Source organism: Nycticebus coucang, chromosome 20, assembly GCF_027406575.1.
Source record: "Nycticebus coucang isolate mNycCou1 chromosome 20, mNycCou1.pri, whole genome shotgun sequence".
Classification (NCBI taxonomy): domain Eukaryota; kingdom Metazoa; phylum Chordata; class Mammalia; order Primates; family Lorisidae; genus Nycticebus; species Nycticebus coucang.
This window is the reverse complement of record NC_069799.1, coordinates 15,168,797-15,240,885: the sequence shown is the minus strand read 5'-3', so window position 1 is coordinate 15,240,885 and position 72,089 is coordinate 15,168,797. Positions and strand designations below refer to the sequence as shown.

General features: G+C 41.0%; 2 protein-coding genes across 4 annotated transcripts; one reads left to right on the top strand and one right to left on the bottom strand.

Annotated features, from left to right (window-relative positions):
* Positions 1-30,394: 30,394 nt before the first annotated feature.
* Positions 30,395-68,184, bottom strand: LOC128572943 (zinc finger protein 678-like). Of its 3 annotated transcripts, none has more exons than XR_008376278.1 (3): positions 67,550-68,184; positions 50,150-50,245; positions 30,395-34,013 (listed from the first exon to the last, which is right to left on the bottom strand). XR_008376278.1 is itself a non-coding variant. In XM_053573097.1 (3 exons), exons 1-3 carry the CDS (start codon positions 67,676-67,678, stop codon positions 55,697-55,699), a joined length of 357 nt encoding a protein of 118 aa, XP_053429072.1. In that variant the 5' UTR covers positions 67,679-68,184; the 3' UTR covers positions 55,673-55,696. The 3 variants fall into 3 exon arrangements, 2 of the variants coding, with proteins under 2 accessions (XP_053429071.1, XP_053429072.1); XM_053573097.1 differs by lacking the exons at positions 30,395-34,013; positions 50,150-50,245 and adding exons at positions 55,673-55,724; positions 61,740-61,939; XM_053573096.1 differs by lacking the exon at positions 50,150-50,245.
* Positions 38,458-39,414, top strand: LOC128572938 (ELL-associated factor 1-like). The gene has a single exon (XM_053573093.1). The coding sequence runs from the start codon at positions 38,513-38,515 to the stop codon at positions 39,314-39,316; it is 804 nt and encodes a 267-aa protein (XP_053429068.1). The 5' UTR covers positions 38,458-38,512; the 3' UTR covers positions 39,317-39,414.
* Positions 68,185-72,089: the final 3,905 nt, after the last annotated feature.

Below are 72,089 nucleotides of genomic sequence, written 5' to 3'. Positions count from 1 at the left end.
GATTTTATCAAATGCTTTTTCTGCATCTATTGAGAGGATCATGTGATCTTTATTTTTGCCTCTGTTAATATGGTGGATAACGTTTATAGACTTGCGTATGTTAAACCAGCCTTGCATCCCTGGGATGAAGCCTACTTGATCATGATGAATGACTTTTTTGATGATAAACTGTAATCTATTGTCTAGGATTTTGTTGAGAATTTTTGCATCTATGTTCATGAGTGAGATTGGTCTGAAATTCTCCTTTTTGTTTGGGTCTTTTCCTGGTTTTGGTATCAGGGTGATGTTTGCTTCATAGAATGTGTTGAGGAAGATTCCTTCTTCCTCAGTTTTTTGGAATAATTTCTGCAGTACAGGAATAAGCTCTTCCTTGAAGGTTTTATAGAATTCTGGAGTGAAGCCATCTGGACCAGGGCATTTTTTGGTTGGAAGCTTTTTTATTGTTTCTTTGATCTCAGTGCTTGAAATTGGTCTGTTCAGGAGGTCTATTTCATCCTGGCTAAGTCTAGGAAGAGGGTGTGATTCCAAATATTGATCCATTTCCTTCACATTGTCAAATTTCTGGGCATAGATTTTCTGGTAGTATTCAGAGATGATCTCTTGTATCTCTGTGGGATCAGTTGTTATTTCCCCTTTATCATTTCTGATTGATGTTACTAGAGATTTTACTTTTCTATTTCTAGTTAGTCTGGCCAATGGTTTATCTATTTTATTTATTTTTTCAAAAAACCAACTCCTTGTTTCATTAATTTTCTGAATGATACTTTTGTTTTCAATTTCATTGATCTCTGATTTGATTTTGGATATTTCTTTTCTTCTACTGAGTTTAGGCTTAGATTGTTCTTCTTTTTCCAATTCCATAAGATCTCTTGTGAGATTGTTGATGTGCTCTCTTTCTGTTTTTCGAATGTAGGCATCTAAAGCGATGAATTTTCCTCTCAAAACTGCTTTTGCAGTATCCCACAGGTTTTGGTAGCTTGTGTCTTCATTGTTGTTATGCTCAAGGAAGTTAATGATTTCCTGTTTTATTTCTTCCTGCACCCATCTGTTATTCAACAGAAGATTGTTTAATTTCCATGCCTTTGGGTGGGCTTGAGCATTTTTGTTAGAGTTGAGTTCCACCTTTAGTGCCTTATGGTCTGAAAAGATACAAGGTAAAATTTCAATTCTTTCGATTCTGTTGATATTTGTTTTGTGTCCCAGGATATGATCAATTTTGGAGAATGTTCCATGGGGTGATGAGAAGAATGTATATTCTTTATGTTTAGGGTGGAGTGTTCTATATGCGTCTATCAAGCATAGTTGTTCTAGGGTCTCATTTAAATCTCTTATATCTTTGTTTAATTTCTGTTTAGAGGATCTGTCCAGCTCTGTAAGAAATGTGTTAAAGTCCCCTGTTATGATGGTATTATCAGATATCATATTGCTCAGACTGAGTAAGGTCTGCTTCAAGAATCTGGGAGCATTTAAAGTGGGTGCATAAATATTTAGAATGGAAATGTCTTCTTGTTGTAGTTTTCCCTTGACCAATATAAAGTGACCATCTTTGTCTTTTTTGACTTTAGTTGCTTTAAATCCACATGTATCTGAAAATAAGATTGCAACTCCTCTTTTCTTCTGAATTCCATTTGCCTGAAAAATTGTCTTCCAACCCTTGACTCGGAGCTTTAATTTGTCTTTTGAAGCCAGGTGTGTTTCTTGCAGACAGCAAATGGATGGCTTGTGTTTTTTAATCCAGTCAGCCAATCTATGTCTCTTCAGTGGGGAATTCAAGCCTTTAACATTTGTGGAGAGAATTGATAAGTGTGGTAGTATTCTATTCGTCTTATTTGGTGAGAGTCCATTGCTTAGTTTTATCTTTTGCATCAGTGTGGAGGTTAGGTTCTGTCCTTTAATTTCTGAGTTCTTACTTTGCTGCTGATCCATTGTGGTGGTCAGTGTGCAGAACAGGTTGAAGTATTTCCTGTAGAGCTGGTCTTGTTGTGGCGAATTTCCTCAATGTTTGTATATCCGTAAATGATTTGATTTCTCCATCAATTTTGAAGCTTAGCTTAGCAGGGTACAGAATTCTGGGCTGAAAATTGTTCTGTTTAAGTAGATTAAAGGTAGATGACCATTGTCTTCTTGCTTGGAAAGTTTCATTAGAGAAGTCTGCGGTCACTCTGATGGATTTGCCCCTGTAGGTCAACTGGTGCTTACTCCTGGCAGCTTGCAGAATCTTTTCTTTTGTCTTGACTTTGGACAGGTTCATCACAATTGTGGTTTAAGATGTTACCATCTTTGTCCTTAATGGAATAACACTCATTTGTCCAGTGTCTCCCTTTGCCACAATGGTGACACACCCAGGCAACTTATGATCATTCTTGCCCTTCCTTTATTCTTTCCAAGTATGGCCAGTTTTTCCATAATTAAAACATTTAAGCTCTCTGTTGTTAGCTTTTAAAGCAGAGGCTAAAGCAGTAGCTGGTAAATTAGCTAGAAATGTGCCAGACCCTACTTCCCTACAGGCACAAATATACTGGTCAATGGTGACATTTTCTTGGTTTCTAAGACCTGCTAAAGTTTTTTTTACAATGCACATTGGCATTCTCAAACGCCAACTGTAAAAGGAGCATTTTATGGGCCTCCTCTCCAGGTATGGAGCGTTCTATTGCCATTTGCATGTGAGCTATTCATTCTGAAAATGGCTCATTATTTCCCTGCATTATTTCATTGAAAAATTGCTTAACTTACCCCTTTTCATCAAGGTGCTGCCATGCTCTAATGCAAACATCCTTTATTTGAATTAGCAGGTCCTAGGTATAGAGTATTTGAGGACCTGCACCTTCATACTTGCCAGAGCCAGTTAATTGGTCAAAAGTAAAAGAAGGCGGGTGCTCAGCCCAATTAGGGCAAGCCTGCAATTTTGCTTCTTCTATCCACCATGATCTGACTAGCCAGGACTTAGAGTGGTACAGGCCAATGTTTCCCAATGTATAGGAAGGAAAGAATGATCTGCACAATAGGAATTTAAAATCCCAATAACCTAAGGAGAGTTAGGGCCGTAAGCATGGACTGCATCCTTCATAGTTCTAAGAAACTTTAATTCTATTTGAATAAGAGAAAGATTAGTGCGTCCATCCCCTTATATTTCTCTAAAAATAGGGAAAACCATGGCATCACTTTCTGCCGATTTAGATGGCAATGCAGAGGTGAATACAGGTGTGTCATTAAGTATATTAAAAGTAGCGGCCTCAATTGGGAAATGATGATACCTAGTTACAAATCTAGAGTCAGATGGATTTTGCCAAACTTAATATAATCCAGGAGGGGCCAAAGGTGACCAGGGGCCCTTCTATCACTTTAAAGGCTGTTTTGGCGCAGTAACAGGTGATCTGGGATGAGGTGGGGGAGCCAAGGCATATCGGTCATCCGTTTGCATACCCTGCTTTTCTATAGCCTGTACTCTTTTATATATACTCTGTAGGCCTTCAGCAAACATTTTCTTTAATTCTTTAAGGTCATTCTCCTTTGAACGAGGAGTAAGGAGCCACTCAGTATCCCTATCAAAATCTATTAGGTCTTTATCAGAGTCACTGTCCAGTTGACTGGACAATCCAGATCGGGGGTTCTCATAGGCTCATCATAAATCGGCTCCTCGGGAACTTCCTCCTCAGGTTTCTCCTCACAATGAGGGACTGCAGAAGCCAGCAATTCCTCTGCTCCTGAGCTAGATGCCTCTGAGCATGGCTCTAATGCCACCATAATCAGCTGAAAAGCACCCCATACATCTCTGCTAATTAACGCTCCCATTTGTTGAGGGAGCCTCAATGCCCTCCCTACTCCTTTCCAGACCTTCATCTTTAATTGAACTTTTCTCTCTGGTGAGAACCAGTAACAGTGTTTAGCAACAACCTGAAACAGCTCTCTCAAAATTCTGTTTTTCACCGGAATATTCATGGAGTCCAACAAGGTTTTAAGTAAGGCAACATGCTGTTCCTCTAAAGTTTGAGAATTCTGAGTGTTCCCCATTTCTGTTACCCTTTGCCTATGCCTGACATCTCACGTACTCACAGTGACCAGAACTGTCAGGTTTCAAAGTCCGAAGCCTACCTTAAGCATGCACCAAAGTCAGCTGGAGAGAGTTCCTGAAGAAGCCAACCATGCTGTCTCCACAAAGTTCATCCTGCTGCTCACCAGGCCGTGACCCTGCTCGCTGTGCCAAAATGTTCTGTGAGGGCTTTTTGGGTGGTTGATGACGTGGAAGTTAGACCACTTATTGAAATAGTATGAGGCAAAGGTGACTATAAACTCTAGCGGCATGTAGCAAACTTCCTTATTTCTGACCAGCTTAAATAGCCAGTCCTGCACGTACACACTGTTAATCAGTAATCACCTCATCACTTCATAGATATATTGTAGAAACAAATTAACCTTTTCCTGGAATCTGTTAATCTACTGGTCAATTGATACTCATTCTTTCTATTATATTTAAAATTAGTAGCCTTGGAAAAACATGCCATTAGCCATTTTTCCCGTAAGCTGCTAAGTCACAAGACCCCTGCGGGGTAAAGTTCGATTTTTCTCCTGCTCTCTGAAAGCACAAATCACCTGGAGGTGGAGACCTTATTTTACAAAACCACAGCCCAGAAATTCCTACTACTTATCTACGGTGTGCTTACACACCCTGGCCCCATGGCCAGCTTCTGAGTACTGGACTTTCACCTCAAAAGCACTCAGAATTAACAGCCTAGTTAGGGTTCAGCTGGGTTTCAGCCTCACTGTGTAAAGTAAGAATTTGTCTCTGCTCACTCTCAGATTGGTGGGCACAGAGGGATATAGGCTTTTTTCCTATACATCTATCCCTGCTACAACACAAGGAAACTTTGTTCGCTAAGAATCACCCCTTTTCTACCCTGGGTACAAAACTCGGTTGATCTAAAGTAACTTAAGATATTAACCTCCTTGAAAATTATAATAGTCAACTACACCTTTTTAGCCCCGCTAAATGATAGATACGATGTATCTGCCCAAATAAACTTGCCCCGCCCAGATAGGGTCAGGTTCATGGCCCACCCAGGAAGGGTCAGGTACAAGGCCCACCAAGAGAGGGTCAAACTCATATCCCCCCAGGAAATAGGAATGCCACCAATCCTAACTGCCCTTACCCTTTAAATCCTGGTCCACTGTCACCCAGGTGTGGTTTTCTCTTTGGTCAGGAATCTCACCCAACCTGTCCTCTAGGTGGAATAAAGGCCTCTTTAACTGCATGAATTGGATCTCTGGTTTCCTTCTGTCTCAAGTCTTGGAATGATTTTATCTTTGGGTCTGAAACTTTTCATATGGTACCTGTGACTCCCTGGGGAAAAACCCCTTTGTGGGGCTGAAAAATACACCCCACAGAACCTAACAAAATGGACCCTTATCCCCATGAGATGAAGAAAACTGTTAGGTAATTGCCCCAGAAAAGCCCCTTCCCCAGAAAGCCCCTTCTTGCTTTCAACAGATCAAGACTAACTGTCTCACTCTTAAAGTTACAGCTCCTTTCCAAGCACACGGAGTTGCCTACTGAACATCTGAGAGTTGCCTACTAAACATCTCCTACAACAAGGAGTTGCCTACTAAACATCTCCTTATCTCCCAGTCACAAAACTTACCTCATCTCCCTGTCCCAATTACCCACTGAAAATTTCAAACATATGGCCTGCCCCTAAGGGCTCTTCCCAAAAGAGCAGTAACTTCTTATTGACTATTCTACCATCCTGTTACCATTCTGAGACTTCCCTTAACTGAACCTATATAAAGGTGTGCTTTTGTTTGGATCTCTCTCTCTTTCTCTTTTCTCTTCTCCTGGGTGCTGCTCTGCAGCATCCCTGGCCAATAAAGACCTTTTGTACAAGCCTTGGTGGTCTGTGAGATCTCTGCTGATCGAGTGCCACCCTTTCAAAAACTGCTGCACTCCGACCTTACCCAACATTCATCCACTCTGTACTAAGGTGAGCCTTTCTCTAAAACTTTTTCTTCACTTCTTTACTCTTCCCATTCCTACTCTACCTCCCCCTCTTCACCCTCTTTTTGTGCTCTTACCTATTTTTATATGATCTCTCAACTCCTTTTACCCACATGGGAAGACTGAATTTCCCTCTCCCTATCTTACCCCCTGGTCCCTACTGTGGGCCCAGGTCCCTCAAGATGGTTGAGGTCACGTACAGAGATACTTCCTCTTTTGACTGAAGTTATAAGTGAAGAGTCCTGGTAATCTTCTCCCCAAACATACTGTGGGTAGATAGTTTTCAGCAGTTCTGTCCAGTGAACCAGGTTCACTCATCTAGGATCTTCCTGGAAGCCTACATTCGGCTGGCAATCAAAGGCAGAGGATGCCCTCTCTGCTTGCAGTCTTCATCATTTTATTGCAGTCTTGGTTGTTTTATTGGTCCCTAAATTCCCTTTATTTCCCTGAACAGCCTCCTCCTGTTAGCTTTAATCTTATTTGTTTTCTTCCTCCAGTCTTCACTATAGGCACCACTCAATCAAAATTTCGCCTTCTTCACCTCTAAGCTGTCATCCAACTCACCTGAAACGCCTACATTTCTATCCTGACCTCAAACTTAAACATCTCATTTTTCTATATAATACTGCTTGGCCTATGTACAAACTTGGAAATGATTCACATTGGCCTAAACATGGCATCTTCGATATCTCAAGTCTCACTAATCTCAAAAATTACTGTCACAAATTAGCCAAATGGTTGGACATTCTTTATGTTCATGCATTACACACACTCCAAAATATTCCTTCCATGTGTTAGTCCTGTGAACCCTCTCAAATTCTCCTTGTGCAAATACCTCCAAATTGTGCAGACTCATATGACTGTGCATTGTCTTCTTTCCATCCAGCATATAACCCTCCCATCAACTTCCTCCCTACCAGTAAACTTCCACCCCTCCCCCTCACCTCTCGAACTTTCACCCCTCCCCCCAACTCCCCAACACATAGTAAACAAAAAGGAAAATAGTGTTCCTACTCCCTAATGACAAACTTCCGCCCCTCCTCCAACTTACACTCCTCCCTTGCCTTCTCCAAAACCCCCAACCAGGACTAAGAGAAGAAAAGATGGGGGATCAGGGACAAAAAAAAAAAACATGTCAGGCTCAGCTTCCCCACCCCATACTAAGTCTGGCCAAGCTTTTAGACCTCCCACTTCCAAAATACCCTAATCCTTATACTTCCTCCGAGATGTTGTGGCAGGGGTCCTCAAACTTTTTAAACAGGGGGGCAGTTCACTGTCCCTCAGACCAATGGAGGGCCAGACTATAGTTAAAAAAAAACTATGAACAAATTCCTATGCACACTGTACATATTTTGAAGTGAAAAAACAAAATGGGAACGAACATAATATTTAAAATGAGAAACAAGTAAAGTTAAAACAACAAACTTACCAGTATTTCAATGGGAACTATGGGCCTGCTTTTGAATAATGAGATGGTTAATGTCTGGTTCCATAGTTGCCACTGCTAGTCGTAACAAGTGATGCAAGTGTGCATTAGTTAGTCTAGATCTGGTTGGAGATTTCAGATGTTTCATTCTGTAAAAAATCTGCTCACAAACATAGGTTCTGCCAAAGATGGTTGCCATTTTAAGTGCATGGTTCATGAGATGAGGATATGCCTCAGAGGGGAGAGATGCATAGAAATTAGGAAGGCTGTTTGACTTGAATGCATCTTTCAGAGAGTCACAATTCTGCAGTTCAGCCAATTCCATTTGGCAAATCGTATCCACATTTTCAATGCCAATAGAAAATGGGTTACAGAAAAGTTGTATGTCCTGTTCAAGGAGATGAAGCTCTTTAAATGTAAATTGGAACTCCTTTTGCAACTTTTCCAGTGATCCACACATCTTTTGTTTGGGAATGCAACTAATGGTTTTTATGCTAACAGATTTTGACTTGTGAGGAGATGGCAGAAATTTTCCTCCTTCACTTGTTTGATGAGGAGGCCTAATTTTACTTCAAATGCTTTCACATGTGACTGCATATGACAGATGAGCTTTCCCTTTCCTTGAAGTTGCACTTTGAAACCGTTGAGTAGCTCTGTTACATCTATTAGAAAGGCAAGGTGCCATTTCCATTCTGCATCATTGAGCTCTGGTACTTCTTTGTTTTTTGAAAGCAGAAAAGCTGTAATCTGTGGAAGTAACTCAGGGAAATGTTTCAAAACTCTCTCTCGACTCAGCCAATGGACTTCTGTGTGGTACAGAACATCTTTATAGGTGACATTTAGCTCAGACAGAAATTCCTGAAATTGTCTGTGGTTTAGTGCATTACCTCTAATGAAGTTATCACAAGATACCACAATTTTCATAATAGAGTCTCACTTCAGTGATTTACTACACAGCACTTGTTGGTGGATGAGGCAGTGTATGGCTATTGCATGAAAATGGTTATGTTTCTCCATCTCTTGGTTAATGTGAGAAATTACTCCTTTCTTAGACCCCACCATGCTAGGAGCACCATCAGTTGCCGCATTGGCTAGCTTAGCCCAGCCCAGCTCCAAACCATTCATAGTTTGGCAAATCTTTTCATAAATAGCCTCTCTTTTAGTTGTTCCTTTGATGCTTTGCAGTGCAGCAAGCTCTTCTGTGACTTCAGAATAGTCATTTGTCCCACGAATAAAAATTAGAAGTTGTGCAGAATCATGAACATCATTACTTTTGTCGAGTGCCAAGAAAAAATAAGAAAGTTTTTTTGCAGAGTTTTGCAAATGCTGATGCAAATTGTCTCCCTTTTCTTCAATACTTCATGTAATTGTAGGTCCTGAAAGACTCACTGCACTAAATAAATTGGCCTTCTCTGGACACATCATTTTGACAACAGAAAGAAGGCATTATTTAACAAATTCTCCCTCACAAATGGTCTGCCAGTGCATGCTATTAGCTTGCCAACTTGAAAACTTGCTCACGGTGATGAAATATTTAGCTGCTTCTACTTCACAAAAGTATTTTGCTGAGTTGTCAATGTATTTTTCAGTTTTAATATTTTATCTTTTCTCACTTCTCTGACCAAACAATCATATTTATCTTTATCTTGAGTTTGATAGTGTTGATGCAAATTGTATTCTTTGAATACAGACACTATATGCTGGCATATCAAACACACAGCTCTTTCCTTGTACTGCATGAAAAAGTAATCATAAGTCCACTGTTCTTTGCATATCCTACCCTCTCATTCAATTTTTCTCTTGATTGATATGTTTCCTAGGGATTCCAAATTGCTATTAGTAAAATACCAATATATATATACAGCACTACAAAAACAATATACCAGCAATAACTTTGCCCAAACAGAGACATTTAGTCTGCACTGCCCATCAATGCAGTCTAATCAGTGCCCATCAATGCAGCCTGGCCAGTCCACATCATTTCAGCCTCACCAGTGCCCATATAGTTAGAACTCTGCTTCTAACTCTGCCTCACAATGGTACAGTGCAGGAACTGGCACAATTACAGAGCCAGTTTCTCCACCACCTTTCCAGTTCACACTACCCTGTGCGAACCTCACAGTGATCTGTGAACTTGCATAGGAATCTGATCGCATGAGTGAGGAGACCCATGCGATCAGATTCCACTGCAGTAAAAAGGAAGGCATGTATGCCTATTTTCTTCTGAATCTAATGTGAGTTCAGCCGTACAAGCACATTGCTGAACTCACACTGCTCAGAGATAGCAACAGTGTGAACCGGGGCTTACACAGCACAGAACATACAACATCATACACAACTGAATAGCAATCAGAATATAAATGCACTTACTGTAAATTAAATTGAATTTCTTACTTCTCAGCTGTCTGCAGAACCGGATTAAGTTCCCATGGGGCCCTAGGCAGATTACCAGTTTGGGGCCCACATGCAATAACACTGAGCACTGACCATTTGCATTAACACTGACTGCTGACCATTTGCAATAACACTGACCACTGACAATTTGCATTAATACTGAGCACTGACCATTTGCATTAACACTGAGCACTTACAATTATCATTACCACTGAGCACTGACTATTTGCATTACCTCTGAGCGCTGACCATTTGCATTACCTCTGAGCACTGACTATTTGCATTATCACTGTGATGCAACCCCCCTAGAAACCACCCCCAACCAACTAACCAACTTTTAAAAGAAAGGCTCTCCTAACTTAAAAAAAGGCACCCTCTATCTGCAAAAAAAAAAAAAAAGACCTCCTAACTTCAGAAAAAAAAGGTCCCCCGTAACTGCAAAAAAAGGCCCTACTAACTGCAAAATAAAAAAAAATAGACCTTCTAACTTCAAAAAAAATAAAATAAATAAATAAATCCTAACTTGTTCTTACCTCGGTCCTCAGGCAGCAGCAGGCTCTGCACAGGCAAGCTCCTGACTCATCGGATCACACCCGAGACTGAGAGGAGAAGTCAAGAGACAGAGGAAAGGAGGGGCGTTGGGGAGTGCGGTGCACATTCCACACATGTGCACTGTGGGCTGGGAGGACTCAGCTGCTAAGCAGGACAGACAGCGGTGGCAAAAACACCTGGCGGGCCAGATAAATGTCCTCAGCAGGCTGTATGTGGCCTGCAGGCTGTAGTTTGAGGACCCCTGGGTTATGGGAACAAAATGCATTGCCAGGATTCATGTTCCATTTTCTCTCTCAGACCTCTCCCACATAATTAAGATTAGGCTTATTCTCTACAGATCCCAAAAAATACTGTCAAGAATTTAAATATGTAGGCGGCACCTGTGGCTCAGTCGGTAAGGTGCCGGCCCCATATACGGAGGGTGGCGGGTTCAAACCTGGCCCCAGCTGAACTGCAACCAAAAAATAGCTGGGCGTTGTGGCGGGTGCCTGTAGTCCCAGCTACTCGGGAGGCTGAGGCAAGAGAATCACTTAAGCCCAGGAGTTGGAGGTTGCTGTGAGCTGTGTGATGCCATGGCACTATACCCGAGGGCCATAAAGTGACACTCTGTCTCTACAAAAAATAAATAAATAAATAAATAAATAAAAATAAAAGAATTTAAATATCTAAATCATATAACTTAACCTGGCATGTTTTATATGTTATCCTCACCTCCACTCTAACTTTGGAGGAAAGAGAACAACTCTGGACTCAATGAAACCCTAAATTTACGCTAAAAGCTATGCAGAATAGATCAAAATCTTCCAAAAGGCACTAGGGCTTTTACCCGAGAGGACTCCATTTGGAATTACCAAACTGATGCTACTAGAATCCACCTCTATAAGTATATGGTCCAGTGTCTTTTAGAAGAACTAAAGAAACCAGCCCATAAAGCTGTCGATTATGAAAAGATAAAAGAAATTACCCAAAGATGGGATGAAAATCCTGCCTAGTTTTTAGCTCATCTTAATGAAGCTCTCCAGCTATATACTACCCTATCCCCAGAGAGCTACAAACGCAGACTCATTGTTAACACGTATTTTATCTCAGTCTGCACCTGACATCCGGAAAAAACTCCAAAAATCTCCCCAAGGCCACCAAACCCCTCAACGAGATAACATTAACCAGGCTTTTAAAGTTTTAAATAATTGTGAGGATGCTTTTAAAAGGCAGCAGCTCACAAGATTCCAGTTATTGGCTTCTGTCATTAGGCAAACCCCAGCAGTTTCTCAGAATTCCCCAGGGTACTCTTAAAAAAATGAGATTTCCCCAGGGACTGTGTTTTAAAGGCGACAGGCCAGGTCACTAGGCAAAACTATGCCCAAAGCAAAACCCTGCCCTCAAACTGTGTGCAGCCTGCAGAAGGCCTCATTGGAAGTTTAACAAAACAAGTTCTTCTGAGAATTTGGTTCACAGAAATTCCCAGAATAAGGCAAAATTCTGCCTCCTGGTGACCTGGATCATGGATGCACCCAAAACGTGCCTGAATTTCCCAACCTTCTGGGCCTAGCTGTTAAAGAATCATGGTTGTTAGAGTATCATAGTGTCCCCTGGATAATTACAAAGTCTAAACTTCAGAGGAATTTCCTAGTGGAAGATAAGCCAATTTCTTTTCTAATAAACATAGGAGCATCACCTCTTCCACGCTGCCATCTTATAAAGGTCCTTTAGAAGAAACAGAGATCTAGATGATGCGTATTGATGTAATCTACCCCTGTGTTGCTCCACATTTATGGTGCACAATTTCTGGACACTATTGCATTCATTCCTTATTATTCTGTCATGCAATGTTCCCCTACTAGGTAGAGATACTCTCACAAAATTGCAAGCAACCTTGAGGATTCCTGCTGGTTCCCACCTCTCACTACCCATTCTGCTCCTCTCCAACCCCTCCCCAACAACCCCTCCATTCTCTCAATCTGACCTCCCTGTAGATCATATTGTAACACTACACCCTTTCCCAAATATTTCTCTTTTTCCTTTACCTAATCCTGAAGACATCTGGTTTATTCATGGCAGTTCTTTTAAGCCCACTGCTCACTACATTGCCAAGACAGGTTTTGCTATTCTGTCTTCATCCCACTTTATCACATCTGTAACTCTGCCTCTGGGCACTTCCTCATAACAAGCAGAATTCTTCCTCCTCACTAAAGCCTTACAATTCCACCATGCAGCTATAAGGCAAGAAAGGGGATTCATGACGACTCAAGGCTCCTCCATCATCAATGCCACACTTGTTAAAGACCTCCTAAATGGAACTATGCTTCCAAAGGAAATTGCCATTATTCACTGTAAAGGACACCACATTATTCCTAGATTCCATCTCTCCAGCTCTATTAAGAGCAACAAAGGCCCAGCTTTCATTAGCCACATCACCTCCCAAATCTCACAAGCCCTAGGAATTTAGTGGCATCTACATGTGCCTTACAGACCTCAATCATCAGGAAAAGTAGAACAAACGAATAGCATCCTTATACTACAGCTCACAAAATTAGTGCCCTGCAAGAATTTACTTCCTTGTTGGAAAGGCCCTCACATGGTTTTTTTTTTTTTTTTTTTTTTTTTGTAGAGACAGAGTTTCACTTTATGGCCCTCGGTAGAGTGCCGTGGGCTCACACAGCTCACAGCAACCTCCAGCTCCTGGGCTTAAGCGATTCTCCTGCCTCAGCCTCCCGAGCAGCTGGGACTACAGGCGCCCGCCACAACGCCCGGCTATTTTTTGGTTGAAGTTTGGCTGGGGCCGGGCCCGAACCCGCCACCCTCTGCATATGGGGCCGGCACCCCACTCACTGAGCCACAGGCGCCGCCCCCTCACATGGTTTTTAACAGCAACCCCATGGCTGTTCACCTTGTGGACCCCCCACTTAGGATTCACGGATCCTGAATAAAACTGTGTTCTACAGGAAAGCTTCCAACACTGACGAACTATCACTGGAAATCGCAAGAACTGTCCCCCGCCACCTCAAACTCACTAGGATCCCTGAAGGATTCACTTCCTAATAACTGTATAACATTCTTCCCCAGTTTTTTTCCTTTTCTCTATAACTTTTCTCAGGATGCCTGGGTACTCTAACATGTTCAAAGTTGGAAGGACCTCCTTGGAGCCTCTGAAAATCTGTGACTACAGGGCACCTTCCAAGACTTTCTGCCTCAAGAAACACAATTTTCTTATTCTTTCTTTTTCTCCTTCTGGCTACCCCTCATACCGATTCTGGCTTTTCTCCCCTACCCATCAATCTCAACTGATGATAAAATCACTAATCAAAATCCTTCTCATTCTCAGTTACAGGCAAGCAATTCCTTGCTTCATCTCTCGATTTATTGAACAATCACCTAAAAACTGTCATATCATCGCCTACTAAGTACCAACCACCTTACACTGAAGAAAAAACAAAAAATTCCTGTAAACACCATTCCTCTACCCCATCAAGGTCTTTTTTAAAGGCAGCCTACACAGCTCCTCCCCCCGCAAGAGGCCGTCAAAAAGAAGCCACACCCATCACCCTACTTCCTTATAATAAACTAAAGAGGCTGGTCTGATAGATCAACTGCCCAAATAAATTTGCCTGGTCCAGACAGGCTCAGGTTCAGGGCCCACCCAGAGAAGGTCAAACTCATGTCCCTTCCAGGAAATAGGAATGCCAACAATCTTACTGCTCAAACCCTTTAAATCCTGCCTACCATAGCGTACATGTGGATTCCTCTGCGGTCAGGAATCTCAGCCCACCTGTACTGGAGGTGGAATGAAGGTCAGGTTAACTGCAAAAATTGGATCTTCCTTTTCATTCTGTCTCGCCTCTCATAATGATTTTTTCCTTGGGTCTGGACCCTCTCACTAAATACACCACCATAGCATTTTTGTCATACCAACAATAACTATTGGACTCAATCTGAAAATCAGTCCATTGGCATGTACCATTTTCAAAGCCCTTAATACAACTTCTCAAGCCAAAAACACTCTGAGCATTCAATTAAAACAAGTATGAGAAGCTATACTAAAAAACCAAGCAGCCATTATTGATTATTAAAATACAATCAGAGATGTAAAAACTTTAAATCTACATACTGCTTCAATTTATCTAACAGTTCCCAATTCATTAAAAGCAAGTAAAGTTGTATAAAAGACAGAGTCCAAAGAAACAAAAAACAAGATTTTTCAGAATATCCAATACTTCCTATCTAAAGAATTGTCATAATTACCCAACATTATCTAAGCATGTACCTTTATAGTTATTCTTATGTTATATATTATAAGCTTCTTAATATGTTAAAAATGCAATGTATACCGTTCATATGTACCCAGTGTTTCACAAATTTCTTTTTCATTTTTTGTAATTGTATTTTAGACAGAGTCTCACTTTGTCATCATCTGTAGAGTGCCTCGCATCACAGCTCACAGCAACCTCAACCTCTTGGGCTTATGCAATTCTCTTGCCTCGGACTCCCAAGTAGATGGTACTACAGGTGTTAACTACAACACCGGGCTTTTGGTTTGTTTGTTTGTTTGATTGATTTTTCTTTAGAGATTAGGTGTCCCTCTGGCTCAAGCTGGCCTCAAACTCATGGGCTTAGGCAATACACCGCCTCAGCCGCTCAGAGTGCTAGAATTACAGGCCTGAGCCACCATGCTCAGCCATGTTTAACAAATTTTAGAAACAAAATTAACCAGCATGGCCTGTATTGTCAATTTAACTAACAATAACAAATTTAAAATTATTTTCATTTTAATCAATTACATAGATGTGAAAATAAAATAAAGTAGAGAATGTGGTAGACAGAGACAACCTGACAACTTTTCTTAACTATTTCTGAAGCTAGAATTCAGTTTAAAACATAGGAAGAGCAAGTCAGTCAAACAGGCCAAACGAGAAATGGGGAATAAAGATAATAATCTTGAAAAAAAACAAAAAAACCCGAGAAAGTAATGAGGCACTATAGAACAAATTAATATCATGTTTAATGATGTTTTATTGATTTTTGATTAGATTTAAAGTCATATGTATTTAACTTGCCTACATGTTGTTAATCACATAAGTATATTTCTAGTATACTTATGAAATTATTCCCTATATAAATTATTAAAATGTGTTACATAGAAAAAACAGCATTTAAAAAATTCCTGTCAGGCAGCACCTGTGGCTCACTGAGTAGGGCGCCCATCCCATACACAGAGGGTGGCGGGTTCAAACCCAGCCCTAGCCAAACTGCAACAAAAAAATAGCCAGGCGTTTTTCCGGGCGCCTGTAGTCCCTGCTACTAGGGAGGCTGAGGTAAGAGAATCGCCTAAGCCCAGGAGCTGTGATGCCACAACACTCTACCAATGGTAACAATGTGAGACTCTGTCTCTCAAAAAAACAAAAATTACTCTTGATGTTCTGTGGAATTACTGGCCTGTCTTGTAATAAAGTCTTTTTGCGCATCAACTCCCTGTCCCCATATTTAACTACAACAGGCAACTGAGCCACTTCCGCTTCCGCAAAAGAGTGAACCACCGCGTCGGGACCTCAGTTTGTTTAACAAAAGGATGGAGGAGTTGAGGGACCCACAGACAACAGCCCTTCTCATGAACAAACCCCACACACTCAGTTGAAATTCTTCCCTGAGGACCCTTCTAATGTCACCACCAGGGAGGGATGCCTGGCGCTGCAGACACACAGCTGCTCAGAGAAAGCTCTGAGGTGCATGTAACAGCTTCAGAAACGCTTGGTGAAACAGGGTCCCAACTCCCTGCCCCACTACACGTTTTGCCAAGTGGGCTCTGTGGGCCAAAGGGTGCCAGTGGCAAACTTTATTCTGAAGACTCTAAAACTGAAGGGAAATTGCCCGGATCCGCCACAGCCACTTCTGGCTCCAACCACGCCACTCCCCCTCTCAGGACACCCAGTCTTCTATACTTATCATTTCCCAGCTCCTGGGATGTCCCAGTGTCCTCCCTACAGGTGTTTCAGTACCTGCAGGTCACAGGCTGACAGGGGCTGCTGCCCAGGCACGTGGATATCCAGGAATGAAACAGCTGAAGAGGGGGCTCCAGCTCACCGCCCAGCCTAACTGACAAAGGCTGCTCAGAATCACCGGTGCTGCCTTCTTCTTCCTGGCTGTGCAAATGATTAGACAGTTCATACTGGCCTATCCCTGACTGAATAGGGCCTAAGACCCCCATCTCTCTGACCTTGAGTGGCAGGAATCCCAATGGACAAGAGGCCAGAAGAAGCGGGAATGCTAATAGTTTCTTCACCACAGCACTTTTTTCTTTCTTTCTTTCTTTTTCTTTCTTTCTTTCTTTCTCTTTTTTTCTCTTTCTTTCTTTCTTTCTTTCTTTCTTTCTTTCTTTCTTTCTTTCTTTCTTTCTTTCTTTCTTTCTTTCTTTCTTTCTTTCTTTCTTTCTTTCTTTCTTTCTTTCTTTCTTTCTTTCTTTCTTTCTTTCTTTCTTTCTTTCTTTCTTTCTTTCTTTCTTTCTTTCTTTCTTTCTTTCTTTCTTTCTTTCTTTCTTTCTTTCTTTCTTTCTTTCTATTGTTGAGGATTCATTGAAGGTACAATAAGCCAGGTTACACTGATTGCATTTGTTAGTTAAAGTCCCTCTTGCAATCATGTCTTGCCCCCAGAAGGTGTGGCACACACCAAGGTCCCACCACTCTCCCTCCTTTCCTCTCTCTGCTTTTCCTTCCCCCACCATGATCTTAATTGTCATTAATTGTCCTCATATCAAATTTGAGTACATAGGATTCATGCTTCTCCATTCTTGTGATGCTTTACTAAGAATAATGTCTTCCACTTCCATCCAGGTTAATACAAAGGATGTAAAGTCTCCATTTTTTTTAATAGCTGAATAGTATTCCATGGTATACATATACCACAGCTTGTTAATCCATTCCTGGGTTGGTGGGCATTTAGGCTGTATCCACATTTTGGCGATTGTAAATTGAGCTGCAATAAACAGTCTAGTATAAGTGTCCTTATGATAAAAGGAATTTTTTCCTTCTGGGTAGATGCCCAGGAATGGGATTGCAGGATCAAATGGGAGGTCTAGCTTGAGTGCTTTCAGGTTTCTCCATACTTCCTTCCAGGAAAGTTGTACTAGTTTGCAGTCCCACCAGCAGTGTAAAAGTGTTCCCTTCTCTCCACATCCACGCGAGCATCTGCAGTTTTGAGATTTTGTGATGTGGCCATTCTCACTGGGGTTAGATGGTATTTCAGGGTGGTTTTGATTTGCATTTCTCTAATATATAGGGAAAATGAACATTTTTTCATGTGTTTATTAGCCATTCATCAGTCTTCTTTAGGGAAGGTTCTAAGGTTCTATTCATATCTCTTGCCCATTGATACATGGGATTGTTGGCTTTTTTCATGTGGATTAATTTGAGTTCTTTATAGATCCTAGTTATCAAGATTTTGTCTGATTCAAAAATATGCAAATATCCTTTCCCCTTGTGTAGGTTGTCTCTTTGCTTTGGTTGTTGTCTCCTTAGCTGTACAGCTTTTCAGTTTAATGAAGTCCCATTTGTTTATTTTTGTTGTTGTTACAATTGCCATGGCAGTCTTTTTCACGAAGTCTTTCCCCAGGCCAATATCTTCCAGTGTTTTTTCTATGCTTTCTTTGAGGATAATTATTGTTTTGTTCCTTAAATTTAAGTCCTTTATCCATCTTGAATCAATTTTTGTGAGTGGGGAAAGGTGTGGGTCCAGTTTCAGTCTTTTACATGTGGATATCCAGTTCTCCCAACACCATTTGTTGAATAGGGAGTCTTTCCCCCAAGTATGTTCTTGTTTGGTTTATCGAAGATTAGGTGGTTGTAAGACATTAGTTTCATTTCTTGGTTTTCTATTCGATCCCAAGTGTCTATGTCTCTATTTTTGTGCCAGTACCTTGCTATCTTGACCATGGCTTTATAGTATAGACTAAAATCTGGTATGGTGATGCCCCCAGCTTTATTTTTATTACTAAAAACTGCCTTAGCTATATGGGTTTTTTTCTTCTTCCATACAAAACGCAGAATCATTTTTTCCAAATCTTGAAAGTATGATGTTGGTATTTTGATAGGAATGGCATTGAATAGGTAGATTGCTTTGGGAAATATAGACATTTTAACAATGTTGATTCTGCCCATCCATGAGCATGGTGTGTTCTTCCATTTGTTAAAATCCTCTGCTATTTCCTTTCTGAGAATTTCACAATTTTCTGTATAGAGGTCCTTCACCTCCTTTGTTAGGTATATTCCTAGGTGTTTCATTTTCTTTGAAACTATGGTGAAGGGAGTTGTGTCCCTAATTAACTTCTCATCTTGACTGTTATTGGTGTATACAAAGGCTACTGACCTGTGGACATTGATTTTATATCCTGAAACATTATTGTATTTTTTGATGACTTGTAGGAGTCTTTTGGTTGAGTCTTTGGTGTTCTCTAAGTATAAGATCATGTCATCAGCAAAGAGGGAGAGTTTTACCTCCTCTGCTTCCTTTTGGATTCCCTTTATTTCTTTGTCTTGCCTAATTGTATTGGCTAGAACTTCCAGCACTATGTTGAATAGTAAAGGTGACAGAGGACAACCTTGTCTCATTCCAGTTTTAAGAGGAAAAGCTTTCAGTTTTACTCCATTCAGTAAAATATTGGCTGTGGGTTTGTCATGGATAGCTTCAATCAGTTTTAGAAATGTGCCACCTATGACTATACTCTTCAGTGTTCTAATTAGAAAAGGATGCTGGATTTTATCAAATGCTTTTTCTGCATCTCTTGAGAGGATCATGTGATCTTTATTTTTGCCTCTGTTAATATGGTGGATAACGTTTATGGATTTGCGTATGTTAAACCAGCCTTGCATCCCTGGGATGAAGCCTACTTGGTTATAATGAATGACTTTTTGATGATAAGCTGTAATCTATTGGCTAGAATTTTGTTGAGAGTTTTTGCATCTATATTCATCAGTGAGATTGGTCTGAAATTCTCCTTTTTGTTTGGGTCTTTTCCTGGTTTTGGTATCAGGTTGATATTTACTTCATAGAATGTGTTGAGGAATATTCCTTCTTCCTCAATTTTTTGGAATAATTTCTGCAGTACAGGAATAAGCTCTTCCTTGAAGGTTTGATAGAATTCTGATGTGAAGCCATCTGGACCAGGGCATTTTTTGGTTGGAAGATTTTTTATTGTTTCTTTAATCTCAGTGCTTGAAATGGGTCTGTTCAGGAGCTCTAGTTCTTCCTGGATAAGTCTAGGGAGAGGGTGTGATTCCAAATATTGATCCTTTTCCTTCACATTGTCAAATTTCTGGGCATAGAGTTTCTGGTAGTATTCAGAGATGATCTCTTATATCTCTGTGGGATCAGTTGTTATTTCCCCTTTATCATTTCTGATTGAGGTTACTAGAGATTTTACTTTTCTATTTCTCGTTAGTCTGGCCAATGGTTTATCTATTTTATTTATTTTTTTCAAAAAACCAACTCCTTGTTTCATTAATTTTCTGAATGATTCTTTTGTTTTCATTTTCACTGATTTGATTTTGGAAATTTCTTTTCTTCTACTGACATTAGGCTTAGATTGTTCTTCTTTTTCCAACTCCATAAGATGGCTTGTGAGTTTGTTGATGTGCTCTCTTTCTGTTTTTCAAATGTAGGCATCTAAAGCGCTAAATTTTCCTCTCTAAAGTGCTTTTGCAGTATCCCACACTTTTTGGTAGCTTCTGTCTTCATTGTTGTTATGCTCAAGGAAGTTAATGATTTCCTGTTTTACTTCTTCCTGCACCCATCTGTTATTCAACAGAAGATTGCTTCATTTCCATGCCTTTGTGTGGGGTCGAGCATTTTTGTTAGAGTTGAGTTCCACCCTTAGTTTTTTATGGTCTTAGAAAATACAAGGTAAAATTTTAATTCTTTTGATTCTGTTGATATTTGTTTTGTGTCCCAGGACATTATCAATTTTGGAGAATGTTCCATGGGGTGATGAGAAGTATGTATATTCTTTATCTTTGGGATGGAGTGTTCTATATGCGTCTATCAAGCACAATTGTTCTAGGGTCTCATTTCAATCTCTTATATGTTTGTTTAATTTCTGTTTAGACGATCTGCCCAGCTCTGTAAGAGGAGTGTTAAAATCCCCTTTTATTATGGTATTATCGGATATCATATTGCTCAGACTGAGTAAGGTCTTTTTCAAGAATCTGGGAGCATTTAAATTGGGTGCATAAATATTTAGAATTGAAATGTCTTCTTGTTGTATTTTTTCCTTGACCAATATAAAGTGACCATCTTTGTCTTTTTTGACTTTAGTTGCTTTAAATCCACATGTATCTGAAAATAAGATTGCAACTCCTCTTTTGTTCTGATTCCATTTGCCTGAAAAATTGTCTTCCAACCCTTGACTTAGAGTTTTAATTTATCTTTTGAAGCCAGGTATGTTTCTTGCAGAGAGCAAATGGATGGCTTGTGTTTTTTAATCCAATCAGCCAACTTATGTCTCTTCAGAGGGGAATTCAAGCCATTAACATTTATTGAGATAATTGATAAGTGTGGTATTGTTCTATTCATCTTATTTTGTGAGAGTTCATTGCTTAGTTTTGTCTTTTGCATCAGTGTGGAGGTTAGGTTCTGTCCTTTAATTTCTGAGTTCTTACATCGCTGCTGATCCATCATCATGGTCAGTGTGTAGAAAATGTTGAAGTATTTCCTGTAGAGCTGGTCTTGTTGCGGCGAACTTCCTCAATGTTTTTATATACATAAATGATTTAATTTCTCCATCAATTTTAAAGCTTAAACTTTAACCATCAGAGAAATGCAAATCAAAACTACTTTGAGATATCATCTAACTCCAGTAAGATTAGCCCACATCACAAAATCTCCAAACCAGAGATGTTGGCACAGATGTGGAGAAAATGGAACACTTCTACACTCCTGGTGGGAATCCAAACTAATACGGTCATATTGGAAAGATGTCTGGAGAATACTTAGAGATCTAAAAATAGACCTTCCTTTCGATCCTATAATTTCTGTACTAGATATATACCCAGAAGATTAAAAATCACACTATAACAAAGATATTTGTACCAGCATGTTTATTGCAGCCCAATCGACTTATGAATGGATTAATAAATTGTGGTAAAATATTTGTACACCATGGAATATTATGTAGCCGTAAAGAAAGATGGAGACTATACCTCTTTCATGTTTACGTGGATGGAGCTGGAAAATATTCTTCTTAGCAAGGTATCCAAAGAATGGAAGAAAAAGTACCCAATGTACTCAGCCCTAATATGAAACTAATGTATAGCTTTCATACGAAGGCTATAACCCAATCTCAGTACAAGAATATGAGGAAGGGGGCAAGGGAGGGGAAGGGAGGGGGTGGAAGTGTGGAGGGAGGGTGATTGATGGGCCCACACCTAGGGTGCATCTTGGAAGGTTGCAGGTGAAGTTTACTAAGTGTAGAGTATAAGGGTTTGAACACAATAATTAAGAAAATCCATGAAGGCTATGTTTACCAGTTCGGTGAAAATATTTCAGACTGTATATGAAACCAGCACATTGTACCTCATGATTGCATTATTGTACACAGCTATAATGTAATTAAGAAAAAGAGATTAAGTAAATAAGTAAAATAAAATAAATTGTCCTATGTAAGAAACAAAGCTTCTTACCAAAACAGAAACCGTTGCTGTGTCTTGTTTTCCTGTTACCTCCTTACCTGCTGCACATAAAATATTCAATCACTCTTGGAGGATATTTTTTTCTTCAACATAGGTTTTACCTCTCAGATTCATTTAGATTCCTAAAGCAGTCATTTAGAAGATCCTTTTTTTTTCCTCCTTGGTCCATTCATTTCTTGTTCTCCAAGAAAATGTTCTAAATTCTCATGTCTTTCTTCTTTAATGAGAAGACTCTTTAAACATATTTACCCCAGTGGGAATTTGGTGTAATCTTTAAAAATTTCCTCCAACAAGTAGTACATTAATAAATTTGTATGTCTTTTGTCTTATGAATTTTCCAGGTGTGTGCTGGTATTCAGGGAACAATCAAAAAATTAAGGGGGAGATTTTCTTTTGGACTCTGAATTAGTGAGAGTGTTATTGATGGAGAGGGTCCGGCTGCCTGTCACCATCAGACAATATGCAGGGATAGGTTCATCAAACATTGTCAGAAAGCCAGCATTTCTGGAGAATAGTGAGAGTAGCCTGTCCATTCTGTTCTGTTCCTCCATTTCCAAAATCACACCTTTATATTTAATGGTTCATAGCAAATACCACATTAACTTTAAATAAAAAACAGCACTAGTCAGTGACAAATTATAACATTTTCAATTGAAATGTTAGTTCTCTTGAAGCCCAGCATGGTGGCTCATGCTTTTATTCATAGCACTTTGGGAGACCATAGTAGGTGGATCACCTGAGCTCAGAAGTTTGAGATCAGCCAGAGCTAGAGTGAGACCCCATCTCTAAAATTAGCTTGGTGTTTTGGTTTCTTTGTTGTTACTTTCTTTCTTTTTTTTTGCTTAGCAAGCCCAGGCCAGTTTTGAACCTGACAGCACTATAACCATTGAGCCATGAGCACTCAGCAAAAATGATAGTTTAATACCTTCAAAGAGGCTGAGCACCAGGGCTCATGCCTAGAATCCTAGCACTCTGGGAGGCTGAGGTTGGTGGATTGCTTGAGCTCAGGAGTTAGAGATCAGCTTGAGCAAGAAGATGACCACCAACTCTAAAAAACTAGCTGGGTGTTTTGGCAGGTGTCTGTAGTCACAGCTACTTGAGAGGCTGAGGTGGGAGGATTGCTTGAGGCTAGGAATTAAAGGTTGCTGTGAGTTATGACATTCCTGCACTGCAGTCTGAGGAAATAGAGTGAGACACTGTCCCCAAATAATTATTTAACCAATGCACATACTTGTCAATTGTTTTATTTTTACATCTCCACTCTTTGGGTAAATTTCAGATTAATACAAATGTAGATTAGGTGACATTGTGTTTGTGTGGTCAAGTCCCTGTTGCAGATGTACCCCTCACCCAGGGTACATCTGCCATACACAATTACATTGTGTTCATTAAGTGAGAGTACACCAATCATCCTACCTCCTCCCCTTTAATTTTGTATTGTTTCGCTATAAGACCAACCATTCTAACACTCTGAGAGGTTTGGGACCAAAAATGAAAGGTTATTCCGAGACATGAATAAAGCAGAGTCCAGATTCTGTGTGGGTAACATGGCCTTTGATCATTCGAGTATGAGTGGGCTGAGTTTGAAAAAGAAGTTAGCAGCTGGTTTAAGGAAGTGTAGAAATATAAGAGTTGGCAGGGTGGGGATTGGCAGACTCATTCCTTCCTGGGTGGACTCACTCTTTCCTGGATAGAATGGTTCTATCTTGGTAGGTCCTACATTCGGCCCTGACACAATGGATACATTATAAGACTAAATTGGAGTTGGATTTTGTTTTTCTAACCCAGGAGTGAAAGGCTTTAGATCCTTTTCAGGCTAATTCTCTCCTGTATATTTTAACACTCTGCAGGGGGACTGGTTCCCCCCCCACTACATTTTTTCACAAGTATGGCAAGCCTTAAACCATTGTAGGGATCATGGCAAAACTCACCCTATTCCAATGAGCATCCTGGGAACCAGAAGAATGATTGCCCAATGTCTAAGTGATGGTCAGAGACTTTTGTGAGTGTCTTTTGGAAGGGATGGGGGAGAATGTGGAAAGGGTAGGTTTATCACACTGTTGCTAGGAGGGATGTGCAGATGGAGGGAAACAGATTGATTTGTAAATTAACCTGAGAGGCAGGTATTGTAATTTTTTTTTTTTTTTGAGGACTCAAGTCCTTGCTCTAAGTAGAATGCCGTGGTGTCATAATTCACAGCCACCTCCAACTTAGAATCAAGTGAACCTCTTGCCTCAGTTTTTCTATTTTTAGTAGAGATGTGGGTCTCACTCTTGTTCAGTGTCAAACTCCTGAGCTCAAGCAATCCACCCGCTTTTGCCTCCCAGAGTGCTAGGAATACACTCGTGAACCACCACTCCTGGCCCAGGAATTGTGTTCTCAATGATTTGGGCCCAGATCTGTTACTATTCAGAAAAGAAAGTCAATAGCCCCTTTTGATTCCCAATCAGGTTACTCAGGTTTTATGTATATAGAGGAAAGGCCTCTTTCGATGCTTCCTGATTATGAATGGCCTTTAATTCAGAATATTCTTTATGCCAAGGAGTCACATTTTGAGGTGACATTACTTTATTCCTTCATTTTCCTCTTCTGGATCTTCCATGGACTCCATCCAAACTTTCTCTTATAAATCTACCACAATTACAAAAGCACACACACAAAATTTTTTTGAAAAACTACCACAGTTGTGAGTTAACCTTTTAATGAAGCAACCAAAGGAAAAAGGCAGGCTTTTCCATGATTCCTACATATACAAGGGGGTTTCTTATAATGTCATGTTTGTATGTCTATGAAGTATTACCCTATGATCAAAAGAGGCCAAGTTTGTAATTTAACTGGCATTTACAATGGAGTACTTGGTAACAGAGGGTGTCAGATAACTAAATCTACAGTTTTATGACTATTCAGATGGAAGTCATTTGTATATGTTACTACTACAGAAGATGAAAAACACCAGTGGTATTTATAGACAGTGAAGTTAAAACCTGTGACTTTCCATCATGGAGTTTGCTGTGTCTTCTCCTTCTCACTGGCACTTTCACATATTCAGTTGTCAAGTGCCCCTGAGAAATTTTTCTTTTTTTTTTTTGAGACAGAGTCTCACTTTGTTACCCTTAGTAGAGTGGTGTGGCATCATAGCTCACAGCAACTTTAAACTCCTGGGCTTAAGCCATTCTTTTGCCTCAGCCTCCCGAGTAACTGGGAAGACAAGCACCCACCACAATGCCCCGCTATTTTTTGTTGTAGTTGTCAGTGCTGTTATAGCTGGCCAGTCCCGGGTTCAAATCTGCCACACTCAGTATTTGGGCCTGGAGCCCTACCCACTGAGAAACATGTGCTGCCCTTCAAGTTTTTCGATGAAAAAATAGGGGTGTTCATCTGATGTGCTGACTCACACCTGTCATCCCAGCACTTGGGAGGTCAAAGTCGATAGATTCAAGATTGGCCTAAGCTGGAGCTAGACCTCATCTCTAAAAAGTAGCTGGGCATGTGGCTGGAAAAAATAGTCACACCTACTTTGGAGGCTGAGGTAAGAAAATTGATTGAGCCCAATAGTTTGATGTTGATGTGAGCTGTGATGCCACGGAACTCTACTGAGGGTTACCAATTGACCCTCTGTCCCCGCCAAACAAAAAATAAATAAATAGGGGCTTTATATAAAGATTCACAGAGCCTTATAGGTCCACATCGCATAAAGTTGTCAATCAAAGGGGCTATGTCTATTATTGCTTCATGCGTCATAAAATATGGACTTTTTTGTGGTGGTTGAGCTTTTGATTCTAATTGGGCCTCAACTGCGGTGATCCTGAGGGCTTTCCTAGGGGTATCCTCTTCCCAATCGGAAAAGTTCACCTGGATGTTTTTTTCTTCTGACCATTTGTCCTTAGTCTCCAGATGCTGGAGTAGCACCTACGAGATATGTTCCTTGTGTACCTTCATTAGAAACCTATTGTTTCCTAGAAAGAAGGTAATCTGAGTACATAATTTAGACAAGACTATCCTTAGCAAGACAACAAAGAAATTAAGCATCTGAAGGAACCTGTGAGGCATGTCTTTTTCTCCAATCCAGCACGTAAGAGATTTCAGAAAGAATTTGTGTTCTGGCTGTCTGGTCACTCTTGCTACAGAGCCAGTTGTGTAATCACAGAAAAGAGTGCAGTATGATGCACTAAATATGCAGCCCTGGCATTTGTTACAAAGTCTTGACCCATAGCTTTGCACAAGTAGAGAAGAGAGGGTAGACTACCCATTAGACAAGGCATCCCTATAATCATTGTGGCTAATTGTTTCTGTCCAGAAAGGCATAATTGTCATGGATAAAGTAATACCTGTGCACGATGCTGTGCCTATCTCAGGTGGCCAGAGTTCTCCAGGCCCTGCATTTTCCCACCCAAAATCACAAGGTCAGAATCCAGGTGCAGGAGGCATCTGTTACCAAGTTTCTAACCACTTTCTACCCTCAATACCTAAGCGTCATACCTACCAGTGTTTGGGCACCTCTGTTTAGCCCTTGCTTCACCCAGTCCTCTTTCTCAGATGATGTCCCTTCTGCTATGATTCTTACCAGTGACCACAGTGAAAGGGGTGCCCATTGATTCAACCTGAGAGGAGTCTGGAATGTCTTCCTGGATAAGGAGTCTGTGAAGAGGTTTATCACAGACCATTTGCCTCCAGTTGAGGGGTGGCTACTGAGAGCTTTTGTAAAGCTAAGAGAAGAGCAAGGCTGCAGGTTTATAAAAGACCACAGTGCTGCAGTAGGTGAAAAATCTAGTGCAAACACTTTATTAGACTAAGAATGTCAGAACTCAAAAAGGGCAGCAATAAGGGCATGGAGTCCCCAGTTTGTCCCACAACCAGAAAGGGTGTAGTGTGGCCAGAGTACACATTTGTGTAAGAAAAAAATATGTTGTTGTTCAAGTGTGGCAGAAGTTACATGTACATGTTCTGTCATCTTAGGTTAGCAACAAAAATCCAAGAGGTGTGAAGAGTGAATTAAAGACACAGAGGAAGGAGTGAAAATGTGAGGCAGTTGAGAAAAACAGAGTGGTATTTTAAAGGATAAAGTTGACTCCTTTTTTTCTTCCTTTGGTTTCAGAGGAGTAACTGATGACCTTGAGTAGAGATAACAGCTTCATAATCTTGATCTCAACACCCATAACTAATCAAATGCAGCTGCAGGCAGGCAGAAGAACACACAGAGAGGGAGATTTATTTTCACTCCACAGTGGAACATTGATGCTGAATAATTGATGCAACTTATTTGCCAGTTTCAACATATACAGAGCAATCCGAAGAGGTTTTATTTTTTTATTTTTATTTTTTATACGATTTATCACTTAATTGACATAGTATTATTACTATTATAATGGTATTACTACTATTATTATTACTAGTACTTAATTTTTTGGTTTTTGTCCGGGGCTGGTTTTGAACCCACCACCTCTGGCATATGGGACTGGCACCCTACTCCTTGAGCCACAGGTGCCGCCCTGAAGAAGTTTTAAACAAGTTCTCATAACAAAAAGGACACTTTGTGGTCTTTTTTTTTTTTTTTATTTCTTTGAGACAGAATCTCAAGCTGTCACCTGGGTAGAGTGCTGTGGCATCATAGTTCACAGCACCTCCAAATCCTACGTTCAAGAAATCCTCTTGCCTCAGGGTTTCTATTTTTGTTAGAGATGGGATCTCAGTTGTAGTCAGGCTGGTCTGGAACTCATAAGTTCAAGCACTCCAGCCAACTTTGCCTCCCAGAGTGGCAGAATTACAGGCCTGAGCCTTGGCCCCCAACCCATTTTGTTGTTTTAATGAGAGATTCCCTTTTAATTAGACCAACTTGTTGACATACAAAAATGTTGATAAATCCACCTTTGCAAATATCATGCCTTATATAGACTATTTTTGACATACTGAAGCCCTGTGTTTATCCAAATTTTTCTTATTAAAACATGACTTATTTTAGGACAAACATTGCTATATCAGTTTTGGTCCTAGACAAAATTATTCCCTTACCCTTTAAAGTTCCTTATGACCCATTGTTTTTCATAGTTGTAACTTTCTTCACATTTCACTTCTACATTTTGGATTCTTCTTCCTTTTTTTTCTATTTTGAAATAAAATTGCATCCAAGTTAAGTCTTTTCTTCATAAAGACATGAGAAAGGAGGTCTGTGGATTTAAAGGATTTAGGTCTCTAGCCTGAAGAGGAGACTTCATCCAAACAATGGGTTAGGGCAGTTAAAAAGCATCAAAAGTGTTAAACAAAGACATCATCAACCAGTGAGCAGAGGGACTTTAGCAATCACAAGGGTTTGTATTTCACCTTCCATTTTGAAGAGAGATATAGGAGAGGGAAACAGAGGCCCTGAATGTCCAGGGAAAGCAGAGAGGCTCTAAAGTTATGCACACCAATTTGTTTACTATGACAGAGAGAGTGAGCTTGCCAACACTCAGCCTTCCCAGCTGAGCTTGTTCTGAAGTTGCAGTTTGTCCATCAGACTGAGAGAGTTTCAGAGGGTCAGTGCTGGTTCAGGGAATTCACAGGGTGTACAGTGGTTCTCAACCTTCCTAATGTCACAATGTATTTTTATTGTTACAAAGGGGTCATGACCCACAGGTTAAGAACCACTGGGAGGGTGAATGTTATTCCCTGTCTCCAGGAGAGGGCAATGTCACTTCCACTGCAACTCTCTAATAAAGAGAGCACAGTCCCAGCACAGGCTTCTTCCTGAGCCATTTCTTACTTTATGAACTGATACTGGGAAGGGCTCAGGCCTGGTGTCTTCTTGCCTGAGCCTCTAAGGAAACTCAGTGCATGACAACCTTCTTCTCTAGTGATAGTAACCATTTCAAAATCTTCCTTCTGCTCTGAAGATCTGATAATGGGGCTCAGTTTCTATAGCTCAAGCAGCATAGACCAGAGCTGGAGGGTTGGACTACTAAACAAAAAGGACAACTACACAAAAAAAGAAAAAAAATAGTCAGGCATTGTGGAGGGCACCAGTAGTTCCAGCTACTTGGAGGCTGAAGCAAGAGATTTGCTTAAGCCCAAGAGTTTCAGGTTGCTGTGAATTGTGATGCCATGGCATTCTACCCAGGGGGACAGCTTGAGACTCTGCCTCAAAAATAAACCCAAAATAGAACATCCCAAAACCCCAAAAGATCTGCTTATGGCATGGCTTTCTCTCACTGTCCACTCATCCCCATTCTGGTTATCAGTACCTTACAATCTGGTTTAACATTCTGCATGTGGGGCCTAAGACCCCTTTTTTTTTTTTTTTTTTGGTGATATGATTTTAGACAATATTTATTCCATATATTAGGAATTTTGAGACTTCCAGCTGGATATACATGTGCATTCATAAACTGATTGAGATTAGAAAAATCTCAATCTATCACTTATTCTTTTTCTCCTATAGCTTTATTTATTATCAGGTACCAGACTCAACAATGCTATGGATTCCCTCCCAGTGGCTGGGTTGAAATGAGTGGGCAAAGGAAAATGAAAATACAAGAAACAAAGAGAAAATGTAAGAGTTTAGCTGGGCTAGGAGGCTGCATGTTCTTCCTTCTGAGGCTTAACACATATGCAGTGTCCTGTTCCAGGCTAGCTCTGTTTTTATTTCATAGACCATTGTTTTAATCATAAATCTCATGAGGGAAGGGCAAACAGGGATGATATGGTTCTTTGCTGCACTTGCATTTTCCTAACTAAACTATTTCTTCAACTAACTACATTAATTGGATGGATTTACTTTTTACTTTTATTGCTCTAAGGTATTTATGATCTTTAACACAAATGGAACATGGGACCATGAAAAACAGTCCAAGAGCAGGACGTCAGAGAAGACCCCAATTAGGCCAGCACACAAATCTCAGGAGTGATGATTAATACTCAAGAAACTTGTTGCTCAGACAGATACTTCTGGTCGTACCAAGATGACAGAAGAAAAGAGATATTTTATCTTCTTATCCGGGCTGGAACAAATCTTGCAGTCTTTAACAAAGTTTAAACATTCTGCATACTCTAAGTTTACAACAGCACTCCCTCCCTGTGAGCAAATAGCCCTGCCCATCTGGGCAGACCTCACCTGTTTAGAGACCTCCATGGCCAGGAGACCAGGTGGGGGAGGGATGATGATTTAGCAAGATGCTTCCAGAGTTTAAAAGGCTCAAGGCCTCCAGCAGCACATTGCAGTGGGTTCAGGGTCTCACATCCACTTCTCTCCCATTTTGTTTTCCTTTGCTCATCCTCTGCAATCATTTTCTTTTTTTTTTTTTTATTGTTGGGGATTCATTGAGGGTACAATAAGCCAGTTACACTGATTGCAATTGTTAGGTAAAGTCCCTCTTGCAATCATGCCTAAGACCCCTTTTTAAGCTTTTGAATATCAGCACTAACTGGTAGATGAAGTGCATTGTCAAGGTGAGGAAGAAAAAAGCAGATGAAGCAGGGGCAGGTAAGGAGCTACGTTACCTGGAAGTGAAGACAGCCAAAGAGATGGAGGAGTAATAAGTAATATCCAGCAGCAGAGTGAATTCAGAATGTCTCTTGTTCCATTAGCTTGTCTTGTTGAAGATGTATATTTTCCTCTCAGATAGTAACACCAAAATGTCAGATATTAGGGGACCAGAGGTGAGGTATGTGTTCCCTTGTTTTGTTCCAGGTGGCAAAGAACGGTTATTACAACCAAGACAGTGAAACAAATGATCAGAATAAGTAGATACAAGTGTGCAAATGGAAAAAATTTATAAAGGACTGTACACTCCAGAGAAGGAGCACATTTTCAAGTGGAGAAAACTCTGAGATTAGCAAGATGTTTCCCCTTACACAGATTTTCCAATTCAAAGTTAGTGGTATGGGGGTAAAATATTCATATTTCTTGGAAATGGGGAAACCTTCCAGAATGGAGAGTCCTCCAATTTCTATCCCTGTAATGAATGGACATTATTTGTCATTGTAGTTGTCGAGTATGATAGAACTGGTGTAAATTGTACTATGTTAATGAAAATGGTCACTTGAGCCTACTGTCATCGTACTTGTATGCCCACTCCAAAGACCCCTTTTTTGTGGCCTTGGCCATATCTCCACATTGTGGCCCCTCTACCACTAAGACTCATGTTTGTAGAACAAACATCAGTTCAGTTTTGGGAAGCCTTCTTGAAATGTCAGCTTTTGTTTCTTGGAAGTCCCTGCTGCTCAATTTGTTCCTCTGAAACTATGGACAAAGGATCTCCTAGTATCATCTGCCCCAGTCTCTCCTTATCCCTACCTACAGGATAAACACAACTTTAAGGCTCTGAGACAGGACAGACATTTGTACAGTATTTCTTCAATTTAAATTAGGATTGGAAAAGCACGAGATATATTTAAAAATACTGTCACACTCTTTTTTTTTCTGGAGACATAGACTCACTTTATCACCCTTGGTAGAGTGCCGTGTCAAAGCAACCTCCAACTCCTGGACTTAGGTGATTCTCTTGCCTTAGCCTCCCCAGTATCTGGGACTACACGCACCTGCCACAATGCCTGGCTATTTTTTGTTTGCATTTGGCCAGGGCTGGGTTTGAACCCACCACCCTTGCTATATGGGGCCAGCGCCCTACTTACTGAGCCACAGGCACCACCCGATATTGTCACAGTCTTAACATATGTAGTATTTCTCTATGAATTCGTTTATGTACTGAAATGAGTACTGGTTATATGATTTGATACTTCTCATTTGTAGGGAATTTCTGTGTTATAAATTTTTTATTTATACAATGGTTTAAGGATTAAACCACTGTCAATCTCTTCACATTTTCACAGTCTTTCACAATCTTTCACAATCTCTTCACAATCTTCAGATTTCACAACATGAAATCTGTTGTGTACAGAAAACAGTGCCTACTGGAATGAGGCTTTGCCACATCTTCACATCGTTGCCATTTATCTCTGCTATGATTTCTCTTATGTTAAATAAGACTGAGGGCCACTGAAAACCTTTGCCACATTATTCATATTTGTAAGGTTTTTCTCCAATATGAATGTTCTTACATGTAGAAAGGTTTGAGCTCTGGTTAAAGTCATTGCCATACTGTTTACATTTGTAGAATTTCTCACCAGTTTGAATTATTTTATGCTTAGCATGCTATGAACACCAGGTAAAGGTATTGCCACAGTCTCCATATGGAGGGTTTCTTTCCTGTGTGATTTCTTCTATGTACAGTGAGGATTGAATGTGAGTTACAGTTTGCCCACTGTCCATATTTATAAAGTTTCTCTCCAGAATAAATTCATAAATGTCTAGAAAGGTTCACAAATGAATTAGGGGCTTTGGCACATTTTTGTCCTTTGTAGAATTTCTCTCCACAACAAATTCTTTCATGTGTACTAGTAGTTGACCTATCTTAAAAGGCTTTAACACATTTTTTAAATTTGTAAGTTTTATGTCCAGAGTAAATTCTTTGATGTTCAGAAAGTCATGAGTACCAGTTAAAGCCTTTGCCACATTCTTGACATTTGTATGGTTTCTAACCATAATTCTTTCTTTGCTGTTCAGAAAGGTATGAAGAATTTGAGTAAAGGATTTGCCACATTCTTTACTTATGTAGGGTATCTCTCCAGAGTGAATTCTTTGATGTATAGAAAGACTTGTGTACTGTTAACAGTTTTTCCATTGGTGGCACCTGTGGCTCAAAGGAGTAGGACTCCAGCCCCATATGCCATAGGTGGGGGGTTCAAACCCAGCCCCCTGCGAAAAAAATGCAAAAAAATAAAAAATAAATAAAACAATTTTGCCACATTCTTAATTTTTTTGATAATATTTATTTCCTTTCATTTGTTTATTTTTATTTTTTTGCAGTTTTTGGCCGGGGCTGGGTTTGAACCCACCACCTCCAGAATATGAAGCCGGTGCCCTACTCCTTTGAGCCAGAGGCAGCACCTTTGCCACATTCTTGACATTTGTAGTATTTCTCTCCAGAGTGAATTCTATGATGTAAAGAAAGGCTTGAGTTAAAGCCTTTGAGGTTAAAGGCTTTGCCACATTCTTGGCATCTGTATGGTTGCAACCCAAAGCAAATTCTTTTATGTACAGCAAGGCTTGAGGACTGGTCAAAGGTTTTGGCATATTCTTGACATTTGTTGGATTTCCTTCCAGAGTGAATTCTTAGACATACAAAAAGGCTTGAGTACTGGTAAAAGGCGTTGCCACATTCTTGACATTTGTAGAGTTTCTATCCAGAATGAATTCTATGATGTACCAAAAGGCTTGAGTATGGTTTAAAGGCTTTTCCACATTCTTGACATTTGTAGGGTTTCTCTCCAGAGTGAATTGTTTGATGTACAGAGAAGGTTGAGTACTGGTTAAAGGCTTTGCCACAGTCTTGACATTCATAGTGTGTCTCTCTGGAATGAATTCTTTTATGGCTGTAAATGTGTGAGTACTTCTTGGTAAGTTTGTCACATTCCTTATATTTGTAGGATTTTTCTTCAGTATTCAAAATCTTATGGTTAAAGTACTTTGATCTATGCCTTAGACATTTGCCATCATTTTCATACTTGTTGAGTTCCTCTCCAGTATGGAGTCTTGAGCATGATTGGAAGACTTGGCTACCTTCTTTACATTTGTTTTGCTTTTCTCCAGTATTTGTTACCTTATGTTCTGTGATGTGTGAGCAGAGCTTAGAGGATTTCCCATACCTTTTACATTTAAATGTTTTCTCTAAGGCATATATCATCTTATGTCTATTTAGATTTGAAAACTGTCTGAAGACATTCAAACCTTTAATACATTGAAAAACTATGCTATGGATAGCTGTTAAACATTAGTCATGTCCACTGTAACATACTTTCTGCTGCTTACACTCATACACACCTTCCCATTCATTTGTTAAGTTTAAATACTCAGGGCCACAGCTTTGATGTCTGCTCAGAATCATCTCTGGAAATAAAATATTTGTGCTCAGCTCTTGCAAATGGTCTTAGGTAGAATGATTAGATAGAGCTGAAAGAAATTTAAACAATAACAATTTTAGCCACTTGCTTTTTATCATAATCCAGTAAATATACATTGCACATTTTATCTGCAAACCATGTTAAGAACATTAGGAAGATGCCATAATACAGTAGAGAGGCACCAATTGTCTTAAAGATAAATAAATGCTGCATGTATGCACTGCATTTGGGGGAATTCTTTAAACCAGGTAAGAATATGCAGCACAACAGGTAAGCAGAAGTTGTAGAGATAATGTAGAGGCAGGGCATTGGATCATGTATTTAATCCTAGAACTCAGGAACACTGAGGTGAATGGATCACTTGAGCACAGGTGTTTGAGATCAACCTGAGCAAAAGTGAGACCCCCATCTGAATCGGCGCCTGTAGCTCAAGTGACTAAGGCGCCAGTCACACACACTGGAGATGTAAAGGTTCGAAAACAACCACAGCCTGCCAAACATCAATGACAACCAAAAAATAGCTGGGCGTTGGGGTGGGCAAATGTAATCCCAGCTACTCCTGCTGTGGCAAGAGAATCGCTTAAGCCCAAGAGTTGGAGGTTGCTGTAACCTGTGATGCTTAGGCACTTTACCCAGGGCAACAGCTTGAGCTTATGTCTCAAAAAATAAAAATAATGAGAACCCCCAACAACTCTATGATAATTAGAAAAATTATTCTAGCACGGTGGCACATGCCTCTAGTCCCAGCAACTCATGAGGTTGGGGCAAGAAGATGTCTTTTGCCCGGAAGACTGAAGATGCTGTGAGCTATAACAACAGAGCACTCTTCCCAGGGTGACAATTACTTAGGCTGAAATAAATGAATAAATAAATAGATACATACATACACACATACATTCATACAGTGCGTATGAGCATATACACAAATATACTTCTAAAATCAAAGAAAAAATTGTCAACAATAATAATAATGAAAGAGCCAAGGAGAACAATAAGAAAATTTTGTCATATTTACCCGCACCACAGAATTTATGACATCTTAATAGAGAATGGTGAAAATGAAAGTAATCTTCTAAATTAAAGCTTTGTCCTCAAAAGGAAAAGAGTAACAGGTGTGTTAATCCTTCTTGATCTTGAGGGTGTTACCAAAGAAAGGTTGCTGTCTCTCATCAGTGCGAGTGCTTAAAAGGATGGTGCTATAGTGTGTAAGACAGACTGTGGATTCTGAATTCAAAGGTAAAATATAATTATAGCAGCAGAGAAACTCCAGTGTAACACAGAGATTCAAGTCTAGCAAGTGATGAGAAACTCTTAGGAAATGTGGAAAAATACCTCCACTAAAAAATAACCACACATTTCCACAGGCAAAACACTGTCCGAATGTACAGTTCTCCCTTTCTTATTACAATGTGTGTCAGAGTCTTGCAGGATACAGCCATATCACAAAGTTTGTGAGAAGTGGCTTTTCTGGGGCAGCCCCTGTGGCTCAAGGGAGTAGGGCGCCAGGCCCATATGCCAGAGGTAGACCCAGCCCCAGCCAAAAAAAAAAAAAAAAAAGAAAGAAAGAAAAGTGGCTTTTCTAATCCTCACAAATCACTGAAAGCTTATAACATACAAAATGTTAGGGAGATATAACCCATAGAACCAAAAAAAGAAAAAAAATCTAGACTTAACCATAAAAAATAGAGATGTCTAAATTACCCTAAAACTTTACCTGATTAGTGCTAAGTGCATCAAATAGGAATGATACAGACAACTAAGTAAAATTTAAAAAATGAAGTACCAAACACAATGAAAATGACTGAGCAGTCTCAAATGTAAGAAAAAAGGTATGAAGTATGAAGAAAAATCACCATACTTCAGCTAGGAGAAACAAAGAGTCCCATAAAAAGACAGATGAAGATTAAGGATTTGAAAGTCACACACAAGGTTGGCGCCGGTGGTTCAGTGGTTAGGGTGCCAGCCCCATATATTGAGGGTGGCGGGTTTCAACCGGCCCTGGCCAAATTGCAACAAAAAATAGCCAGGTGTTGTGGCAGGTGCCTGTAGTCCCAGCTACTCAGGAGGCTGAGGCAAGAGAATCACCTAAGCCCAAGAGTTGGAGGTTACTGTGACCAGTGACACCATGGCACTCTACCGAGGGTGATAAAAGAGAGTCACACAGAAGAGTATCTTGAAAGCAGCAAAAGAAAATAGATGTGTTATTGCTAAGAAGGTGATTGTCAGATTAATAGTGGATTAATCAACACAAACCTTCCACATCAAAAAAGAGTTGGTGATATAGTCAAAATGCCAAAAAAGAGAAACTTGAAAGCACATACAAGATATTCACCAAAACTGTTCTTCTAAATGAAGGAAAAAGACATATTTATCAAGGTATATAGATGCTGACAGATGAGGTGGCTCATGTCTATAATCCTGCCACTCAGGAAGGTCGACGGGGGTGGATTGCTTAAGTTCACAGGTTTGAGACCAGCATGAGCAAGAGGAAGACACCATCAGTACTAAAAATAGAAAATCTGAGGCAAGAGGATTGTTTGAGCCCAAGAGTTTGAGGTTGCTGTGAGCTATGACACCACAGTACCTTACACAAGGCAACATAGTGAGACTCTGTCTCAAAAAAAAAGAAAGTCTGCAGTAAACTTCTGGTAATGAGTCTATATTTATAATATAACAATATGTAATTGTCGACATCAATAACAAAATCCAGTACAGATGTAAAAAAAAAAAAAAATTGTCAACAGTAAGCCCTTCTCTTTCAAAAGTTATATAAATAATTGACAGTAATTTCTTCTCTTTCAAAAATTATGTGCACAACTGGCTCATGCATGTAATCCTAGCACTCTTACAGGCTGAGGCAGGTGGATTGCTTGAGCTCCTCAGTTCCAAATCAGCCTGAGCAAAACTGAGACCCTGTCTGTACTAAAAATAGAAAAACTGAGACAAGAAGATTGCTTGAAACTAAGAGCTGAAGGTTGCCATGAGCTATGATGATACCATGGCATTCTACTCAGGGTGACAGCTTGAGGCTCAGTTAAAAAAAAAAAAATTACATACAAATTTATGGACTACACTTCAAAAAGAAAGGACAGACATTAAATAAAAATAGGGAGGCCAGGCATGGTAGCTCACACCTTCAATCCCAGGACTCTTGGGATCCAAGGTGGGTAGATTTCTTGAGCTCCTGGGTTCAAGACAAGCCTGAACAAGTGAGAGAGACCCTATCTATGAGAAAATACCTGGCTAGCGCCTGTAGTACAAGCAACTCCAGAGGCTGAGAAAAAGGATTGCTTCAGCCCAGGAAGTTGAGGTTGCTTTGAGCTATGAAGCCATGGAACAATACTGGGGACAATAAAGTGAGACTCTGTCTCAAAAACATAAAATAAAATAAAATGAGTAAAGATAGGTATTTTAAAAAATCAAAATCCAACTCCATATTTGATACTCATCTTACATGCAATGACAAACATGGAATTAAAAATGACAGGACAGAAAGGTATTTGGCCAGGTGCAGTGGCTCACGCTGTAATCCCAGCACTCTGGGAGGCCAAGGCAGGTGGATAGCTTGAGCTCATGGGTCGAGACCAGCTTCAGCAAAAAGCGAGACCCTGTCTCTACTAAGAATAGAAAAACTGAGGCAAGAGGATCCCTTGAGACAAAATTTGGAAGCTGCTGTAAGGTATGATGCCATGGCACTCTACCCAGGGTGACAGCTTCAGACTGTCTCAAAAAAAAACAAAAGAAAAGAACAAGAAATATATTTAATTCAAATATTAATCAAATGAGTGCAAGGGAGATTATTACAAGGAGATATGTACATAAATGTGTGCACGTGTGTCTGTATGTAATATACCCACGCGTGTGTTAAAACAGAGTCTCACTCTATGGCCCAGGCTAGAGTGCCATGGCATCAGCCTAGCTCACAGTAACCTGAAACTTCTAGGTTCAAGCAATCCTCCTGAATCAGCCTTCTGACTAGCTGGCACTACAGGTGCCTGCAATGATATTCAGGTAATTTTATCTTCTATTTCTGGTAGACATGGGGTGCTGCTCTTGTTCTGAGTGGTCTCCAACTCCTGAGCTCAAGGCATCCTCTCATCTCAGCCTCACAGACTGATAGCATTATAGACATATGGCAGGAGTGCCCAGCCAGAGACAATATATTTTGAGGCAAAACGTGTCTTATTTCGTAAAATATGCTTTAAGTCAAAATGGTCACAAAAAGTAAAGAGTATGAAATAATAATGTAAGGGCTTATTTGTTAGAAAACTATAACTTATTGTTGTTATTTTGAATATACATAAAATACATACTGAAAAAAATGTAGGACCGATATATAAACATCACCTATATGTTCTAATAAAGAGCTATTGGCACACATATTTATTGCAGCATTATTCACATAATCCATTTGGTGAAAGAAATCCATATCAGCCTCAAGAAACAAATGGTGAAATATAATTTAGGATATAAAAATGACAGAGTAGAAGCCTGGGCTGGGGCAGCGCCCGGAGAGCTCCGCTCTCGGTGCTAGGCCGTTGTTGGACCATGAACCGGACCGCGACCCCACTGCTAGACCGCGAAGAACATTGCCTGCGGCTCGGGGAGAGCTTCGAGAAGCGGCCGCGAGCCTCCTTCCACACCATTCGCTATGACTTTAAGCCAGCATCTATAGACACTTCATGTGAAGGAGAGCTTCAGGCTGGCAAAGGAGACGAAGTCACAATTACATTGCCACATATCCCTGGATCCACACCATCAATGACTGTGTTCAAGGGAAACAAACGGCCTTACCAGAAAGACTGTGTACTTATTATTAATCATGATACTGGTGAATATGTGCTGGAAAAACTCAGTAGCAGCTTTCAGGTGAAGAAAACAAGAGCTGAGGGGAGCAGTAAAATCCAGGCCCGAATGGAACAGCAGCCCACTCGTACCCCACAGCCATCACAGCCACCACCACCTCCACCACCTATGCCATTCAGAGCTCCAATGAAGCCTCCAGTTGGATCCAAAACTTCTCCCTTGAAAGATAACCCCTCGCCTGAACCTCAGTTGGATGACATCAAAAGAGAACTGAGGGCTGAAGTTGACATTATTGAACAGATGAGCAGCAGTGGGAGCAACTCCTCAGATTCTGAGAGCTCTTCAGGAAGTGATGACGATAGCTCCAGCAGTGGAGGCAGGGACAATGGCCCAGCCTCTTCTCCACAGCCATCACACCAGCAGCCCTACAACAGCAGGCCTGCCATTGCCAATGGAACCAGCCCGCCACAAGGAAGCAACCAGCTTATGAACACCCTCAGAAATGACTTGCAGTTGAGCGAGTCTGGCAGTGACAGTGATGACTAGCCCTGGATCTTTGAAAATCTACTTTTTGGTGCACAAACATGCTGCAAGACCGGGCTGCTCTAGTGTGGAGTCCACTGCCAAGAGGAAAATGTTATGGATCAGTGACTGTAGTAGGAGTTAGAGGCTCTGGAGAACTCAGATATTCAAGTCTTTAACTTAGTGGTGATGGGTGATTTTCTCATGTAATTTTTGAACAATCTCACATTTCAAAGTAGATCTGTAGAAGAACTAATAGAATTATATTTCTATTTAGTTGACACTGTTAATGAGAAACAGACAAATGTGCCCTGGTCTAGATTACTCAGAGGCCATTCCTTAACCAGGCCAGTCAATTTGGCCAAGCAGTCTGCACTAGTGAAATGAAAGTCTTTAAGGGGATGAGGAGAGAGGAGGAAACCTCAAACAGAAATATGTTAAAACCACTTTAAATCATTGGCACAAAGTGGCAAGGAAGTTTTGTCTAACCTAGCCTGGTAAGCCTAGGTAGAAATGGACTTCAAGACAGAGTGCTTGAATGTCAGCTGGCTGGGACCCAGGAGATCTGCTGGCTGAACCCTCCATTTACAGACTAGGAAAGGGAAGCACCCAGCTAGCTATGGCCAGTCTCCTATGCACTGCCTGCCCCCTCCCCAGGCTTCCCTTGAATCTCATTTTTTGGAATCAGATTCTTATGCATGGGACTTTTAGGTGTACATTGGAGCTTTGATTAGATTCCAAAAGACAGAAGTGTTGGGTACTTCTAGCTTGAATTCAGATCCACACAGTCCCTAAATACGTAAAGCTGAGTGAGCAGATTAAATCAGCAGCCATCGTGCTGATGAGTGTGACTGAATTAAGCTGGGGCTTTTGGTTCCATGTGGATCTATTCAAAGTGTTCTATAGTCATTGGATTTGAGCAGGGGGAGGTAGGAGTACAAGAGAGGTGTAATGAAGAACATCTCTGAACAAATGAAGCAGCAGGAAGTTTCCAAGCACCAGAATCTAGATAGGAGTTCTGCAGTAGGAAATGACACATTCTTTGATAGGGTATTTCTGTGTATGCTTTTGTACCACTGTCTGTGCCTGATTCCCAGACTGATTTGTATTTTTTTATATACAACTAGAAAAAAGTCACAAGATTGCCTTCTACAGTATACAGTTTCTAAATGAATCTGTTGTTGCAGGAAACTGGTCACTAGTACATATTCCATGAGGGAATGTGTGATAAATCATCCTATAATTAGTATGGAGTAGCACATTTCTATAGTTTGAATGAATATATCCTGAGAAGTTTCCATCTACTTTTTGGTTTAGCAGGCATCAAGACAGTAATAATATTATTTCCCCTTTGAGAACCCCCTACTCAGATGCCTCTCCCTCCCCAGCTAGTAGAGGAAAGTAGTCTAGACCTAGAAAGAAAGTAGCCTGTGGTAGGGGATTTTGTTTGTTTATAGAGTCGACTGTTTTCAGCCACATAGGGACCCCACTGAGCTGGAGATGGGGACAGGCAGACATTGCCTAGTAGCATGCTCACACCACTCCACCCAAGTTTGGGTCATAGGTATGCACTAGTGCCCTGTGGTGGACTCAGCCTGTTACATGGTTTCAGTGGATTTGGTGCAGGTAGGAACTTACTTATAGTGGGTTGATAATTGATTTATGATTCTTTGATAATGACAGCTCAGGGAAGGTGAAGGTCATGATTGGGAGACTTGAATTGTTACTGGATGTGGGAATTGCTTCACTGCTCTTAACCTGCTCAAACTGAGGCAGGTTCCAGGAACTTGAACTAAAAATGTCTATTTAAGCCTTTCTTTTTTTTCCTCTCCCTTTTTCTTCAAAAGCCTTGATTTATTTATATAGACAGAACTGTGGTTTTGGGCATGTTGGGCTAAGAATTTTGTTTCTATAGGAAGTACTTGCAGTGTCACTGGGCTTGGTGAGTCAAGCTTTTTAAGCTTGAGACCATTTCCTGTCATCTGTGCTACCCAACACTGCACAGTTATTCCATAGCACAGCTCCATTTCGTTCTCTGCACAAAGTCTTTGGTGGTTCCATTCCCTTACCCCCTAGTCTTACCCACCAGAGTAAGGAATCTTTTCTTTTTGGAAGTCAAGAATTTTGCCTCACAGATAGCTTCCCCTAAATAACCTTGTGCTAGCCAAACTGGACTTGTTGTTCCTGCCTCGCAGCCTCTCCACCTAAAAAACCCCCTCCTGAGTCTCCATAGATGCCATGTTTTGTCATCTCTTTCAACTCACATGGAATATATACTGACCTTTCCCTTGCTTGCATTCTGGTTGGTATGAGGGCCTTAAAAGCAGAGACTGTCACTTTCCCCTCAATGCCCTGGTGTGTCCACAGGAATAGACAGTCACATGCTTATGGCCTGGTGGGGGAGGAGGCAGAGAAAACTAACCAGAGCAGTACAGGGGATAAACATACAGAAAACATTCCAAGCATTTGAAGCAGCTGGAAATATCCATGTTGAGTTTCATGATTTAGAAGTCTTTAACCGAATTGTTAAAATTGCCTTTTCTTTGCTCTGTACAATGTCTACTATACTGTGGGTCATTTAGGCAAGATGAAATGACATAGTCTCAAGTGTCTGAAGAGCCACAGTAAGCCTTAGTAAAGATGTGATTTGGGGAAGCAATACAAATAAACTAGAGACTTGTAATAATGCCACTCATTAACTATTTTGATTTCTGTTGCAGAATCATTTTTTCTATGTGAGGTGTTAATATGTGTATCAGTGGTGGGAAAACTTGAAAATTCCAAAATCCTTCCCTATTTGAGAGAGGCTGGTTCAGTAGGATATGTTGTATGTGTGTGTGTATATATACACATGAATGATGTATTTATTACATTATTTTGGAAGAAGATTAGTCTGTTATGTGGATATATATTATGTATAGCCAAACGGGATCTTTCCCATTTGGTAAGGAAGGTAGGATTTCTGAAACTCAGGCCTTAACCAGCAGGTTGGAAAACAAGACCAATTAAAGCATTATAAAATACATGTTTTTGTGGCTTCTATTAAAAAAAAAAATGACAGAGTATTACTCAACTTCTAAAAGAAAGTAATCTTTTAGAAGAAATCTTCTAACATCTCTAATAAAGATAAATGTTAACTTTATGTTAAATGAAATGTCCTTTCAAAAATTATCTTTAAATTACACAAATAATCCACACAAACATAATATCTATTCGCCAGTAAATATGAGTTAAACTGAAGACAGTTTTAGTAGGCTGGAGGCAGTGGTTCATGGCTACAATCCTAGCACCTCTGGAAGAGTGAGGCAGGTACACTGCCTGAGCTCAGGAGTTCAAGACCAGTCTAAGCCAGAGCAAAACCCGTCTTCAAAAAAAATAGATGGGAATTGTAGTGGATACCTGTAGCCCCAGCGAGAGGGGAGGCTCAGGGAAAGGAATCATTTGAACCCAAGTGTTTGAGGTTGCTGTGACCCATAATACCACGCAACTCTACTGAGGGTGACAAAGTGAGACTCTGTTCCCCCCACCCACAAGAAGACTTTTCATTGGGTGGTGCCTGTGGCTCAAAGGAGAAGGGAACCAGCTCCATATGCCGGAGATGGTGGGTTCAAACCCAGCCCCGGCCAAAAATTGCAAAAATAAATAAATAAAAATAAAAAAAAAAAGAGTTTTCATATATATTCACCTACAGGATAAAATAACCATTGGCCACCAACCCATAGAAAATGTACTATTCCTACACCAAATATAAGAAACATATAGGCAAACCAAAAGAAATAAAATGAAATTCCCACTAGACATGTGGTCGATTTATATTTCACTTTTGTTCTTAATGTCTTAAAGTATACAGAGTTGAATAATGCCATGCAAAATTATAATAAACAAAGTATGATGAAGTGACTCAGACATAAAAAAGTGATATTAAATTTTGAATCTCTTTATTTTCACACAGAAAAATATGATGCAAAATCTTGTAAGGAATATTTTGTAAATAATGGGATGTTTAGCTACAATTTTCCATTTTCCTTATCCATGTATGTCTGGCAAATTTTGGTACATTATGTATAGGTTAAAAGTAGAAACAAAATTGACTGAGGTGATGTGATGTACTTTAAAAATTTAAAAAGAGGGGCGGCACTTGTGGTTCAGTGAGTAGGGCACTAGTCCCATATACTGAGGGTGGTGGGTTTGAACCAGGCCCCATCCAAACTGCAACAAAAAATAGCCAGACATTGTGGCGGTGGGCACCTGTACTCTCAGCTACTTCAGAGGCTGAGGCAAGAGAATTGCCTTAGCCCAGGAGTTGGAGGTTGCTGTAAGCTGTGACACCACAGCACTCTACCGAGGGCCAAAAAGTGAGACTCTCTCTCTAAAGAAAAAAAGAAAAATGAAAAACAGGCCTGAAGCAGTGGCTCATGTCAGTAATCCTAACATTCTAGTTGGCAGAACTATATAGATAGCAGGAGCTCACTAACTCTTTTCAAAGAACTATAAATGGCCAACAAGCATTTCAAAGGATGCCTAAAGTACTAATTCTTAGGGAAATGTGAAGCAAAACCACAATGAAATGTTCACTGTTATATCATACAGTGAACCCTAAAAAAGTGTGTCAAGAATACAAAGAAATTAGAAACTTTTAGCAAAGTTGATGAAGAAAAATGTTGCAGACTCTATTAAAATGTTTGAAGGTTTCTCAGAAAACTAAAATTTAAAGTTATTATTTGGCTATGCGCCTTTAGGTTGGTGGCTGGGGCACCGGCCACGTCCACCGGGACTGGTGGGTTCAACCATGGCCAGCGCCTGCCAAACAACAATGACAACTACAACAAAAAAACAGCCTGGCATTGTGGCGGGGGCCTGTAGTCCCAGCTACTTGGGAGGCTGAGGCAAAATAATTACTTAAGCCCAAGAGTTGGAGATTACTGTGAGCTGTGACTCCACAACACTCTACCAAGGGGAGTGAAACTCTGTCTCTAAAATAAATAAATAAATAAATAAATAAATAAATAAATAAATAATACTATGATTGCATCCAGCAAACTCTCATCTGGGTATATATCCTAACTACACACTGCAGATCCGGGAAGATACACATCCTCACTCACATTCATCACAGCATTATTCATAAAAGCCAACAAGTGGCTGGGACAGTCACTCACACATCCAATCCTAGCATTTTAGGAGGATGAGGCGGGAGAATAGCTGGACCACAGGAGTTCAAGACCAGGCTAAGCAACAGTGAGACCATCTCTACAAAAAGAATGGTAGTATAGCCAGGAGTTTGGAAGGCTGAAGCAGGATTACTGGAAGTTGTTCTAAGCAGGGATGATGGGTTCACAGCATTCTACCGCTAGCAACAGAGTTCGGCTCCATCTCACACAAAAGGTCTCTTTTCTAGATAACTACAATGTTCCATTATGACTGTGGACTGAACCAAAGCAGGTATTTTTCGTGTGTGTGAAAAAAGTTTCACTTTTGTCACCCTTAGTACAATGCCATGTCACAGCTCACAGCAACCTCAAATTCATAGGCTTAAGCAATTTTCTTGCCTCAGCTTCCCAAGTGGCTGGGACTACAGGCACCTGCCACAATGCTGGCCTATTAATTTTGTTATTGTCATAGTAGATGTCATTGTTGTCTAGCAGACCCAGGGCAGGTTGGAACCCACCAACCCCCAGCACCCTAACCATTGAACAAAAGGCACTGAGCCATGGTAATTTTTGTTAATATTAGTTAACATTTTGTTGGATGAGAGCAGGATACTGAATATTTTATGTACCATTTTTTCAAAAAAAATTCATGGAAATGTATGATTTATTAATATGAGATATTTATCAGAAAATGTTATAAACATTTGAAAACAAAGATAATTTTATTGTGTTATTAATACATTCTTATTTTTACAAAAACTTAAAATGTTTAACTTACCCTTTAGAAGCAATTAAAAAATATTTATACATAAATAAAAATATTAACTTTATAAAATATGATAAATCATACTATTTTAAATAAGCATGGGCAAAATTAAGATATCATTTAGATATAAGTTGAGGAAAGTGATGACAATCCTGCTGATTTCTGTTTGCCCAGGGTAAACTAGAAATTTCAAGTTCATATTGAAAAATAAAGTTTCTTTGAAATAAATTTTCAAGAAATTTATTTATTTATTATTATTATTATTTATTTTTTTTCTTTGAGACAGAGCATGAAGCTGTTCCCCTTGGTAGAGTGCTGTTGTATCACAGCTCACAGAAGCTCCAATTCCTGGGCTTAAGCGATTCTTTTGCCTGAGCCTCCCAAGTAGCTGGGACTACAGGCACTAGCCACAATGCCTGGCTATTTTCTTTTTCTTTTTCCTTTTTTGGTTGTAGTTATCATTGTTGTTTGGCAAGCCTGGGCTGCATTCGAACCCACCAGGTCTGGTGTATGTGGCTGGCACTGTAGTTGCTTGAACGCAGGTGACGAGTCTTATTTTTCTTTTATTTACTTTTTTTGAGAGAAAGTTGTTCTATGATGCCCTCGGTAGAGTGCTGTGGCGCCACAGCTCACAGCAACCTCAAACTCCTGGGACCAAATGAAACTCTTGCCTCAGCCTCCCACGTAGCTATGACTAAGGTGCCACAAGGATGCCCGGCCATTTTCCTGTTACAGTTGTTACTGTTGTTTAGCTGACCCGGGCCGGGCTACAACCCACCAACCTCAGTGCATGTGGCTGGCGCTGAATCCACTGTGGTACAGGTGCCAAGCCAAGTGAGTCTTTCAATAAATCTGGAATCTCTACTCATTCTCTAAATTACTTGCCACATAAGTTGAAATTCTAACATATAGTTCTGAATATTTAAATATAAAATTACAGAAAACTGAACACAGAATAAAATAGAATGTGAAAACAGAGACAGTAAAACCAGCAAGACAGTAGAAGTCCCGTCTTCATGTATTCTTCCCAAGGGAGCCATCTATAGGGAAAGGTGCTTCAGTGACAGCCCAGCACACAGACTCACACCTGTCATCTCACCTACATAGAGGCTGAGGTGAGAGGATCACTTCAGTCCAACAGTTTGACACCAGCCTAGGCAATCCAATGAGTCGCCATCTCACAATAAGTGATGTTATGAGAGCTTTAGAATCCAGGGAGGAGGTTGTGAAATCCTTCTAATGCCCTTAAGAAGGGTCACTCAGAGAAGCCCGACCCTCCTTCACTTAGCAAACTAGAGGATCCCTGGTCTGGTTTACTGACTGAAGAATGGCCTCCTTTGTCCCACTGAGAATTCAGAAGGGACAATGTGGGCCTTTCCAACTTCTCCCAGCCATGATGTGGGAGTGGTGCTACCCATCCAGAGACCTGGAGGGAAATGTTTGTTCATGACCACGGAGACAGGCCTGCAGACCTTGACACTTTGTGTGTGTGTTTATGTTATTTGTGTGTGGGTATATATATCTGTACTATTTGTGTGTGTTTGTATATATAAGCATTTGTGTGTGTGTACATATACATACTACTTGAGTATTCATATATATGTATGGACTATATTTGTGTGTGTCTATGTATTTGTTTGTGTATATATACACAATATTTGTGTGTGTATCCATATACGCATATATATACACACACACAAATATTATATATGTATACACACACACACATTAGAACCTTAATAGTGAGCCATCTCCCTACATTGACCATCTCCTCAACCTGACCTGATTTTCATAAAGCAGATATGCGCCACATGTGTGTACTGGTACAGCAGGTCTGGTTCCTTATGTTAATCACCTCTGTATCTTGACAAGTTTGTTAAAGTCCCTTGAGTGGTCAACTTGCAGAGGTTCTGCTGCCTGAATTTCTCTCTGTGTGTATATGAATAAGCATATCTTAATCCAGAGACAGTTATAAAATAATAATTATATTGCAATAACAGAGACACAAATTTATCCGCAGGAATACTCTAAACTACTGAATGACATAATTATAAAGATATGTAGGCTCTTTGCCTGTACCTCAAGCGTCTAAGGTGCCAGCCACATACACCAGACCTGGAGGGTTTGAATCCAGACTGGGCCTGCCAAAGAACAATGACAACTACAACCAAAAAATAGCCAGGAGTTGTGGCAAGTGCCTGTAGTCCCAACTACTTAGGAGGCTGAGGCAAGAGAATCACTTAAGACTAGCAATTGGAGGTTGCTGTGAGTTGTGATTCCATGGCACTCTACTCAGGGTGATATCTTGAGACTCTGTCTCAAAGAAAAACAAAAACAGAAATGTAGGCATCGGATGTGGGGAATCATACCTCTAATCCTAACCCCCAGGGAGGCCAAGGCAAATAGAATGCTTGAGCTCAAGAGCTCAGGACCACTCTTGAGCAAGAGGAAGACACCAACTCTACTAAAAATTGCAAAACAATCCAAATGTAGTAAAGGGTGCCTGTTCCCAAATACTCAGGAGGCTGAGCCAAGGAGATCCCTTGAACTGAAGTGTTTAAGGTTGTGAGCTATAATGCCATAACACATTACGTTTTCTCAGAAAGAAAACCCCAAAAATGAATTGTAGGGAGTAGATACCTTTAACCATACTAAAAGGTTGGCAAAGGCCGGGCGCTGTGGGCCGGGCGCTGTGGATCAAGCCTATAATCCTAGCACTGTGGGAGGCCGAGGTGGGTGGATTGCTTGAACTCACAAGTTTGAGACCAGACTGAGCAAAAGCAAAATCCTATCTCTACTAAAAACAGAAAAACTGAGGCAAGAGCATCGCTTGAGCCTGAGGTGGAGCCTGCTGTGAGCTATGACACCACTGCACTATAACCAGGGTGACAGCTTGAGACTCTGGCTCCAAAAAAATGGTTGGCAAATAACTGCACATACGAATTAAATTATTTTTCAGTCCATACAAAAACAGAATTTTGACACTAAAGAACATTAGACTTGGCTCAGGGCCTGTGGCTCAAGTAGCTAAGGTGCCAGCCACATACACCAGAGCTGGAGGGTTTGGATCCAGCCTGGGCCTACCAAACAACAATGATAACTGCAACCAAAAAAATAGCTGGGCATTGCGGGAGGCATCTGTGGTCTCTGCTACTAGGGAGGCTGAGGCAAGAGAATCGCTTAACCCCAGAAGTTTGTTTGCTGTGAGTTGTAATGCCATGGCACTCTACCCAGGAGGAGAGCTTGAGGCTCTGTCTCATAAAAAAAAGAAAAGAACATTAGACTTTCTTACATTTGGGAAGATTCTTAGTGTTCTGCTAAAATGATTATAATTTCTTCAGAAACTTATTTGAAATCTTCATTGCATAAAAAATTAGAAAGCATAAAACATACAAAACCTATTTGTGGTGTTTCTGGGATTTCTGAAACAAATACTAACATCACCACCTCACTCACATATTTTGGATATGATGCTAAAGAAAAAGAAACCTTGGCGGCGCCCAAAGCTCAGTGGGTAGTTTCGGCAGGTTCAAACATGGCCCGGGCCAGCAAATACAACAATGACAACTGCAACAAAAAAATAGCTGGACGTTATTGTGGGTACCTGTAGTCCTAGGTAGTCGTGAGGCTGAGGCAAGAGAATTGCTTAAGCCCAAGGGTTTCACATTGACGTGAGCTGTGACGCCATGGCACACTACCCAGGGAGACAGCTTGAGACTCTGTCTCAAAAAAAAAAAAAAAAGACAAGAAAGAAAAACTTTTATTGAGACATAGTCTCATTCTGTTGTTCAGGCTACAGTGTCATAAAATCAGCCTAACTGATAGCAACCTCAAATTCCTGGGTTCAAGCAATTCTCCAGCCTCATCCCCACCACCAGCCCCCAGTAGGTGGGACAACACACAGCCACTACAATGCCTGGATATTTTTTCTCTTTTTAGTAGAGATGGGGTGTCAATCTTGTTTAGGTTGGTCTCTCACTCATGAGCTCAAGCAATAGTCCCATCCTGAGTCCCAGAGAGCTAGGAGAAGAGATGTGAGCCACCACACCCAACCTAAAGAATACTAAAAACAAACTCAGATATACTAAAACACACACACATATTTCATGTCCTTAAAAGCAATGGAAGACGGCGGCGCCTGTGGCTCAGTCGGTAAGGCGCCGGCCTCATATACCGAGGGTGGTGGGTTCAAACCGGCCCCGACTGAACTGCAACCAAAAAATAGTTGGGCGTTGTGGCGGGCGCCTGTAGTCGTTGAAGGTTGCTGTGAGCTGTGTGACGCCATGGCACTCTACCAAGGGCCATAAAGTGAGACTTTGTCTCTACAAAAAAAAAGCAATGGAAGAGCACTCACATCCTCCACTCACATGTAAGCCATAGGAAGTTCTTTCATTCTCATTGTAACCTAGAAGGACTATCAGGGAAAAGTAAAGTCCTTCTGGAAATTAAAACCAAGAACAGGCATAGTGGCTCACAACTATATGCCTAGCACTCTGGGAAGCTGCGGAGGGAGGACTGCTTTGGCTCACAAGTTCAAGACTAGCCTGAATAAGTATGAGAACTCCCCTGTACTAAAAAATAAAAAATAAAAAACCATTAGCCAGACAATGTGGAAAAACCTGTAGTCCCGGCTATTTGGGAACTGAGATAGAACAATCACTTGACACTAGTAGTGTAAGGTTGCTCTGAGCTGGGCTGATGTCATGGCACTGTAGTGTGAGGGAAGACAGTGAGAGTCTTTATCAATAAGAAAATAAAAATTAAAAAATAATAAAAACAATAAGAGAGATGCCTTGATGTAAGAACAAGAGAAAGAAACCCAAGCTTCTCAGAAATAATTTCTGATTCAGCTGAGCTTTCCTAATCACACTGTAGTGTGTGGTTTCCTCCTAGAACTTGGACCTCTGACCAGTGTTACCTGCTCCACTCCCTCCAACCTACCTGGGTGCTTGACTAGTGTCGGCTGTGTCTTCACCTTCCAGGGTTCTTTGCTTTGCTCGAGACAGGTGATGAGGTCTGGCTTAGAGACAGCAAAACCTGTTTTATTAGGAAAAAATTGGAGATTCTTCAATTGGCAATCTAATGCCTTGCTGAAATAGAGAAAAGGACGTTTTAGAAGATCCTGAAATAATAATCCCAAACAGATTTTCTTGCAGAAACTTCAGAATCTTTAAAAAGTATTTAAAGTTGGAACAATCCTAACTCCTCCAATACCAAAACTACTGAAATGAAATTTGGTGCAAGAAATCAGACTTAAAGGTATGAGTAACAATCTAGGCCATGAAATTTCTGAAATTTTCATTAATCTGTGAAGGATATAAATCAGCTCAAAAAAGGTAAGATTAATGCCAAAATAAAACAACAACAACTTTTCTTTTCTATACCAAGATATCCTACAGTTTTCCATATAAACAAGAACCTGATAGTCAATGTATTAACTGAATAAAAGTCTTCTACAAAGAGAGAATATGAATCGTTTAGTGTAGACGTAGAACTGTGTATATAAGTTGTCCTTACTCAGGAAGACCAGGTTTCTGTAGGTCTCTAATATGACTTCCCGATACAAATGCTGCTGAGCAGGGTCCAGGCAGGCCCACTCATCCATAGAGAATTCAATAGACACACCCTTGAATGTCAACACTCCCTGAAAAGAAAACATGGTCATATAGAATTTCACTTTTTTTTTTTTTGATACAGAGTTTCAAGCTGTAACCAGGGGTAAGGTGCTATGGTGTCACAGCTCACAGCAACCTTAAACTCTTGGGCTTAAGCGATTTTCTTGCCTCAGCTTCCTAGCTTGAACTACAGGCATCTTCCACGTTGTCATTATCATTCACCTAGCCTGGGCCAAGTTTGAATCCATCAGCCTGGGTATATGTGACTGGCGCCTTAAACACTGTGCACAGGCATCAAACCATGAATTTCACTTTTAGTTAAGTGAGTGAAGGGAACTCTTGCTGTCTTATAAGAGTAAATGCAACTACCTAACAACTATAGCAGAGCTATATTCCCTCATGTGTTACCTAACACTGAAGACAGGGGATGGAATGGCATCCACAAAACCAGTGTACAGATTGTACACTTTTGGTTGACACAGTAGAAATAAAAGGCCACCAATACCAGCAATGCAGAATTTTGTGCTTCTTTACACCATATGTTATAATCTGTGTGTGTGTTTTTGTATGACAGTGTCAAGGTGAGATAAATGGTAACTCTAAAGTTTTAATGTGTATAAGAAAGAACTTGAGCTATTGAAAAAATGCAGATTGTTATTCAGATGATGTGGGGTGAAGATTTCATTTCTACATTTCCAACCAGCTCAGGAATGACAATGCTTCAGTCCCATGATGATATTTTGTCAAACATGAAGTGAACTGCAGACACTGGATTTATCCCAGTTAATGCTTGAACTGGTAAAAAAAGAAAGGTATATGGAGGAGAATTTAAGAAAAAAGGGGTGTATCCTCAATAAATGTTTTGATTTGCTCACATTAGTTCATACTCTCCCCAAGTACTTATTAACAATACAGAAGATATACTGAACCCTACAATGGAATAGGTGTCCAAGAGCACCATAACTGAGTGAATAAAATTAACATCAACTGTTACAGAACAAATTAGTATCAGGTGCTGATTTACACGTGTAAACCCAACATTACTGCTGTGATAATATTGGCCAGAAAAAGTCAATCATAATGTGATAAAAACTGGTTGAGAAAAACCTAGTTTTGGCAAAGTTCCAGTTACAGATATCTGGCATGTCTTCTAATCTCTAATTGTGTCTTTAAATAGCTTTCTTTACCATCCCAGAAAGCAACTCTTTTCTAATTATTCTCTTCTTGAGAACTTTGAATTACCTTAAGCACTTAATGCCATCTTCTGTATAAGTGCATGAATGTCATCTTACTTTACATAGAACTGGTGGAGCTTCCACATGGAGGCTAAATAGTACATATTTCCCTTCATTGCTGCAATTCAATGACCCAACCTCATCCACAATGAAAATCTTGAGCATCCACATTTTCCCATTTTCAGCAGAGAGAAATGGAACATTTTCACTATTGTGGAAAACAAAGTAAAGTGAGAATACTTTAGGGCATATGGACAGCTGGATGCAGAGAGAATGGAAAGAAGACTCTGCCATATATAGAGGAGAAGGAGTTTTGGAGTCTCGTGACTATTAAAAGAAAAGGGGAAAAGAATATTTAAAACAAAATCATTCGGCAGGAACATCACAAGTAGAGACCTAAAGGTTTGCAAAGTTTCAGAACATGATATTGCAGGAGAAAAAATGGGCACAGCCCTGCGCCTTGGACACAGTTATCCCAGAAGCAATCACTTCTTTCTGTTTCTCTTCCTTCCCTGATGTCCTTCTCAGGTGAGATTATCTGGACACATTACTCCTACACCTTGACAATATGCCTTTAAAGGTATCAGCACAAACTCTTCACCTGCTCTCACCACATCCACAGGCACAGGGACCTCAAAGTACAGAAAAAAAATTTACCCTTTCTTATTCTTTATCATGGGAGAGAGTCAGGAAGAAGGAGTTTCCATATAAAAACCAAAGTGTGAGTTTCTAATTTCTTGGCCTCCAGTGCCCTCTCCTGCCAGAAATTTCTGCTATAGAAAAAAATAAATAAACTCGACTGTCTTAAATGAATCTGGAAACACTCATGCTTGACATTGGCTTTCCTTTAGCATCACTGGGGTGGCGGGGAAGGGGAGGAGGTGCACATGGATGACACCAGCCACACTAATAGAATCTGTTGGCAGGCAGAATCACAGATGATGGTATTTCTTCAAACTGGCCATGGAATCCTACCTGGAAGCCTGGGCTGAGAAACATGTAGCTAAGCATGGCCTCCCAGGATTTAGTATGCATACGAGGTATTTCTCAGTATGCCCCCTATAAGTGTCTCATTCAATAATAGCAGCAGTTACAAATGATCAGTTTTATTTCACAATACCTATTTATTTCCTTCCTTAATGTCCCGACCCGCGGGACAGCAACGGGGGATGCAGGAACCACTTAAAGGAGAAAAACAAATAAGGGGCGTGAGAAAGGGAGACAAGACAGTTTTCTGATCAAGTCTCAAACTTTATTGAAAAACCTGTGCCTTATAAGCATTACGGGGAAGGAGGGTGTGTCTTGTTGGGAGGTTCAGAGGAGTTGTTAACAGGGGATTGGCTAGAGTAAGTAAGATGGGGCATAAGGTGATTGGTTGACTAGTTGCCGGGTAAAGTTACCGGGAAAAGGTGAAACTATTTTTTACTTAAAGAGGAAGTAAGGCCGAGCTGTGCCTTATATGGCTTCCGACATCTCCTCCCTTTTTGTTTTAAGGAGATGGGCATTAACCGAGAGAGGGAGTAGTGACCTGGCTCCTCTCGTGGATTTCCCAGATCCACATTTGTTATTTGCAGTATCTTTTGGAGAGGAGAGGTAAGTGAAATTTTTGATACCAACCTCTATGCAAGCCAGGTTTGCTCTCAGAGAAAAATCAGAGGGGGTCTGATCCTTCATTTGACTTCTCCTTGGGATCGGGAGGTCGAAGGATTGTGGGACCTTCTCTTGCAATGCCTTGCTGTGCACTCATCTTGGTGCCCATACCTTTTTCCTTTTATTAGGAATGGGTAAGTGTACTTCTGATCTATACACTGCCCTCATTATGAGGGGAAGCCATGAGATAAGGAATAGTCGGATTCCTGGTCAGACAAAGCTAGGCGATGGTAGTGAATTTGAATTGGTTTTGCTAGTGCAGAGTCTATTTGTTGTTTAATGAAGGTGGTGACCTTTTTGAATAGCCAGGGGCCAAAGGAAAGGACTAATAGAAGACCTAACGGGGGCCTAGGAGTGGGAGGAGATAAGGGAGAAGTCCATTGAGTCCTGTCCAAAGGGGGTTATCACGAAGTTCCTTTCTTCTTTCTTCGAGCTGGTCTTGCAGGGTTTTTATCTTGTCTCGAACAATGCCTGACTTGTTGGCATAGAAACAGCATTTTTCCTGTAAAGCCAAACAGATACCTCCCTGCTCTGCCGTAAGGAGATCTAAGCCTCTACGAATTTGTAGGACTACCTCTGCTAGGGAGTCTATTTGATCTTGAAGATCGTGAATTGTTTCAGAAAGAGCTGAGACATCCTCTATTAGTTGACGAGACAGTTTGTGGTAGGAATGTACAGATATTCCTGTTCCAGTAACTCCTGTGGCTACTGCTGTAGTGATGCCTAGTCCTGCTATTAGTGGGATAAGTTGAATAGCTCTTTTAGAGCGTGGATGTCCAGCTATATAATCAAGACTGGGGAGAGGAACAGGTTGATCTCCTAGTATAATAGAGATATCAGGGAGTAGTTGGGCGGTTATGCAATAGCCTGTCCAGTTACCTGGTAGGGCCGTGTAGGCCGAATTTCCTCCACATACAAAAACATGTCCGGGAGGGGGGCACTGGTGTGAGGTGTTGTTAGAAATGGAGGAGCAGTTTGTGAAGGTGATGCTTCCTAAGTCTACATCATAATTATTGTTCCGGGGAGGTTTGTATATATACAAGGGGTTTGTGTAAATTCTATAGGTTGGACTCTAAAAGGTAGACTGTCACTACAGTTTAGATGTGAGTTGTTTAGATGTGAAGTGGAGGTGTTTGTTAGTAGGGCTAGGGGCATAGGTATGCCAAGAGTTAGACATAGCCAGCAGTTTTCCGCGAGGGTTGGGTTGGAATTATTTAAAGCTTTGAAAGTGGCTTCTAAAATATCAGAGGTTTGGATGTCGAGATCTATGTCTAGAGATTTAGGTAAAGCTAAGGGGTGGTATTGTAGGGGAGTATATTTTTCTTTAATTATTTTTTCAATTTGTTTTTGAACCGCATCTTCTCTTATCCTATCTGATGGCCCACCGCCATCAGATGTGTGAATTGGTGGTTTTAGTGGCCAGCAAACATTTTTGCCAATAGTGCCTAAGCAGGAGGCTTGGGCATATTTGGAGTGTCCCAGGTTATGAGTAGAATCAAGCTCATCTCCAAAGGAGCCAGAATAAGTTCTTTGTGAAATGGCTGATAGACATGTGTTGCCGTTTGTGTGGGTGCACTGCTGGACACTATTGTAGCACATAGAGTGCATTTGATCGGTTATTTCGCACTCCGTGGGACAAGGTCCTGGTTCATTTTGAACTGGGAGTATTATTTTGGGTGCATTAACACACTGCCAGTTTTGCTTATGTCCTCCTCCTATCTGTGACCTGAAAGTTAAATAGGCGGTTTTGCCGCTGCAATCAACTTGGCTAGTATGGGAGGTGGGTATTATTGTAGTTGTTCCTCCCTTACAGTCACAAGGTGCCCCATATAATTTTTGGAGTAGTTGTTCTGTGGTAATTGGGGGCCCCATGCCACCTAGGGTAGTGTTTACCTTTAATAAGGTAAAGAATATTATGGCAGTGTAGAAAACCATGGCTTCGATTGATTTTGTTCTAGTAGGTAGGAGTTTATTGAGAAGTATTGTCTTCAGGAAGATTGTGTTCCAGGGCCGCATCTGTAGGGGAAGATAAAGTTTTCTCAGGGATTTTCCCTGGAACTGATAGTGTTACTGATGGGTTGATGGGTTTGATTAATCATTCTGGGAGCCAACAAGGTCCATCTTCTTTGGTATCATATATACAGGCATGTCCTCGACCCCAAATGAGAATGGGGTCAGGGCCATTCCATTTTAAAGTAAAGGGATCTTTCCACATGACTTTGGCATATTGGGTGTTTGTTTCTTGGTGCCAGAGTCTGTCAGCTGCAGACTTTCCATGGTAATCTAATTTTAAGAAGTTTAGGACAAATAGAGCATGGTTAAGGAGGTTACGAGGGGAGCCTTTGGTGGGATAAAAGGAGGTAGTTTTAAGTTTGTTAATTGTGGTTTTTAAGGTTTGATGTGCTCTTTCAACAATCCCTTGGCCTTGTGGATTATAAGGAATCCCAGTAATATGCTTGATTTCTAATTGATGGCAGAATGATTGAAAGGCTTTGGAAATGTATCCGGGGCCGTTGTCAGTTTTGATTTTTTGAGGTTTATTCATGGTAGTAAGACATTGGAGAATATGGGCTATGACATTTTTTGTGGCTTCACCGCTTTGAAGAGTGGCGAAGATGAATCCACTGAAGGTGTCAATAGTGACATGGACATACTTAAGGGTGCCAAATTCAGGGAGATGGGTAACATCCATTTGCCAAATTTCATTGGGGAGTATACCCCTGGGATTTACTCCCAAGTGAGGAACCGGTAATGAGGTTACACATCCGGGACAGGACTTGACAATTTGTCGAGCTTTTCTCTGGAAATTTTGAATAGGAGTCGGAGGGTGTGAGCATTAAGATGGTGAGTAGCATGAGTTTGTTGGGCTTTGGTAATAGGGTCTGCAAAGATGGGGTATATGGGTCGGGTATTTTTGTCAGTGATGGCATTGCCCTGGGAATGGGGCCCTGGTAGTTCTGTATGTGCTTTTAAGTGTCCGATGTAAAAAGGAGTTTGTCTGGTTCTTATTAATTTTTGTAGTTGACAGAATAGGGGTATTGCATTAGTGGTAGGTTTGATATAGGGAATAGTTTCTAATAAAGGGATGGAGAAGGCTAGGTAAGAACTATCAGTGTAAAGATTAAAGGGAGGATTGGGTAATTCTGTAAAGACTTGAAGGATTGCAAAAAGTTCTACAAGTTGGGCAGATTTGAAAGGGGATTTAATGGAATGTTCCTTATCATTGATAGTAAAGGCAGCCGTGCCATTGGAGGAGCCATCTGTAAATACTAAGAATGCTTGTTTAAGTGGTGTTTTTGAGGTGATTTGGGGGATAACGGAGGGATGTAATCGTGCAAATTGGAGTAATTTGTGGGGAGGGAAATGGTTATCTATTGTTCCTTGGAATGAAGTGAGGGAAATGGTCCAATCGTCATCATGCTGAACAAGCCAATTTAATTGTTCCTTAGTATATGGAAGAATAAGTTGATTGGGATCTCTTCCGAAGTATTGTAAGCTTTTGTCTCTCCCTTGTCGTATGATTTTTGTGACTAATGAAGGGTAGGGGGTAAGTACCCAGGAGGGAGCAGAGGGTAGGTGAATCCAAAGAAGGGGATTGTCTTGCCATAAAACGCCTGTTGGTGTGTGAGGTGTAGGGCATATAATAAGACAGAAAGGTTTATTGTGGGAAAGGAACGTAATTTGTTGTTGTTGAATGGCATTCTCAATGGAGCGAAGGGCTTTCTTTGCTTCCAGGGAGAGGGAGCGTGGGGAGAGAGGATTAGAATCACCCTGTAGGGTGTTAAAAAGGGGCTTAAGTTCCTAGGTTGTAAGTTTTAGATAGGGTCTTAACCAGTTAATATCGCCGAGGAATTTTTGGAAGTCATTAAGGGTTTGAAGGTGTGAAGTTTTTAGTTGGACTTTTTGAGTTGTAATTTTATTTGAGTTTAATTTGAATCCAAGATAATAATAGAGGTCTTTGAGTTGTATTTTATTGGGAGCTATTTGGAGTCCTAAGGTGTTGAGTTGATTTGTTAGTTCTTGGCTGCATTTGAGTACTTTTGAGGCTGAAGGTCCTGCTAGAAGAATATCATCCATATAGTGAATGATATACATAGAGGGCCATAGTGGTCGGAGGGGGTCTATGGCTTGGGCAACAAATTTTTGACATAGGGTGGGACTTTTTGCCATTCCCTGTGGGAGTACTTTCCATTGATAGCGGGGCATAGGCCCTTTGAACTTGATGACGGGGAGGATGAAGGCAAAACGCTCCCTGTCCTGAGGGTGTAAAGGAATGGTGAAGAAACAATCTTTAAGATCAATAATAATTTTGAAATAATTGGCTGGAATAGCAACTGGGGAAGGCAGGCCTGGTTGAAGGGCTCCCATGGTATACATGGTTTTATTAATTTCTCTGAGATCTTGGAGAAGTCTCCAGGATCCTGTTTTCTTTTTTATTGTAAATATGGGGGTGTTCCAGGGGGAAGTAGTAGGTTCTAGGTGGCCAGCTGCTAGTTGTTCCTGTACTAACTGAGTAGCCGCTGTAAGTTTTTCATTACTTAGAGGCCATTGATCTACCCACACTGGTGCGTCGGATTTCCATTTTATTTTGTCAGCATGGGGTACAGGAAAGTCAATGGCCATTATGGAAAATGTTCACTCCCTAAACCCGAGTGGTTATTGTTTTGTACTAGGGAAATGGGTTGTTTTATTTCTTGGCCGTTTTTACCTAATCCTTGCCCTGGTAAGAAGCCCTGCTTAAGCATTTGATGAGTGATGATTTCATTGGGACTGTACATAATGATTTTCATCTGCGATAAGATGTCTCGCCCCCAAAGATTGATGGGCAGCCCTGAAACAATGTAAGGTTGTACTTGTCCGGTTTTACCTTCTTGTCTTTCCATGTTAATATTTTGGAACTTTGTTTAGGGTTGGTGGATTGACCAATACCTTTAAGGTGAGTTATGGAGGCTTCACAGGGCCAACTAGAGGGCCAGTTCTGGGCAGCAATTACTGTAGCATCAGCCCCTGTATCTACTAGGCCTGCAAAGGCTTGCCATCAAGATGTAAAGTTAACAATGGTCTTTCAGGGGTTATTTCTTGTGCCCAATAAGCATCAGCTGATCTGAGAGCAGCATTTAGTCTGGGGAAGGAGGAACTATTTTTATTGGAGGAATTTATGGGGAGTAATATAAGTTGGGCTATTTTTTTGCCTTTGGGGATGGACACAGGTCCTGATGGTGCTGAGGCTAAGAGTGTTATTTGTCCTGTATAATTATTATCAATAATTCCAGGAGTGATGTGGAGACCGGCCAGTGTAATACTTCCTCTGCCTAAGATGAGGCCGAAGGTCTCAGGAGGTAGGGGCCCATATGATTCTGTGGGTATGAGCTGTATTCCTTGGTCAGGAATTAATATTGTATTGGTGGCAGCACAGAGGTCCAATCCTGTGCTACCTGGGGTGGTGTGGAGGAGAGATTTGACATCTGAGCGGGGAGAATTTGTTGTTGGTTTTCCTGGGCTTGAGGGATGAACCTGGTGGCCCCTTGGTTCAGTCCCTGAGTTGGGGCCAGGGGCTGGCCCCTCAGGGAGTTTCCCTGGTTGGGGTTTTCCCGCGAAGGGGTAAGGAGTTTACCTTCGATATCAGTTTTGGAGTAGCATTCATTAGCCCAGTGAAGGCCGCACTTGCAACGTGGGCAACGAGTTTTGGGAGGTGCTCGGGGCTGGGAACATTTAGGCGGGGAATTGGTGGTAGCTGCTGATTGTTTTTCATTAGGGCAGTTACGGGCGAAGTGCCCTGGCTGTTTACAATTATAACAGGTTTTTTGTAGGTTATTTGAGGTGAGGTCTTTTAAGGCTGCCCCAATGGCTAGACCAAGCGTGTGAGAAGTGCCAATGCCTGAGCATAATTTTATGTAGTCGGACAGACTGCCACAACGATGGGGTCTAAGGATTTCCTGTCATGTTAAATTTGCATTTTCATAAGCAAGATGTTTAATGAAGGTGCCCTCGGTTTATGCTTCCCCTAATAATCTTTCAGCAGCATCAGTGAGGTGGCTGACAAAGTCACTATAGGGTTCATCAGGGCCTTGGCGAACTTTAGCCAAGGAGGTGGTGGCTGAGCCTTTAGGAGGGAGTCGTCGCCAAGCTTTGAGGCCTGCATTCTGAATTTGGGCTAATAATCCAGGGGGAAATGTTGCTTGGATTTCATTAGTTTCATAGGGACTCCGGCCGAGTAGTTTATCTCGGGTCCAAGAGCGTGTGGTTTTACTTTCACTATTGTGCTGAGCGGTTTCTCAACAATTTTCTACAAAGTCAGTCCGCCAAAGGACATAGTCACCTCCTGATAATGTGGCTCGTGCCCGGGAGAGCCAATCGTTGGGTGTTAGCCATCGGTCACTAAGACTCTCAAGGATGGTAAGTGTATAAGGGGCAGTGGGGCCATAATTGGTAACTGCCGTTTTTAGGTCTTTTAAATTTTTAAGGTTTAGGCGGCGGTATTTTTGTCCTTTAACAAGATTCTTTTAGTCAGTGTCTAAATCCTCCATGTCTGAAATATCAGGATCAGGTTTTATGGAGTCAGGGAAGGTTTCATTTTCATTAGAAGGGTCTTCCTCAATCTCATTGTCTTCAGATTCTGCTACGGCAGGGTTAGAACTTTGGCTACGGGTGACTGGAAATGTAAGAACAGGGGGGTTGTCTTTGGCCCTTTTTTTTCTCCCTATTTTTTGTGGTGGTGAGGGAGATGGATTATTGGCAGTGAGGTTGGGGTTTAGTTTAAAAAGTTCAGTTTCAAGGGCCTGAATTTCTTTAATAAGGTGAAGGTGCTCACGCTTGGTTTGTAATATTTCTTTGAGGGAGGAGACTTCTTGAGTTAGTGTTGTTTTCGCTTGTCGGATGGGGTCAATTGGGAGATTATTGGGTATAAAGGGAGGTTTTGGAATAACTGAGGTGTTGCGGTTGTAAGAGTGTGGGTTATGGGGGGGGTTAATTGATGACAGGGGCTTAAGGCCCCAGGGGTTATTATGGTAATGGACAGCTTGAATTTCTAGGGATTCTTCTTCCTCAGGGTTTAAATGATGTATTTGATTATTAGAAATTAGCGATGGGTAGAGTTTGGGAGATGAAGGTTTTTGAGGGAAAGGGTTGGTAACATTTGGAGTTTTAAGAGCGTTGTCAGGGCTGTTCGGGGGTTTAGGAGAAACTGGGGGTTGTCAGGAATTTCTACCATGACAGAGGGGCAGGTGGAAGGAGGGCGAGAAGCCTCTTTAAGGACTTCTTCTCCTACTTTGATGACATCTCGAATGTCAGGATCTAGTGAATGAACTTTTAACATGTCGTGAATTGAATTCCAGTAGGAAAAGGCTGTAACTGGGACTTTGTCAGGACCAAAGGTGTGGTTAAAGTCCTGCAAGGCATCTCCTACTCGTTCCCAGCGTTTTTGGCTGATTGTTCCCTCTAAAGGGAACCAGGGGCAGGTTTCATGAAGAAAATTAAAAAATTCTTTAAGGTCCTTTCTTTTAACCCTTACTCCTCGCACTCTGAGTGATCCCTTGAGTCCATCAAGGAACATTTCATGTGTACTAAGCGAATTCCCCATTATGTTGGCTGAATGGCTCTCTCAGGATCTCGGTTCACGCAAGTCTCCAGTCGACTTGGAACTTAAGTTTCTCTGTGACCACTCTCCCTGTGCCTTACGATCTCTGCTCGCGTGTCATAGGTCGGCAGGTATAATCCTCCTGCTTGGACTTTCTCAGGCAGGACAGCTGCCTACTGCCCTCAGGCTTAGCCTTTGGGAGGCAGCATCCCTGGGAGTGCCCTTGAGGTTGACGACCGTATAAGACGTAGGGAGCTCAGAGTTTGTTAGAGAGTGTTAGGCAGAAAAACTAGTCCAAGTGTTTTGGAGTTCTCACTGCCGAAACGGGTACCTCTCGTCCTTCCCCGCTTTGGCGCTGTGAGCTTGGTGAGTGGATTATATCTGGGAGAGCCAATAATAACAGCCAACATGAAGGGGTGAAATGTTTGAAATCTTGTAACTTATCGTTTGCCTACCTTATCTTCCGATTCATCTCACGGCGGGTGAACCGAGGCGATCTGAATGGGGAATACATGCGGTCCTCGCTGCAGCTCCAAAGGGTGCCCGGCCGGGGCTTCCATAGGCAAGCGTTCTCCTCCAGGTGGTCCCGATCGCCCCACGTTGGGCACCAGGATGTCCCGACCCACAGGACAGCAATGGGGGATGCAGGAACCACCTAAAGGAAAAAACAAACAAGGGGCGTGAGAAAGGGAGACAAGACAGTTTTCTGATCAAGTCTTAAACTTTATTGAAAAACCTGTGCCTTATAAGCATTACAGGGAAGGAGGGTGTGTCTTGTTGGGAGGTTCAGAGGAGTTGTTAACTGGGGATTGGCTAGAGTAAGTAAGATGGGGCATAAGGTGATTTTTTGTCTAGTTGCCAGGTAAAGTTACTGGGAAAAGGTGAAACTGTTTTTTACTTAAAGAGGAAGTAAGGCCAAGCTGTGCCTTATATGGCTTCCGACACCTTAAGAATTTCAGAAAGGCCAGCCAGATGATTCAAGCCTGTAGTCCCAGCACTCTTGTGGGCCTAAGGCAGGTGGCTTGTCTGAGCTCAGGAGTACCAGATCAGTCTGAACAAGACTGAGACACTGTCTCCTAATTGCTGGGCATTATGGCAGGTGCCTGTAGTCACAGCAACTTGAGAGGATGAGGCAAGCGGATAACTTTAGCCTAGGAGTTTGAGATTGCTGTGACGGATGATGCCACATTAATTTATGGATGGTGACTAAGTTAGACTCTGCCTCATGAAAGAATAAATTGTAGGAAGGGTTTTGAGCCATTCACTATAGCATCAACATTGCACAACTCCCAATGAAAGAAAATAGTGAGCAGTTAACCCCCATTTCTATTTTGGTCCAGCTGATGTCAGCCAGACTGCCAGATGGCAAGAAACCATTTCAATGAGACATGATTTCCCAAGCTCCTTTCTCTTTCCACCACCTTCTGTCAGCCCAGGAACATGAGGTGCTCTTTGCAAAATTAGTCAGCCATCTCCTCACATTGCTCTTAAATAAACTGCTTGTTCTTTCACCAACTCTTGCGTTGGGACTTTGACATTTCAGGATAGAAAAGTCAATCTTGACTTTGGTTAAAAATTTGCAGATTTTGAATGAGTCTAGGAAGTGGCTTCTTTAACAATTCCCCCTATTGCTGCTGTTTCTGTTTCTGTACTCAGCTAGAGAGAGCAAACACCACACAGAGTCCCTTCTGCCCAACACTTTCTAACAATCTAATAATCTGTAAATATTTTGTAAATTTTGTGTAAAGAAAAGTATGTATAGCCAGTTCTAGTGGATCACGACTATAATCCCAGCACTTCAGAGGCTGAGGCAGGTAGACTGACTGAGCTCACAGTTTGGAGAACAGCCTAAGCCAGAGTGAGACCTTGTCTCTGAACAATAGTTGGTCGTTATGGCATGCGCCTCACATCCTAGCTGCTTGGAGGCTGAGGCAAGAGAATCACTTGAGCCCAAGACTTTGAAATTGCTGTGAGATGTGAAACCATGGCACTCTACCTGATAACAAAGCCAGACTGGGTCTCAAAAAAAAAAAAAAAGTGACTAGCTCAACCTCCTACCCTACCCAGGAATGTATCACCTGGAAATGTTGAATGACCCAACACCCACCTTTCCTAAAGATGTCCAACCCGGGAAAGGGAATGTCACAACACCCAAATTCCTGACCTTTAATCCCCTCCCATCACTATTACCCACATGGAAATTTCTTCCCGGTTGGAAATCCTACCCAACCCTCACCCAAGTGGAATAAAGTCAATTTAACTGGAAAAAATAAATGGTACATTTACCTACAATTGTCCTTTTTCCCTATATATACTAACTGTAGCCAGTATATTTTGGCACACCACAGACTATAACTACTCAAGAAGGGTGATTGAAAACTGGCAGCAGGATCTTTGTACCTTCATTATTTGGGACAGCTTGCAATTTGCTGTGCTGAGAGACTATACCAGAAAGGGTGAGGTCTAGAACAGAGATCTTATCAAGGAGACCACAAGGATGCACTCAGGGGTCCTCCCCATGGTGACTCAGGTCTTAGGAATTTACAGAAATTTAAATCTCTGGAACCTGGATATTTCCACTTCAGTGAAATCCTGTAGTCCTGTCCTGTCAGAAACAGCTTCTCCTGCTTTATTCAAACTAAAGAAAAAGAAAGAAACCATGGGTACGAAGGTTTTGACTGGGGATGAAAAGGAGAAGACAGAGCAAGTTGGGGAGCATGGCCATTTTGAATTCTTGTGAGCCTCCTCAACCAGGTGAAATAAAGCCTTTCCTCTTATAAACGTGGTGTTTGGGTGCTCTTTCTCTCCATTGGGCATCCATGTGTGCATGCTACGGGGCAGAGAAAGGACCAATTCAGCAGGTCTTCAAGGAATCAAACAATGGGAGAAACTGGCATACAGGAACTGGTACCTGCACTTAGAGACATCTAAGACAAGGTAGGATAGTTACCAGATCCCCACCATTTGGGTGGAAGCTGGGGTCCGATCAACCCCTGGGGCAATAGATTGCTGGCAGGTCTGGTGAAAGGTGTTTAGAGTGTGTGGATATGGTATAACTGGGATGAACTCGGACGGTGGGGTTGGAACCCCCCTAACAGGGCCTACAGGAGTATTGATTCCACCTCCTATCAGTAAGTGGCAGTTCAAGTGGGAAATCAAGGATGCCCAGGTTAGGAAAAGGATTGGAATTGTGTGCATGCAAGCACTTGGAGACTGACAGAGACAGGTAACAATAGGTGGGGTTTATCACCTCCCCTTCACAGGGCAAAATGATTGTGTTAGTGGCCCCCTTTTCCCTGCTTCAACATCATCCACTGGCTATTCTAAGAGAAACTGGAAGTTCCAGGTTTCCTGCTTTTCATCTCAGGCACAGGCCTAGTCCTTGGCAGCCACGTGACCATGTGAGACTTATGGGTAAATGAAAAGACATCAGAAAGGATAACTGTGTTGTGGTTTTGTTACTGGAATGTCTTTATTCAGTGAGTCCCTGATATCAGGGATTTGAGAATGGAGCCCACAGGCCAAAGATCAGTCATAAAATAGGATTTTGTGGAGGAAGGGGCATGCAGAGGAAGTGGAGAGCACCAGAGGGAGTAGGCCCATGTCGGAGGTCTCCTGCATGGATCCTTTGCCTAGGGGTAAATAATTGGCCCTAAGAGATATTTGGCCAGTGCCTAGTAGATGGAAAATATACCCTTATGAGCTGAATGAGCATTTTAACAAATAAATGAATGCTGTCCCTCCCATTGGGCGGTTATTAGGTCTTTGCAGGGAGGGGATCAGGGTGTGTGCTCTATACTCAGAGTGGATTCATCAAAAACTGCTTTGTTTATGACCTTGCTAGAGCTCATAGGGAGTCCTCTGCAGTGTGTGCCGTGTTTGTGCCTACCTGCGAGTCTGACTTCTGAACTCACCTGAGCCAGAAAAATGGGGTTCTCTGTCCAGCCCTGATTGGGAAAACCCTATATAATTGCTATGCTTTGCAAAATGTCTCTCATTTGTAAAATGTAATAATTTGGTTATTTAAATTGTTTGGGAAACCGAGTCTTTGATTCTTGCCTTTTAAACCTTCTAATTATCAGTCTACCCAAGCCAATAATTTACTTCATAGAAAACTGTGATGCTGTTTTTTGAAAAGTGTGTTTTTGAAAGTGGAAGACATTAGACTGAAAGGAAAATGGCATTGTGTAAGAAAAGGATATTGTGTGGTAAATTTTGTCCTGAAACAGAATAGTTATATCAGAAAGTGATAGGCAGGACAATCCAGAAGGTTTATGTTCGTAGATTGTCTGTGCAGGTTAAATAAAGCTCATAAAAGGACATTGTGAAGGAATTTACATGTGATCTAGTTGACTATGTATTTCCTTTAGAATCTTTTGGCTTGTAATCTTGCTTGAACAAATAAATGTTTTAAACCTTTGATATATGACAAACCTTCCAAAATAAAAACTCTAAATTCGGTCTTTTGGATATATCAAGACCACTGAAAATCTGAGAAAGACATATTAGGCTTAACTGTTTTATTGAAAATGTATAGGAAACATTGTCAAATCTGAAATGGTGGTTAATTTTGTGAGGATAATGTTCATATGTATTTTCAAATATTTTAAAATATTGGTCTGTGTTAGTGTATATGGTCAATAATAGTTTGAATTCAACTCAGAAAGTACCTTTTTCTTTTCTTTCTTTTTTTTTATAGACAGAGTCTCACTTTATTGTGCTAGGAGAGTTCCCAACTCATTAAAAACAAGTTAAGATGTATAAAAGACATAGTCAAAATAAACAACAAACAAGATTTTTCAGAATATCCAATACTTCTAAACAATTGTCATAATTACCCAACATTACCTAAGTCTGTACCTTTATAGTTATTCTTATGTTATATATTATAAGCTTTAATATGGTAAAAATACAATGTATACCATTCATATGTGCCCGCTGTTTCACAGATTTCTTTTTTGTTTATTTTATTTTAGACAGTCTCACTTTGTCACCATCTGTAGAGTGCCCGGCATCACAGCTCACAACAACCTCAAACTCTTGTGCTTAAGTGATTCTCTTGCCTCGGACTCCAAAGTAGCTGGGATTACCGGTGCTGGCTACAACGCTGGGCTTTTTTTTTTTTTTTTCTTTTTCTTTAGAGATTAGGTGTCCCTCTGGCTCAGGTTGGTCTCAAACTGATGAGCTCAGGCAATCCACCTGCCTCTGCCTCCCAGAGTGCTAGAATTACAGGCCTAAGCCACAGCGCTCAGCCTTGTTTAACAAATTTCAAAAACAAAATTAACCAGCACAGCCTGCATGTCAATTTAACTAACCGTAACAAATTTAAAATTATTTTCATTTGAAGTCAATTTCATAGATGTGAAAATAAAATAAATAAAAGTAGAGAATGTGGTAGACACAGACACCCCCACAACATTTCTTAGTTATTTCTGAACTGAGAACTCACTTTCAAACATAGGAAGAGTAAGTCAGTCAAACAGGCCAAACCAGAAATAGGGAATAATGATAATAATTTTGAAAAAAAAACCCGAGGAATCAATTAGGCACTATAGAACAATAGCATGTCTAATGATGTTTTATTGATGATGATTTTTTGATTAGTTTTAAATTGTCATATGTATTTAACTTGCCTACATGTTGTTAATCACATAAGTATATTTCTAATATACTTGCAAAATTATCCCTATATAAATTATTAAAATCCGTTACATAGAAAAAAACCGCATTTAAAAAATTACTGTCGCTGTTCTCCAGAATTACTAACCTGTCCCATAATAAAGTCTTTTTACACATCAACTTTCTGTCCCCGTGTTTAACTATAACTACAGGTAACCGAGACACTTCAGGTTCCACAACAGAGTGAGCCACTGGCTGGGGACCTCAGTTTATTTAACAAAAAAATGGAGGGACTGAGGGGCCCCTCTCATGAACAAACCCCACAAGCTCAGTTGGGATTCTTACCTGAGGACCCTTCTAAAGTCACCACGAGGGAGGGATGCCGGGCGCTGCAGACACACAGTTGCTCAAAAAGCTATGAGCTGTGTGCAAGTAACAGCTTCAGAAACACTTGGAACAACAGGGTCCCATCTTCCTGCCCCATTCCTCCTTTTGCCAAGTGGGGTACGTGGGCCAAGGGTTGCAAGTGGCAAACTTTAGTCTTACGACTCTAAAACTGAAGGGAAATTGCCCAGTACCGCCACAGCCACTTTTGGCTCCAACCATGTCCCGCCTCCTCTCAGGACACCCAGTCTCCTGTACTCACCATTTCCCAGCTCCTGGAGGTCCTGGTGTCCTCCCTACAGATCTCCCAGTACCTGCAGGTCACAGGGTGACAGAGGCTGCTGCACAGACACTTGGGATAGTTGTGCTCAGGACGCGGGGTACCCCTCATAAATCACCCAAAGACCAAGTCCAATGCAAAAGCAAGAGGTAGTTTATTCACAAGCTTGGGCTTGGGTTTCTTCGTTCCTGATGCAGCAGGAGAGCAGAGAAGCCCCGACTGCAGAGGGAAGAGCAGTTTTAAGGATACAGAAAGGAAAAAGGGAGGGGGAGTTGGGGGAACTGCTGGAGAGCTGATAGGAGCTTAGGGAACTGGACAATGTTTCCTACGGGCTAATTAGCCTGGGGAAGGATTTACTACTACTGGGGTCGAGGGTGGGTGCCGTTACCAATCGGGGCAGACATACTGGAGCCAGGGGTGGGGAAGGAAGCAGGTTGCCTATCACCTTTGGTATGCAAGCAGGTTACCTATCACCTTTGGTATGCAGCTGCAAATTGAAGGCTATGAAACAAAATGGGGTTAGTTTTAACAAAATGGAGTTAACTTGGTCCTTTCAGGATATCCAGGAGATGAAATAGCTGAAAAGGAGGCCGCAGCTCAGAGCCCAGCTCAAGAGACAAACGCCTCAGAATCCCCGGTGCCGCCTTCTTCTTTCTGGCTTCTTCTGGTGCATCTGATTGGACAGTTTATATCAGAGCATCCCTGATTGGATAGGGCCTAACAGGCCACCTCTCTGACTTTGAGTGACAGGAATGCCATGCAACAAGAGGCTGGAAGAGGCAGGAATGTTAATAGTTTCTTCCCCAGGGCACTTTTTTTTTAATTTAAGGGCAGGGATCATGACTTATTTTTTTTTTTTTTTGTAGAGACAGAGTCTCACTGCACCGCCCTCGGGTAGAGCGCCGTGGCGTCACACGGCTCACAGCAACCTCCAACTCCTGGGTTTACGCGATTCTCTTGCCTCAGCCTCCCGAGTAGCTGGGACCACAGGCGCCCACCACAGCGCCCGGCTATTTTTTTGTTGCAGTTTGGCCGGGGCTGGGCTTGAACCCACCACCCTCGGCATATGGGGCCGGCGCCCCACTCACTGAGCCACAGGCGCCGCCCGGGATCATGACTTATTTTTCTTGATCTTCAAGGGCCACCATGCTTGCCAGACAGTAAGTGTGTAACAAATTTCTACAAAAGGAATGAAACTCTATTTACTGAGGGTTTAGTCGGTGTGAGGTTTGGGCACCTGCTATTTAAATAGGAGTTAGACTCTGCTGTGAGGGTGTTTTCAATACACCTGGCAATTTCTAGGTAAAAACACTCACCTGAAGAACTCAGGAACCCTGTGGTGCCTGTGGTTCAGTGGGTAAGGCACCAGCCCCAAATACCGAGGGTGATGGGTTGGAACTAGCCCTAGCCAGCTAAAACAGTGACAACTGCAACAAAAACTAGCCATTGTGGCATGTGCCTGTAGTCCCAGCTACTCTAGAGGCTGAGGCAATAGAATCCCCTAAGCCCAAGAATTGGAGGTGCTGTGATGTATGATGTCACGACACTCTACCAAGAACAACAAAGTGAGACTCTGTCTCAAAAAAAGAATAATAATAATTAAAAAAGAAAGTAACCTCGTTTATATCTATATTCCTTACCTTTTAAAAACTGCAATACGTTTTTGCAGTTTAATCACTTCTTTCTTTAAGCACACCCCTCTTTTAGAAATAAAACACATTAGATGCTGAGTGAAAATTGCATCAATCTACTCCATTCTCCCTTTGTCTTCAACTATATCTCTTCTTTCAAATGATGCCTTACTTTTCCTAGCCCTTACTGTTTTTCCAGCAATTCAGGCACAGACCCAGCACCCCTTTACACCAGTCTTTCAAACTCCTGCCACACTAACTACTCAATCGGATGCTGGTTATTCCAACATATAAAGGAACTTGAATTTATTTTTATTTCTGCTAATATGAGTGCCTGGTGAAACCATCTGGAAAATAGACGTGTCATGTAGTATCCACAGCCAAAGAAGAAAAAACATACTACTTCACCAGATAAAAAGACAACTGAACATAGAAAAACTTCTGTGACTAGTGTATGGTGTCTCATGATCACATAAATGTACACAGCTATGATTTAATAAAAAATAAATAAATAAAAAATAAAATAAAAATAAAAACTTCTGTGAAAAATCAAGAGCTATCTTTGCTCAGAGACACATGACAACCAGATATGTGAAAGTGCCAGTGAAGAGGAAAAGACACAGAAAACTCCAGGCTGGAAGGTCACAAGTTCTAACTTGACTCTGTCTATAACTGCTCTTTTTATCTTATGAGGTAATAAAGTATACAAATGGTTCCCACCTCAATGGTCAAGATACTATGGACATGGTTGTCCGACAACCTCTATTATCAAGTGCTCCACTTTAAATGCCAGTCAAATTACAAACTTGGGCTATTTTTGTTCCTAAGGTAGTACCTTATAAACATACAAAATACACCATTGTAAGAAATCCCCTTCTATATAATAATTAAAAGTTATTTTGAATGATCAAAATCCTTTTCCCAATATTTAGAACTTACATAATTGAAAAAGCAGTCATGAATCTTTCCATAGTAATAGAAAAAGAGCTCAACATGAACATTCAAGCATTGGGAACACTTCAACCAGAGCTTGATAGCCTGGCACCTGTTGTAATTCAAAACCAACGCAAGCTAGATGCTTTGACTACTCAACATGGAAGAGCTTATACTGTTATTGGAGGAAAATGTTGTGTGTTTACGTAAATCAGTCAGGGCAAATAAAAACTGATCTACATCTCTTAAAGGACAAGATAAATATTCTTCACCAAATTAATGAAACCATTCCCTTGGACTGACCTATTCCCAAGAATGAGAGATTAGTTTAATGGGCTGTGGGGAAATGTGCTCAGATCTGTTCTTTTCTTATTTATTCTCTAATTTATGTTCTTGTATCTCTTTTCAGACATCTTATCACTAGATTACTAACCCTCTCTCTCTCTCCCCAGGTGCCAACTCAGCTCTTAACATGTGAAACTTCTAGGGAAATTCCAGTTGAGGGAAATGAAGGAGCTAAGGAAATTTCACCCCAAAATATGACTCCTTGTTTTGTTCCCAGGAGTTCCACAAAGACCACACTGCCGAACAAGTTGAACTCATACCATAGTCCCTTTATTGAAGAGCCACTGGCAACTGCCTGTGTTCCAACATGGTGTTTCTGAGAGCAGCCCCAAGTGTTTAAGGGGTTGAGTTTTTAAGGCTTGGTCTACATCCTGGTTTGCACACAGGCTGTCAAGGTGCAACCAGGTAGGATAGCAAGCAAGCATTGCACAGAAGCAGAATTTGGGGGTTAGTTAGTTACACATCATACACCCCATATACATATTAGTTTCATACCTCTTTGTCTCAGTATTTTCTCCACCAGGTATTGTTTAAAGGTCAGTCCCAGGATGTTGGTTCATTTTTCAGGGAGTTAGCCAAGCAGAAAATTGGGACTCAACTAGAAGTAAGAAAACAGTACTTTCTCATTTATCTTGGAGGTGAACTCGACTTATTTCATTTCTTTTTTGAAAACTTTCAGTCTGGAAATTGCCAGGAGTTAACTGGTATTTTTCCATTATAACCTAGGCCTGACACCTATCTGCTTTATGCTAGGACCACTTAGGCCAAACACTTTGTATAAAGAATGTTTTCAATTAAAGGCCAGTCATGATCAGGAAGCAGTGGAATAGGCCCCTTTAATATCTACATGAAACCTGAGTAACCTCATTGGGAACCAAAAGGGGCTGCTAACTTTCTTATTACATGCTAATAGATTTGGCCTCAAGGTCATCCTTTCATACTTCTGTTTTCCAGATTGGCTCCACCAGACACTCATATTGGCAGAAATAAAAACATATTCTGTTTCCTTTGCATGATCTACATGTTGGTATAACCAGCAATCAGACTGATGAGTTAGTGTGGCCTGGGTTTGAAAGACTGATACAAAAGGATGCCAACTCTGTGCTTGACCTGCTGGAGAAACAGTAAGTGTTAGTAAGAGTAAGGCATAGTTTGAAAGAAGAGCTACATTGGAAGATAAAGTGAGAATGGGATAGATTGAAGCAACTTCTACTCAGCTTCAACTGCCTGATTTCTGAAAGTGGGGGATGCTTAAGGACAAATTGTTTAAAGTGACCATTGGGGAGTTTAAAAGGCAAGGAATATAGATTAAATGAGGATTCTTGATCTGTGATGTTAGGAAATAACTGTCTACTTCCTGGAGTCATCTGCTTCAGAAGCCTAGGGATTGGCCCTGGAAATCCTTACTTTCGGGTCACCTGTAGGGGTCAATCTGCAACTGTCTCGGTGTATTCTGGAGTGTCTCAAGTGAATCCAGCAGGGTTTTTCCTTTTATTTTTGTGACATTGTTGGTGGTTAAGAGTACTTCATCAGGACCTTCCAAGCGGGGTGACAGTGCATGTTTTCTTCTAAAATTTTGATGTATACACCACCTCCTGGTTGAAAGGGATGGC

Coding starts and splice junctions, on each gene's coding strand:
- LOC128572943 (XM_053573096.1), bottom strand. CDS start 33,747: ATGATATATGCCTTAGAGAAAACATTTAAATGTAAAAGGTATGGGAAA.
- LOC128572938 (XM_053573093.1), top strand. CDS start 38,513: ATGAACCGGACCGCGACCCCACTGCTAGACCGCGAAGAACATTGCCTG.